The sequence below is a fragment of the Phyllobates terribilis genome, unplaced genomic scaffold (assembly GCF_046119375.1).
Source record: "Phyllobates terribilis strain yellow unplaced genomic scaffold, ASM4611937v1 Scaffold_1__5_contigs__length_1240528914, whole genome shotgun sequence".
NCBI classification, from domain to species: domain Eukaryota; kingdom Metazoa; phylum Chordata; class Amphibia; order Anura; family Dendrobatidae; genus Phyllobates; species Phyllobates terribilis.
In genome coordinates, this window is record NW_027362761.1 from 7,270,640 (window position 1) to 7,342,728 (window position 72,089).

Consider the following 72,089-nt stretch of genomic DNA (forward strand, 5'->3'; position numbering starts at 1 on the left):
CTGTGTGATACTGACTGCTGAGCCGTGTATCTAATCCTGTGTGATACCGTCTGCTGAGCTGTGTATCTAATCCTGTGTGATACTGACTGCTGAGCCGTGTATCTAATCCTGGGTGATACTGAATGCTGAGCCGAGTGTCTAATCCTGGGTGATACTGACTGCTGAGCCGTGTATCTATTCCTTGGTGATACTGTCTGCTGAGCCGTGTATCTAATCCTGTGTGATACTGTCTGCTGAGGCGTGTTTCTAATCCTGGGTGATACTGACTGCTGAGCCAAGTATCTAATCCTGTGTGATACTGACTGCTGAGCCGTGTATCTAATCCAGGGTGATATTGACTGCTGAGCCATGTATCTAATCCTCTGTGATACCGTCTGCTGAGCTGTATCTAATCCTATCCTGTGTGATACTGTCTGCTGAGCTGTATATCTAATCTTCTCCTGTGTGATACTTTCTGCTGAGCTGTGTATCTAATCCTATGCTGTGATACTGTCTGCTGAGTTGTGTATCTAATCTTATCCTGTGTGATACTGTCTGCTGAGCCGTGTATCTAATCCTGTGATACTGTCTGCTGAGCCATGTATCTAATCCTGTGATACTGACTGGTGAGCCATGTATCTAATCCTATCCTGTGTGATACTGACTGCTGAGCCGTGTATCTAATCCTGTCTGCTGAGCTGTGTATCTAATCCTGTCTGCTGAGCTGTGTATCTAATCCTGGGTGATACCGTCTGCTGAGCCGTGTATCTAATCCTGGGTGATAACGTCTGCTGAGCCGTGAATCTAATCCTGGGAGATACCGTCTGTTGAGCCGTGTATCTAATCCTGGGTGATACCGTCTGCTGAGACGTGCATCTAATCCTGGGTGATACCGTCTGCTGAGCCGTGTATCTAATCCTGCGATACCGTCTGCTGAGCTGTATGTAATTCTATCCTTTGTGATACTGTCTGCTGAGCTGTATATCTAATCTTATCCTGTGTGATACTTTCTGCTGAGCTGTGTATCTAATCCTATGCTGTGATACTGTCTGCTGAGTTGTGTATCTAATCTTATCCTGTGTGATACTGTCTGCTGAGCCGTGTATCTAATCCTGCGATACCGTCTGCTGAGCCTGTATCTAATCCTGTAATACCATCTGCTGAGCCTTGTATCTAATCCTGGGTGATACCGCCTGCTGAGCCGTGTATCTAATCTTGTGTGATACCGTCTGCTGAGCTGTGTATCTAATCTTGGGTGATACCGTCTGCGGAGCCGTGTATCTAATCCTGTTTGATACTGTATGCTGAGCTGAGTATCTAATCCTGTGTGATACTGTCTGCTGAGCTGTGTATCTCATCCTGTGTGATACTGTCAGCTGAGCTGTGTATCAAATCCTGTGTGATACTGACTGCTGAGCCTTGTATCTAATCCTGTGTGATACTGACTTCTGAGCCGTGTATCTAATCCTGTGATACTGTTTGCTGAGCTGTGTATCTAATCCTATCCTGTGTGATACTGTCTGCTGAGCCGTGTATCTAATCCTGTGTGATACTGACTACTGAGCCGTGTATCTAATCCTGGGTGATACTGACTGCTGAACCGTGTATCTAATCCTGTGATACTGTTTGCTGAGCTGTGTATCTAATCCTATCCTGTGTGATACTGTGTGCTGAGCCGTATATCTAATCCTGTGTGTTACTGACTGCTGAGCCGTATATCTAATCCTGTGTGATACTGACTGCTGAGTTGTGTATCTAATCCTGTGTGATACTGACTGCTGAGCCGTATATATAATCCTGGGTGATACTGACTGCTGAGCCGTGTATCTAGTCCTGGGTGATACTGTCTGCTGAGCCGTGTATCTAATCATGTGTGACACTGTCTGCTGAGCCGTGTATCTAGTCTTGTGTGATACCATCTGCTGACCTATGTATCTAATCCTGGGTGATACTGACTGCTGAGCCGTGTATCTATTCCTGGTTGATACTGTCTGCTGAGCCGTGTATCTAATCGTGTGACACTGTCTGCTGAGCCGTGTATCTAATCTTGTGTGATACCATCTGCTGACCTGTGTATCTAATCCTGGGAGATACTGACTGCTGAGCCGTGTATCTATTCCTTGGTGATACTGTCTGCTAAACCGTTTATCTAATCCTGTGTGATACAATCTGCTGAGCCGTGTATCTAATCCTGTGTGATACCATCTGCTGAGCTGTGTATCTAATCCTGGGTGATACTGACTGCTGAGCCGTGTATCTATTCCTTGGTGATACTGTCTGCTGAGCCGTGTATCTAATCCTGTGTGATACTGTCTGCTGAGCCGTGTATCTAACCCTGGGTGATACCGTCTACTGAGCCGTGTATCTAATCCAGGGTGATGCCGTCTGCTGAGCTGTGTATCTAATCCTGGGTGATACCGTCTGCTGAGCCGTGTATCTCATCCTGGGTGATACCGTCTGCTGAGCCGTGTATCTAATCCTGGGTGATACCGTCTGCTGATCCGTGCATCTAATCCTGTGTGATACTGTCTGCTGAGCTGTATATCTAATCCTGTGTGATACTGTCTGCTGAGCTGTGTATCTAATCCTGTGTGATACCGTCTGCTGAGCTGTGTATCTAATCCTGTGTGATACTGACTGCTGAGCCGTGTATCTAATCCTGTGTGACACTGACTGAGCCGTGTATCTAATCCTGGGTGATACTGACTGCTGAGCCGTGTATCTAATCCTGTGATACTGTTTGCTGAGCTGTGTATCTAATCCTATTCTGTGGGATACTGTCTGCTGAGCCGTATATCTAATCCTATGTGATACTGACTGATGAGCCGTGTATCTAATCCTGTGTGATACTGACTGTTGATCCGTATATATAATCCTGGGTGATACTGACTGCTGAGCCGTGTATATAATCCTGGGTGTTACTGTCTGCTGAGCCGTGTATCTAATCCTGTATGATACTGTCTGCTGAGGCGTGTATCTAATCCTGGGTGATACTGACTGCTGAGCCGTGTATCTAATCCTGTATGATACTGACTGCTGAGCCGTGTATCTAATCCTGGGTAATACTGACTGCTGAGCCGTGTATCTAATACTGTGATACTGTCGGCTGAGGCGTGTATCTAATCCTATCCTGTGTGATACTGACTGCTGAGCCATGTATCTAATCCCATCCTGTGTGATACTGACTGCTGAGTCTTGTATCTAATTCTGTCTGCTGAGCTGTGTATTTAATCCTGTGTGATACCGTCTGCTGAGCCGTGTATCTAATCCTGGGTGATGCCGTCTGCTGAGCTGTGTATCTAATCCTATCCTGTGTGATACTGTCTGCTGAGCTGTGTATCTAATCTTAACCTGTGTGATACTTTCTGCTGAGCGTTGTACCAAATCCTTTTCTGTGTGATACCGTCTGCTGAGCTGTATCTAATCCTATCCTGTGTGATACTGTCTGCTGAGATGTGTATCTAATCTTATCCTGTGTGATACTTTCTGCTGACTGTGTATCTAATCCTTTCCTGTGTGATACTGTCTGCTGAGTTGTGTATCTAATCTCATCCTGTGTGATACTGTCTGCTGAGCCGTGTATCTAATCCTGTAATACTGTTTGCTGAGCCGTGTATCTAATCCTGTGATACTGTCGGCTGAGGCGTGTATCTAATCCTATCCTGTGTGATACTGACTGCTGAGCCGTGTATCTAATCCTGCGATACCGTCTGCTGACCCTGTTTCTAATCCTGCGATACCGTCTGCTGATCCTGTATCTTATCCTGCGATACCGTCTGCTGAGCCTGTATCTAATCCTGTAATACCGTCTGCTGAGCCGTATATCTAATCCTGGGTGATACCGTCTGCTGAGCCGTGTATCTAATCCTGGGTGATACCGTCTGCTGAGCCGTGTATATAATCCTGGGTGATACCGTCTGCTGAGCTGTGTATCTAATCCTGGGTGATACCGTCTGCTGAGCCGTGTATCTAATCCTGTGTGATACTGTCTGCTGAGCTGTGTATCTAATCCTGTGTGATACTGTCTGCTGAGCTGTGTATCTCATCCTGTGTGATACCGTCAGCTGAGCTGTGTATCAAATCCTGTGTGATACTGACTGCTGAGCCTTGTATCTAATCCTGTGTGATACTGACTTCTGAGCCGTGTATCTAATCCTGTGATACTGTTTGCTGAGCTGTGTATCTAATCCTATCCTGTGTGATACTGTCTGCTGAGCCGTGTATCTAATCCTGTGTGATACTGACTACTGAGCCGTGTATCTAATCCTGGGTGATACTGACTGCTGAGCCGTGTATCTAATCCTGTGATACTGTTTGCTGAGCTGTGTATCTAATCCTATCCTGTGTGATACTGTCTGCTGAGCCGTATATCTAATCCTGTGTGATACTGACTTCTGAGTTGTGTATCTAATCCTGTGTGATACTGACTGCTGAGCCGTATATATAATCCTGGGTGATACTGACTGCTGAGCCGTGTATCTAGTCCTGGGTGATACTGTCTGCTGAGCCGTGTATCTAATCATGTGTGACACTGTCTGCTGAGCCGTGTATCTAGTCTTGTGTGATACCATCTGCTGACCTGTGTATCTAATCCTGGGTGATACTGACTTCTGAGCCGTGTATCTATTCCTTGGTGATACTGTCTGCTAAACCGTGTATCTAATCCTGTGTGATACAATCTGCTGAGCCGTGTATCTAATCCTGTGTGATACCATCTGCTGAGCTGTGTATCTAATCCTGGGTGATACTGACTGCTGAGCCGTGTATCTATTCCTTGGTGATATTGTCTGCTGAGCCGTGTATCGAATCCTGTGTGATACTGTCTGCTGAGCCGTGTATCTAATCCTGTGTGATACCGTCTGCTGAGCCGTGTATCTAATCTTGGGTGATACCGTCTGCTGAGCCGTGTATCTAACCCTGGGTGATACCGTCTACTGAGCCGTGTATCTAATCCAGGGTGATGCCGTCTGCTGAGCTGTGTATCTAATCCTGGGTGATACCGTCTGCTGAGCCGTGTATCTCATCCTGGGTGATACCGTCTACTGAGCCGTGTATCTAATCCTGGGTGATACCGTCTGCTGATCCGTGTATCTAATCCTGTGTGATACTGTCTGCTGAGCTGTATATCTAATCCTGTGTGATACTGTCTGCTGAGCTGTGTATCTAATCCTGTGTGATACCGTCTGCTGAGCTGTGTATCTAATCCTGTGTGATACTGACTGCTGAGCCGTGTATCTAATCCTGTGTGATACTGACTGAGCCGTGTATCTAATCCTGTGTGATACTGACTGCTGAGCCGTGTATCTAATCCTGTGATACTGTTTGCTGAGCTGTGTATCTAATCCTATTCTGTGGGATACTGTCTGCTGAGCCGTATATCTAATCCTATGTGATACTGACTGATGAGCCGTGTATCTAATCCTGTGTGATACTGACTGTTGATCCGTGTATATAATCCTGGGTGATACTGACTGCTGAGCAGTGTATATAATCCTGGGTGTTACTGTCTGTTGAGCCGTGTATCTAATCCTGTATGATACTGTCTGCTGAGGCGTGTATCTAATCCTGGGTGATACTGACTGCTGAGCAGTGTATCTAATCCTGTATGATACTGACTGCTGAGCCGTGTATCTAATCCTGGGTGATACTGACTGCTGAGCCGTGTATCTAATACTGTGATACTGTCGGCTGAGGCGTGTATCTAATCCTATCCTGTGTGATACTGACTGCTGAGCCATGTATCTAATCCCATCCTGTGTGATACTGACTGCTGAGCCGTGTATCTAATCCTGTCTGCTGAGCTGTGTATCTAATCCTGTGTGATACCGTCTGCTGAGCCGTGTATCTAATCCTGGGTGATGCCGTCTGCTGAGCTGTGTATCTAATCCTATCCTGTGTGATACTGTCTGCTGAGCTGTGTATCTAATCTTAACCTGTGTGATACTTTCTGCTGAGCGTTGTACCAAATCCTTTTCTGTGTGATACCGTCTGTTGAGCTGTATCTAATCCTATCCTGTGTGATACTGTCTGCTGAGCTGTGTATCTAATCTTATCCTGTGTGATACTTTCTGCTGAACTGTGTATCTAATCCTTTCCTGTGTGATACTGTCTGCTGAGTTGTGTATCTAATCTCTTCCTGTGTGATACTGTCTGCTGAGCCGTGTATCTAATCCTGTAATACTGTCTGCTGAGCCGTGTATCTAATCCTGTGATACTGTCGGCTGAGGCGTGTATCTAATAATATCCTGTGTGATACTGACTGCTGAGCCATGTATCTAATCCTATCCTGTGTGATACTGACTGCTGAGCCGTGTATCTAATCCTGTCTGCTGAGCTGTGTATCTAATCCTGGGTGATACCGTCTGCTGAGCTGTGTATCTAATCCTATCCTGTGTGATACCGTCTGCTGAGCTGTGTATCTAATCCTGTGTGATACTGTCTGCTGAGCTGTGTATCTAATCCTGTGTGATACCGTCAGCTGAGCTGTGTATCTAATCCTGTGTGATACCGTCTGCTGAGCCGTGTGTCTAATCCTGGGTGATACCGTCTGCTGAGCTGTGTATCTAATCCTATCCTGTGTGATACCGTCTGCTGAGCTGTGTATCTAATCCTGTGTGATACTGTCTGCTGAGCTGTGTATCTAATCCTGTGTGATACCGTCAGCTGAGCTGTGTATCTAATCCTGTGTGATACTGACTGCTGAGCCTTGTATCTAATCCTGTGTGATATTGACTACTGAGCCGTGTATCTAATCCTGTGATACTGTTTGCTGAGCTGTGTATCTAATCCTATCCTGTGTGATACTGTCTGCTGAGCCGTGTATCTAATCCTGTGTGATACTGACTACTGAGCCGTGTATCTAATCCTGGGTGATACTGACTGCTGAGCCGTGTATCTAATCCTGTGATACTGTTTGCTGAGCTGTGTATCTAATCCTATCCTGTGTGATACTGTCTGCTGAGCCGTATATCTAATCCTGTGTGATACTGACTGCTGAGCCTTATATATAATCCTGTGTGATACTGACTGCTGAGCCGTGTATCTAATCCTGTGTGATACCGTCTGCTGAGCTGTGTATCTAATCCTGTGTGATACTGACTGCTGAGCCGTGTATCTAATCCTTGGTGATACTGAATGCTGAGCCGAGTGTCTAATCCTGGGTGATACTGACTGCTGAGCCGTGTATCTATTCCTTGGTGATACTGTCTGCTGAGCCGTGTATCTAATCCTGTGTGATACTGTCTGCTGAGGCGTGTTTCTAATCCTGGGTGATACTGACTGCTGAGCCAAGTATCTAATCCTGTGTGATACTGACTGCTGAGCCGTGTATCTAATCCAGGGTGATATTGACTGCTGAGCCATGTATCTAATCCTCTGTGATACCGTCTGCTGAGCTGTATCTAATCCTATCCTGTGTGATACTGTCTGCTGAGCTGTATATCTAATCTTCTCCTGTGTGATACTTTCTGCTGAGCTGTGTATCTAATCCTATGCTGTGATACTGTCTGCTGAGTTGTGTATCTAATCTTATCCTGTGTGATACTGTCTGCTGAGCCGTGTATCTAATCCTGTGATACTGTCTGCTGAGCCGTGTATCTAATCCTGTGATACTGTCGGCTGAGGCATGTATCTAAACCTATCCTGTGTGATACTGACTGGTGAGCCATGTATCTAATCCTATCCTGTGTGATACTGACTGCTGAGCCGTGTATCTAATCCTGTCTGCTGAGCTGTGTATCTAATCCTGTCTGCTGAGCTGTGTATCTAATCCTGGGTGATACCGTCTGCTGAGCCGTGTATCTAATCCTGGGTGATAACGTCTGCTGAGCCGTGAATCTAATCCTGGGAGATACCGTCTGTTGAGCCGTGTATCTAATCCTGGGTGATACCGTCTGCTGAGCCGTGCATCTAATCCTGGGTGATACCGTCTGCTGAGCCGTGTATCTAATCCTGCGATACCGTCTGCTGAGCTGTATGTAATTCTATCCTGTGTGATACTGTCTGCTGAGCTGTATATCTAATCTTATCCTGTGTGATACTTTCTGCTGAGCTGTGTATCTAATCCTATGCTGTGATACTGTCTGCTGAGTTGTGTATCTAATCTTATCCTGTGTGATACTGTCTGCTGAGCCGTGTATCTAATCCTGTGATACTGTCTGCTGAGCCGTGTATCTAATCCTGTGATACTGTTTGCTGAGCTGTGTATCTAATCCTATCCTGTGTGATACTGTCTGCTGAGCCGTATATCTAATCCTGTGTGATACTGACTGCTGAGCCGTGTATCTAATCCTGGGTGATACCGTCTGCTGAGCCGTGTATCTAATCCTGGGTGATACTGAATGCTGAGCCGTGTGTCTAATCCTGGGTGATTCTGACTGCTGAGCCGTGTATCTAATCCTGTGTGATACCGACTGCTGAGCCGTGTATCTAATCCTGTGTGATACTGTCTGCTGAGCCGTGTATCTAATCCTGTGTGATACTGTCTGCTGAGCCATGTTTCTAATCCTGGGTAATACTGACTGCTGAGCCGCGTATCTAATCCTGTGTGATACTGTCTGCTGAGGCGTGTTTCTAATCCTGGGTGATACTGACTGCTGAGCCAAGTATCTAATCCTGTGTGATACTGACTGCTGAGCCGTGTATCTAATCCAGGGTGATATTGACTGCTGAGCCATGTATCTAATCCTCTGTGATACCGTCTGCTGAGCTGTATCTAATCCTATCCTTTGTGATACTGTCTGCTGAGCTGTATATCTAATCTTATCCTGTGTGATACTTTCTGCTGAGCTGTGTATCTAATCCTATGCTGTGATACTGTCTGCTGAGTTGTGTATCTAATCTTATCCTGTCTGCTGAGCCGTGTATCTAATCCTGTGATACTGTCTGCTGAGCCGTGTATCTAATCCTGTGATACTGTCGGCTGAGGTATGTATCTAAACCTATCCTGTGTGATACTGACTGGTGAGCCATGTATCTAATCCTATCCTGTGTGATACTGACTGCTGAGCCGTGTATCTAATCCTGTCTGCTGAGCTGTGTATCTATTCCTGCGTGATACCGTCTGCTGAGCCGTGTATCTAATCCTGGGTGATACTGACTGCTGAGCCGAGTATCTAATCCTTGTTTATACTGACTGCTGAGCCGTGTATCTAATCCTGTGTGATACTGACTGCTGAGCCGTGTATCTAATCCTGTGTGATACTGACTGCTGAGCCGTGTATCTAATCCTGGGTGATACTGACTGCTGAGCCGTGTATCTAATCCTGGGTGATACTGACTGCTGAGCCGTGTATCTAATCCTGTGATACTGTTTGCTGAGCTGTGTATCTAATCCTATCCTGTGTGATACTGACTGCTGAGCCGTATATCTAATCCTGTGTGATGCTGACTGCTGAGCCGTGCATCTAATCCTGTGTGATACTGACTGCTGAGCCGTGTATCTAATACTGTGTGATACTGACTGCTGAGCCGTGTATCTAATCCTGTGTGATACCGTCTGCTGAGCCTTGCATCTAATCCTGTGTGATACTGACTGCTGAGCCGTGTATCTAATCCTGTGTGATACCGTCTGCTGAGCCGTGTATCTAATCCTGTGTGATACCGTTTGCTGAGTCGTGCATCTAAACCTGTGTGATGCCGTCTGCTGAGCCGTGTATCTAATCCTGGGTGATACTGTCTGCTGAGCCGTGTATCTAATCCTGGGTGATACTGTCTGCTGAGCCGTGTATATAATCCTGTGTGATACCGTCTGCTGAGCCATGTATATAATCCTGGGTGATACTGACTGTTGAGCCGTTTATCTAATCCTGGTTGATACTGACTGCTGAGCCGTGTTTCTAATCCTGGGTGATACTGTCTGCTGAGCCGTGTATCTAATCCTGGGTGATACTGTCTGATGAGCTGTGTATCTAATCCTGTGTGATACTGTCTGCTGAGCTGTGTATCTAATCCTGTGTGATACCGTCTGCTGAGCTGTGTATCTAATCCTGTGTGATACTGACTGCTGAGCCGTGTATCTAATCCTGTGATACTGACTGCTGAGCCGTGTATCTAATCCTGGGTGATACTGACTGCTGAGCCGTGTATCTAATCCTGGGTGATACTGACTGCTGAGCCGTGTATCTAATCCTGTGATACTGTTTGCTGAGCTGTGTATCTAATCCTATCCTGTGTGATACTGTCTGTTGAGCCGTATATCTAATCCTGTGTGATACTGACTGCTGAGCCGTGTATCTAATCCTGGGTGATACCGTCTGCTGAGCCGTGTATCTAATCCTGGGTGATACTGAATGCTGAGCCGTGTGTCTAATCCTGGGTGATACTGACTGCTGAGCCGTGTATCTAATCCTGTGTGATACTGACTGCTGAGCCGTGTATCTAATCCTGTGTGATACCGACTGCTGAGCCGTGTATCTAATCCTGTGTGATACTGTCTGCTGAGCCGTGTATCTAATCCTGTGTGATACTGTCTGCTGAGCCATGTTTCTAATCCTGGGTAATACTGACTGCTGAGCCGCGTATCTAATCCTGTGTGATACTGTCTGCTGAGGCGTGTTTCTAATCCTGGGTGATACTGACTGCTGAGCCAAGTATCTAATCCTGTGTGATACTGACTGCTGAGCCGTGTATCTAATCCAGGGTGATATTGACTGCTGAGCCATGTATCTAATCCTCTGTGATACCGTCTGCTGAGCTGTATCTAATCCTATCCTGTGTGATACTGTCTGCTGAGCTGTATATCTAATCTTATCCTGTGTGATACTTTCTGCTGAGCTGTGTATCTAATCCTATGCTGTGATACTGTCTGCTGAGTTGTGTATCTAATCTTATCCTGTGTGATACTGTCTGCTGAGCCGTGTATCTAATCCTGTGATACTGTCTGCTGAGCCGTGTATCTAATCCTGTGATACTGTCGGCTGAGGCATGTATCTAAACCTATCCTGTGTGATACTGACTGGTGAGCCATGTATCTAATCCTATCCTGTGTGATACTGACTGCTGAGCCGTGTATCTAATCCTGTCTGCTGAGCTGTGTATCTATTCCTGGGTGATACCGTCTGCTGAGCCGTGTATCTAATCCTGGGTGATAACGTCTGCTGAGCCGTGAATCTAATCCTGGGTGATACCGTCTGCTGAGCCGTGTATCTAATCCTGGGTGATACCGTCTGCTGAGCCGTGTATCTAATCCTGGGTGATACCGTCTGCTGAGCCGTGTATCTAATCCTGTGTGATACTGACTACTGAGCCGTGTATCTAATCCAGGGTGATATTGACTGCTGAGCCATGTATCTAATCCTCTGTGATACCGTCTGCTGAGCTGTATCTAATCCTATCCTGTGTGATACTGTCTGCTGAGCTGTATATCTAATCTTATCCTGTGTGATACTTTCTGCTGAGCTGTGTATCTAATCCTATGTTGTGATACTGTCTGCTGAGTTGTGTATCTAATCTTATTCTGTGTGATACTGTCTGCTGAGCCGTGTATCTAATCCTGTGATACTGTCTGCTGAACCATGTATCTAATCCTGGGTAATACAGTCTGCTGATCCTGTATCTAATTCTGCGATAGCGTCTGCTGAGCCTCGGATCTAATCCTGCGATATCGTCTGCTGAGCCTGTATCTAATCCTGCGATATCGTCTGCTGAGCCTGTATCTAATCCTGCGATACCGTCTGCTGAGCCTGTATCTAATCCTGCGATATCGTCTGCTGAGCCTGTATCTAATCCTGCGATACCGTCTGCTGAGCCTGTATCTAATCCTGCGATACCGTCTGCTGAGCCTGTATCTAATCCTGTAATACCGTCTTCTGAGCCTTGTATCTAATCCTGGGAGATACCGTCTGCTGAGCCTTGTATCTAATCCTGTGTGATACTGTCTGCTGAGCCGTGAATCTAATCCTGGGTGACACAGACTGCTGAGCCGCGTATCTAATCCTGTGTGATACTGTCTGCTGAGGCGTGTTTCTAATCCTGGGTGATACTGACTGCTTAGCCGTGTATCTAATCCTGTGTGATACTGACTGCTGAGCCATGTATCTAATCCTCTGTGTTACCGTCTGCTGAGCTGTATCTAATCCTGTGTGATACTGTCTGCTGAGCTGTATATCTAATCTTATCATGTGTGATACTTTCTGCTGAGCTGTGTATCTAATCCTATGCTGTGATACTGTCTGCTGAGTTGTGTATCTAATTTCATCCTGTGTGATACTGTCTGCTGAGCCGTGTATCTAATCCTGTGATACTGTCTGCTGAGCCATGTATCTAATCCTATGATACTGTCGGCTTAGGCATGTATCTAAACCTATCCTGTGTGATACTGACTGGTGAGCCATGTATCTAATCCTATCCTGTGTGATACTGACTGCTGAGCCGTGTATCTAATCATGTCTGCTGAGCTGTGTATCTAATCCTGGGTGATACCGTCTGCTGAGCCGTGTATCTAATCCTGGGTGATACCGTCTGCTGAGCCATGTATCTAATCCTGGGTTATACCGTCTGCTCAGCCGTGTATCTAATCCTGGGTGATACCGTCTGCTGAGCCGTGTATCTAATCCTGGGTGATACCGTCTGCTGAGCCGTGTATATAATCCTGGGTGATACCGTCTGCTGAGCCTGTATCTAATCCTGGGTGATACCGTCTGCTGAGCCGTCTATCTAATCCTGGGTGATACCGTCTGCTGAGCCGTGTATCTAATCCTGGGTGATACCGTCTGCTGAGCCGTGCATCTAATCCTGCGATACCGTCTGCTGACCCTGTATCTAAACCTGCGATACCGTCTGCTGAGCCTGTATCTTATCCTGCGATACCGTTTGCTGAGCCTGTATCTAATCCTGTAATACCGTCTGCTGAGCCGTATATCTAATCCTGGGTGATACCGTCTGCTGAGCCGTGTATCTAATCCTGGGTGGTACCGTCTGCTGAGCCGTGTATCTAATCCTGGGTGATACCTTCTGCTGAGCTGTGTATCTAATTCTGTGTGATACTGACTGCTGAGCCGTGTATCTAATCCTGTGATACTGACTGCTGAGCCGTGTATCTAATCCTGTGTGATACCGTCTGCTGAGCCGTGTATCTAATCCTGGGTGATACCGTCTGCTGAGCCGTGTATATAATCCTGTGTGATACCGTCTGCTGAGCCGTGTATCTAATCCTGGGTGATACTGACTGCTGAGCCATGTATCTAATCCTTGGTGATACTGACTGCTGAGCCGTGTATATAATCCTGTGATACTGTTTGCTGAGCTGTGTATCTAATCCTATCCTGTGTGATACTGTCTGCTGAGCCGTATATCTAATCCTGTGTGATACTGACTGCTGAGTCGTGTATCTAATCCTGGGTGATACCGTCTGCTGAGCCGTGTATCTAATCCTGGGTGATACTGACTGCTGAGCCGTGTATCTAATCCTGGGTGATACTGACTGCTGAGCCGTGTATCTAATCCTGTGTGATACTGACTGCTGAGCCGTGTATCTAATCCTGTGTGATACTGACTGCTGAGCCGTGTATCTAATCCTGTGTGATACTGTCTGCTGAGCCGTGTATCTAATCCTGTGTGATACTGTCTGCTGAGCCGTGTATCTAGTCCTGGGTGATATCGTCTGCTGAGCTATGTATCTAATCCTGGGTGATACCGTCTGCTGAGCCGTGTATCTAATACTGGGTGATACTGTCTGCTGAGCCGTGAATCTAATCCTGGGTGATACTGACTGCTGAACCGTGTATCTAATACTGGGTGATACTGACTGCTGAGCCGTGTATCTAATCCTGTGTGACACTGTCTGCTGAGCCGTGAATCTAATCTTGTGTGATACCGTCTGCTGAGCTGTGTATCTAATCCGGGGTTTTACCGTCTGCTGAACTATGTATCTAATCCTGTGTGATACTGACTGCTGAGCCGTGTATCTAATCCTGTGTGATACTGACTGCTGAGCCGTGTATCTAATCCTGTGTGATACTGTCTGCTGAGCCGTGTATCTAATCCTGTGTGATACTGTCTGCTGAGCCGTGTATCTAGTCCTGGGTGATATCGTCTGCTGAGCTATGTATCTAATCCTGGGTGATACCGTCTGCTGAGCCGTGTATCTAATACTGGGTGATACTGTCTGCTGAGCCGTGAATCTAATCCTGGGTGATACTGACTGCTGAACCGTGTATCTAATACTGGGTGATACTGACTGCTGAGCCGTGTATCTAATCCTGTGTGACACTGTCTGCTGAGCCGTGAATCTAATCTTGTGTGATACCGTCTGCTGAGCTGTGTATCTAATCCTGGGTTTTACCGTCTGCTGAACTATGTATCTAATCCTGTGTGATACTGTCTACTGAGCTGTGTATCTAATCCTGTGTGACACTGTCTGCTGAGCCGTGTATCTAATCTTGTGTGATACTGACTGCTGAGCCGTGTATCTAATCCTGTGTGACACTGTCTGCTGAGCCGTGAATCTAATCCTGTGTGACACTGTCTGCTGAGCCGTGAATCTAATCTTGTGTGATACCGTCTGCTGAGCTGTGTATCTAATCCTGCGATACCGTCTGCTGAGCCGTTTATCTAATCCTGGGTGATACCGTCTGCTGAGCTATGTATCTAATCCTGCGTGATACCGTCTGCTGAGCCGTGTATCTAATCCTGGGTGATACTGTCTGCTGAGCCGTGTATCTAATCCTGTGTAATACTGTCTGCTGATCCGTGTATCTAATCTTGTGTGACACTGTCTGCTGAGCCGTGTATCTAATTTTGTGGGATACTGTCTGCTGAGCTGAGTATCTAATCCTGTGTGATACCGTCTGCTGAGCTGTGTATCTAATCCTGTGTGATACCGTCTGCTGAGCTGTGTTTCTAATCCTGTGTGATTCCATCTGCTGAGCTGTGTATCTAATCCTGGGTGATACTGACTGCTGAGCCGTGTATCTAATTCTGTGATACTGACTGCTGAGCCGTGTATCTAATCCTGTGTGATACTGACTGCTGAGCCGTGTATCTAATCCTGTGTGATACTGACTGCTAAGCTTTGTATCTAACCTGTGTATTACAGTCTGCTGAGCCGTGTATCTAATCCTGGGTGATACTGACTGCTGAGCCGTGTATCTAATCCTGGGTGATACTGACTGCTGAGCTGTGTATCTAATCCTGTGTGATACTGACTGCTGAGCCTTGTATCTAATTCTGTGATACTGACTGCTGAGCCGTGTATCTAATCCTGTGTTATACTGACTGCTGAGCCGTGTATCTAATTCTGGGTGATACTGACTGCTGAGCAGTGTATCTAATCCTGGGTGATACTGTCTGCTGAGCCGTGAATCTAATCCTGTGTGATACGGTCTGCTGAGCTGTGTATCTAATCCTGTGTGATACTGTCTGCTGAGCTGTGTATTTAATCCTGTGTGACACTGTCTGCTGAGCCGTGTATCTAATCTTGTGTGATACCATTTGCTGAGCTGTGTATCTAATCCAGGGTGATACTGACTACTGAGCTGAGTATCTAATCCAGGGTGATACTGACTGCTGAGCCGTGTATCTAATCCTGGGTGATACCGTCTGCTGAGCTGTGTATCTAACCCTGGGTGATACAGTCTGCTGATCCGTGTATCTAATCCAGGGTGATACCGTCTGCTGAGCCGTGTATCTAATCCTGGATGATACCGTCCGCTGAGCCGTGTATCTAATCCTTGGGTGATACCGTCTGCTGAGCCGTGTATCTAATACTGTGATACTGTTTGCTGAGCTGTGTATCTAATCCTATCCTGTGTGATACTGTCTGCTGAGCCGTATATCTAATCCTGTGTGATACTGACTGCTGAGTTGTGTAATCCTGTGTGATACTGACTGCTGAGCCGTATATATAATCCTGGGTGATACTGACTGCTGAGCCGTGTATTTAATCCTGGGTGATACTGTCTGCTGAACCGTGTATCTAATCATGTGTGACACTGTCTGCTGAGCCGTGTATCTAGTCCTGGGTGATATCGTCTGCTGAGCTATGTATCTAATCCTGGGTGATACCGTCTGCTGAGCCGTGTATCTAATACTGGGTGATACTGTCTGCTGAGCCGTGAATCTAATCCTGGGTGATACTGACTGCTGAGCCATGTATCTAATCCTGGGTGATACTGACTGCTGAACCGTGTATCTAATCCTGTGTGATACTGTCTGCTGAGCCGTGTATCTAATCCTGGGTGATACTGTCTGCTGAGCCGTGTATCTAATCCTGTGTAATACTGTCTGCTGATCCGTGTATCTAATGTTGTGTTACACTGTCTGCTGAGCCGTGTATCTAATCCTGGGTGATATCGTCTGCTGAGCTATGTATCTAATCCTGGGTGATACCGTCTGCTGAGCCGTGAATCTAATCCTGGGTGATACTGACTGCTGAGCCGTGTATCTAATCCTGGGTGATACTGACTGCTGAGCCGTGTATCTAATCCTGTGTGACACTGTCTGCTGAGCCGTGAATCTAATCCTGGGTGATACTGACTGCTGAACCGTGTATCTAATCCTGTGTGATACTGACTGCTGAGCCGTGTATCTAATCCTGTGTGACACTGTCTGCTGAGCCGTGAATCTAATCTTGTGTGATACCGTCTGCTGAGCTGTGTATCTAATCCTGCGATACCGTCTGCTGAGCCGTGTATCTAATCCTGGGTAATACCGTCTGCTGAACTGTGTATCTAATCCTGTGTGATACTGTCTACTGAGCTGTGTATCTAATCCTGTGTGACACTGTCTGCTGAGCCGTGTTTCTAATCTTGTGTGATACTGACTGCTGAGCCGTGTATCTAATCCTGTGTGATACTGACTGCTGAGCCGTGTATCTAATCCTGTGTGATACTGACTACTGAGCCATGTATCTAATCCTGTGTGACACTGTCTGCTGAGCCGTGAATCTAATCTTGTGTGATACTGTCTGCTGAGCTGTGTATCTAATCCTGCGATACTGTCTGCTGAGCCGTGTATCTAGTCCTGGGTGATATCGTCTGCTGAGCTATGTATCTAATCCTGGGTGATACCGTCTGCTGAGCCGTGTATCTAATACTGGGTGATACTGTCTGCTGAGCCGTGAATCTAATCCTGGGTGATACTGACTGCTGAGCCGTGTATCTAATCCTGGGTGATACTGACTGCTGAGCTGTGTATCTAATCCTGTGTGATACTGACTGCTGAGCCGTGTATCTAATCCTGTGTGACACTGTCTGCTGAGCCGTGAATCTAATCTTGTGTGATACCGTCTGCTGAGCTGTGTATCTAATCCTGCGATACCGTCTGCTGAGCCGTGTATCTAATCCTGGGTGATACCGTCTGCTGAACTGTGTATCTAATCCTGTGTGATACTGTCTACTGAGCTGTGTATCTAATCCTGTGTGACACTGTCTGCTGAGCCGTGTTTCTAATCTTGTGTGATACTGACTGCTGAGCCGTGTATCTAATCCTGTGTGGCACTGTCTGCTGAGCCGTGAATCTAATCTTGTGTGATGCCGTCTGCTGAGCTGTGTATCTAATCCTGCGATACCGTCTGCTGAGCCGTGTATTTAATCCTGGGTGATACCGTCTGCTGAGCTATGTATCTAATCCTGGGTGATACTGTCTGCTGAGCCGTGTATCTAATCCTGGATGATACTGTCTGCTGAGCCGTGTATCTAATCCTGTGTAATACTGTCTGCTGATCCGTGTATCTAATCTTGTGTGACACTGTCTGCTGAGCCGTGTATCTAATTTTGTGGGATACTGTCTGCTGAGCTGAGTATCTAATCCTGTGTGATACCGTCTGCTGAGCTGTGTATCTAATCCTGTGTGATACCATCTGCTGAGCTGTGTTTCTAATCTTCGGTGATTCCGCCTGCTGAGCTGTGTATCTAATCCTGGGTGATACTGACTGCTGAGCCGTGTATCTAATTCTGTGATACTGACTGCTGAGCCGTGTATCTAATCCTGTGTGATACTGACTGCTGAGCCGTGTATCTAATCCTGGGTGATACTGACTGCTGAGCTGTGTATCTAACCTGTGTGGTACAGTCTGCTGAGCCGTGTATCTAATCCTGGGTGATACTGACTGCTGAGCCGTGTATCTAATCCTGGGTGATACTGACTGCTGAGCTGTGTATCTAATCCTGTGTGATACTGACTGCTGAGCCTTGTATCTAATTCTGTGATACTGACTGCTGAGCCGTGTATCTAATTCTGGGTGATACTGACTGCTGAGTCGTGTATCTAATCCTTTGTGATACTGACTGCTGAGCCTTGTATCTAATCCTGTGTAATACTGACTGCTGAGATGTGTATCTAATCCTGTGTGATACTGTCTGCTGAGGCGTGTATGTAATCCTGGGTGATACTGACTGCTGAGCCGTGTATCTAATCCTGTGTGATACTGACTGCTGAGCCGTGTAACTAATCCTGGGTGATACTGACTGCTGAGCCGTGTATCTAATCATGTGATACTGTTTGTTGAGTTGTGTATCTAATCCTATCCTGTGTGATACTGTCTGCTGAGCTGTGTATCTAATCTTATCCTGTGTGATACTTTCTGCTGAGCCGTGTATCTAATCCTTTTCTGTGTGATACCGTCTGCTGAGCTGTATCTAATCCTATCCTGTATGATACTGTCTGCTGAGCTGTGTATCTAATCTTTTCCTGTGTGATACTTTTTGCTGAGCTGTGTATCTAATCCTATCCTGTGTGATACTGTCTGCTGAGTTGTATATATTATCTCATCCTGTGTGATACTGTCTGCTGAGCCGTGTATCTAATCCTGTGATACTGTCTGCTGAGCCGTGTATCTAATCCTGTGATACTGTCGGCTGAGGCGTGTATCTAATCCTATCCTGTGTGATACTGACTGCTGAGCCATGTATCTAATCCTATCCTGTGTGATACTGACTGCTGAGCCGTGTATCTAATCCTGTCTGCTGAGCTGTGTATGTAATCCTGTGTGATACCGTCTGCTGAGCCGTCAATCTAATCCTGGGTGATACCGTCTGCTGAGCTGTGTATCTAATCCTATCCTGTGTGATACTGTCTGCTGAGCTGTGTATCTAATCTTATCCTGTGTGATACTTTCTGCTGAGCTGTGTATCTTATTCTATCCTGTGTGATACTGTCTGCTGAGTTGTGTATCTAATCTCATCCTGTGTGATACTGTCTGCTGAGCCTTGTATCTAATCCTGTCATACTGTCTGCTGAGCCGTGTATCTAATCCTGTGATACTGTTTGTTGAGCTGTGTATCTAATCCTATCCTGTGTGATACTGTCTGCTGAGCTGTGTATCTAATCTTATCCTGTGTGATACTTTCTGCTGAGCCGTGTATCTAATCCTTTTCTGTGTGATACAGTCTGCTGAGCTGTATCTAATCCTATCCTGTGTGATACTGTCTGCTGAGCTGTGTATCTAATCTTTTCCTGTGTGATACTTTTTGCTGAGCTGTGTATCTAATCCTATCCTGTGTGATACTGTCTGCTGAGCCGTGTATCTAATCCTGTGATACTGTCTGCTGAGCCGTGTATCTAATGCTGTGATACTGTCGGCTGAGGCGTGTATCTAATCCTGTCCTGTGTGATACTGACTGCTGAGCCATGTATCTAATCCTATCCTGTGTGATACTGACTGCTGAACCGTGTATCTAATCCTGTCTGCTGAGCTGTGTATGTAATCCTGTGTGATACCGTCTGCTGAGCCGTCAATCTAATCCTGGGTGATACCGTCTGCTGAGCTGTGTATCTAATCCTATCCTGTGTGATACTGTCTGCTGAGCTGTGTATCTAATCTTATCCTGTGTGATACTTTCTGCTGAGCTGTGTATCTTATTCTATCCTGTGTGATACTGTCTGCTGAGTTGTGTATCTAATCTCATCCTGTGTGATACTGTCTGCTGAGCCTTGTATCTAATCCTGTCATACTGTCTGCTGAGCCGTGTATCTAATCCTGTGATACTGTCGGCTGAGGCGTGTATCTAATCCTATCCTGTGTGATACTGACTGCTGAGCCATGTATCTAATCCTATCCTGTGTGATACTGACTGCTGAGCCGTGTATCTAATCCTGTCTGCTGAGCCATGTATATAATCCTGGGTGATACTGACTGTTGAGCCGTTTATCTAATCCTGGTTGATACTGACTGCTGAGCCGTGTTTCTAATCCTGGGTGATACTGTCTGCTGAGCCGTGTATCTAATCCTGGGTGATACTGTCTGATGAGCTGTGTATCTAATCCTGTGTGATACTGTCTGCTGAGCTGTGTATCTAATCCTGTGTGATACCGTCTGCTGAGCTGTGTATCTAATCCTGTGTGATACTGACTGCTGAGCCGTGTATCTAATCCTGTGATACTGACTGCTGAGCCGTGTATCTAATCCTGGGTGATACTGACTGCTGAGCCGTGTATCTAATCCTGGGTGATACTGACTGCTGAGCCGTGTATCTAATCCTGTGATACTGTTTGCTGAGCTGTGTATCTAATCCTATCCTGTGTGATACTGTCTGTTGAGCCGTATATCTAATCCTGTGTGATACTGACTGCTGAGCCGTGTATCTAATCCTGGGTGATACCGTCTGCTGAGCCGTGTATCTAATCCTGGGTGATACTGAATGCTGAGCCGTGTGTCTAATCCTGGGTGATACTGACTGCTGAGCCGTGTATCTAATCCTGTGTGATACTGACTGCTGAGCCGTGTATCTAATCCTGTGTGATACCGACTGCTGAGCCGTGTATCTAATCCTGTGTGATACTGTCTGCTGAGCCGTGTATCTAATCCTGTGTGATACTGTCTGCTGAGCCATGTTTCTAATCCTGGGTAATACTGACTGCTGAGCCGCGTATCTAATCCTGTGTGATACTGTCTGCTGAGGCGTGTTTCTAATCCTGGGTGATACTGACTGCTGAGCCAAGTATCTAATCCTGTGTGATACTGACTGCTGAGCCGTGTATCTAATCCAGGGTGATATTGACTGCTGAGCCATGTATCTAATCCTCTGTGATACCGTCTGCTGAGCTGTATCTAATCCTATCCTGTGTGATACTGTCTGCTGAGCTGTATATCTAATCTTATCCTGTGTGATACTTTCTGCTGAGCTGTGTATCTAATCCTATGCTGTGATACTGTCTGCTGAGTTGTGTATCTAATCTTATCCTGTGTGATACTGTCTGCTGAGCCGTGTATCTAATCCTGTGATACTGTCTGCTGAGCCGTGTATCTAATCCTGTGATACTGTCGGCTGAGGCATGTATCTAAACCTATCCTGTGTGATACTGACTGGTGAGCCATGTATCTAATCCTATCCTGTGTGATACTGACTGCTGAGCCGTGTATCTAATCCTGTCTGCTGAGCTGTGTATCTATTCCTGGGTGATACCGTCTGCTGAGCCGTGTATCTAATCCTGGGTGATAACGTCTGCTGAGCCGTGAATCTAATCCTGGGTGATACCGTCTGCTGAGCCGTGTATCTAATCCTGGGTGATACCGTCTGCTGAGCCGTGTATCTAATCCTGGGTGATACCGTCTGCTGAGCCGTGTATCTAATCCTGTGTGATACTGACTACTGAGCCGTGTATCTAATCCAGGGTGATATTGACTGCTGAGCCATGTATCTAATCCTCTGTGATACCGTCTGCTGAGCTGTATCTAATCCTATCCTGTGTGATACTGTCTGCTGAGCTGTATATCTAATCTTATCCTGTGTGATACTTTCTGCTGAGCTGTGTATCTAATCCTATGTTGTGATACTGTCTGCTGAGTTGTGTATCTAATCTTATTCTGTGTGATACTGTCTGCTGAGCCGTGTATCTAATCCTGTGATACTGTCTGCTGAACCATGTATCTAATCCTGGGTAATACAGTCTGCTGATCCTGTATCTAATTCTGCGATAGCGTCTGCTGAGCCTCGGATCTAATCCTGCGATATCGTCTGCTGAGCCTGTATCTAATCCTGCGATATCGTCTGCTGAGCCTGTATCTAATCCTGCGATACCGTCTGCTGAGCCTGTATCTAATCCTGCGATATCGTCTGCTGAGCCTGTATCTAATCCTGCGATACCGTCTGCTGAGCCTGTATCTAATCCTGCGATACCGTCTGCTGAGCCTGTATCTAATCCTGTAATACCGTCTTCTGAGCCTTGTATCTAATCCTGGGAGATACCGTCTGCTGAGCCTTGTATCTAATCCTGTGTGATACTGTCTGCTGAGCCGTGAATCTAATCCTGGGTGACACAGACTGCTGAGCCGCGTATCTAATCCTGTGTGATACTGTCTGCTGAGGCGTGTTTCTAATCCTGGGTGATACTGACTGCTTAGCCGTGTATCTAATCCTGTGTGATACTGACTGCTGAGCCATGTATCTAATCCTCTGTGTTACCGTCTGCTGAGCTGTATCTAATCCTGTGTGATACTGTCTGCTGAGCTGTATATCTAATCTTATCATGTGTGATACTTTCTGCTGAGCTGTGTATCTAATCCTATGCTGTGATACTGTCTGCTGAGTTGTGTATCTAATTTCATCCTGTGTGATACTGTCTGCTGAGCCGTGTATCTAATCCTGTGATACTGTCTGCTGAGCCATGTATCTAATCCTATGATACTGTCGGCTTAGGCATGTATCTAAACCTATCCTGTGTGATACTGACTGGTGAGCCATGTATCTAATCCTATCCTGTGTGATACTGACTGCTGAGCCGTGTATCTAATCATGTCTGCTGAGCTGTGTATCTAATCCTGGGTGATACCGTCTGCTGAGCCGTGTATCTAATCCTGGGTGATACCGTCTGCTGAGCCATGTATCTAATCCTGGGTTATACCGTCTGCTCAGCCGTGTATCTAATCCTGGGTGATACCGTCTGCTGAGCCGTGTATCTAATCCTGGGTGATACCGTCTGCTGAGCCGTGTATATAATCCTGGGTGATACCGTCTGCTGAGCCTGTATCTAATCCTGGGTGATACCGTCTGCTGAGCCGTCTATCTAATCCTGGGTGATACCGTCTGCTGAGCCGTGTATCTAATCCTGGGTGATACCGTCTGCTGAGCCGTGCATCTAATCCTGCGATACCGTCTGCTGACCCTGTATCTAAACCTGCGATACCGTCTGCTGAGCCTGTATCTTATCCTGCGATACCGTTTGCTGAGCCTGTATCTAATCCTGTAATACCGTCTGCTGAGCCGTATATCTAATCCTGGGTGATACCGTCTGCTGAGCCGTGTATCTAATCCTGGGTGGTACCGTCTGCTGAGCCGTGTATCTAATCCTGGGTGATACCTTCTGCTGAGCTGTGTATCTAATTCTGTGTGATACTGACTGCTGAGCCGTGTATCTAATCCTGTGATACTGACTGCTGAGCCGTGTATCTAATCCTGTGTGATACCGTCTGCTGAGCCGTGTATCTAATCCTGGGTGATACCGTCTGCTGAGCCGTGTATATAATCCTGTGTGATACCGTCTGCTGAGCCGTGTATCTAATCCTGGGTGATACTGACTGCTGAGCCATGTATCTAATCCTTGGTGATACTGACTGCTGAGCCGTGTATATAATCCTGTGATACTGTTTGCTGAGCTGTGTATCTAATCCTATCCTGTGTGATACTGTCTGCTGAGCCGTATATCTAATCCTGTGTGATACTGACTGCTGAGTCGTGTATCTAATCCTGGGTGATACCGTCTGCTGAGCCGTGTATCTAATCCTGGGTGATACTGACTGCTGAGCCGTGTATCTAATCCTGGGTGATACTGACTGCTGAGCCGTGTATCTAATCCTGTGTGATACTGACTGCTGAGCCGTGTATCTAATCCTGTGTGATACTGACTGCTGAGCCGTGTATCTAATCCTGTGTGATACTGTCTGCTGAGCCGTGTATCTAATCCTGTGTGATACTGTCTGCTGAGCCGTGTATCTAGTCCTGGGTGATATCGTCTGCTGAGCTATGTATCTAATCCTGGGTGATACCGTCTGCTGAGCCGTGTATCTAATACTGGGTGATACTGTCTGCTGAGCCGTGAATCTAATCCTGGGTGATACTGACTGCTGAACCGTGTATCTAATACTGGGTGATACTGACTGCTGAGCCGTGTATCTAATCCTGTGTGACACTGTCTGCTGAGCCGTGAATCTAATCTTGTGTGATACCGTCTGCTGAGCTGTGTATCTAATCCGGGGTTTTACCGTCTGCTGAACTATGTATCTAATCCTGTGTGATACTGACTGCTGAGCCGTGTATCTAATCCTGTGTGATACTGACTGCTGAGCCGTGTATCTAATCCTGTGTGATACTGTCTGCTGAGCCGTGTATCTAATCCTGTGTGATACTGTCTGCTGAGCCGTGTATCTAGTCCTGGGTGATATCGTCTGCTGAGCTATGTATCTAATCCTGGGTGATACCGTCTGCTGAGCCGTGTATCTAATACTGGGTGATACTGTCTGCTGAGCCGTGAATCTAATCCTGGGTGATACTGACTGCTGAACCGTGTATCTAATACTGGGTGATACTGACTGCTGAGCCGTGTATCTAATCCTGTGTGACACTGTCTGCTGAGCCGTGAATCTAATCTTGTGTGATACCGTCTGCTGAGCTGTGTATCTAATCCTGGGTTTTACCGTCTGCTGAACTATGTATCTAATCCTGTGTGATACTGTCTACTGAGCTGTGTATCTAATCCTGTGTGACACTGTCTGCTGAGCCGTGTATCTAATCTTGTGTGATACTGACTGCTGAGCCGTGTATCTAATCCTGTGTGACACTGTCTGCTGAGCCGTGAATCTAATCCTGTGTGACACTGTCTGCTGAGCCGTGAATCTAATCTTGTGTGATACCGTCTGCTGAGCTGTGTATCTAATCCTGCGATACCGTCTGCTGAGCCGTTTATCTAATCCTGGGTGATACCGTCTGCTGAGCTATGTATCTAATCCTGCGTGATACCGTCTGCTGAGCCGTGTATCTAATCCTGGGTGATACTGTCTGCTGAGCCGTGTATCTAATCCTGTGTAATACTGTCTGCTGATCCGTGTATCTAATCTTGTGTGACACTGTCTGCTGAGCCGTGTATCTAATTTTGTGGGATACTGTCTGCTGAGCTGAGTATCTAATCCTGTGTGATACCGTCTGCTGAGCTGTGTATCTAATCCTGTGTGATACCGTCTGCTGAGCTGTGTTTCTAATCCTGTGTGATTCCATCTGCTGAGCTGTGTATCTAATCCTGGGTGATACTGACTGCTGAGCCGTGTATCTAATTCTGTGATACTGACTGCTGAGCCGTGTATCTAATCCTGTGTGATACTGACTGCTGAGCCGTGTATCTAATCCTGTGTGATACTGACTGCTGAGCTTTGTATCTAACCTGTGTATTACAGTCTGCTGAGCCGTGTATCTAATCCTGGGTGATACTGACTGCTGAGCCGTGTATCTAATCCTGGGTGATACTGACTGCTGAGCTGTGTATCTAATCCTGTGTGATACTGACTGCTGAGCCTTGTATCTAATTCTGTGATACTGACTGCTGAGCCGTGTATCTAATCCTGTGTTATACTGACTGCTGAGCCGTGTATCTAATTCTGGGTGATACTGACTGCTGAGCAGTGTATCTAATCCTGGGTGATACTGTCTGCTGAGCCGTGAATCTAATCCTGTGTGATACGGTCTGCTGAGCTGTGTATCTAATCCTGTGTGATACTGTCTGCTGAGCTGTGTATTTAATCCTGTGTGACACTGTCTGCTGAGCCGTGTATCTAATCTTGTGTGATACCATTTGCTGAGCTGTGTATCTAATCCAGGGTGATACTGACTACTGAGCTGAGTATCTAATCCAGGGTGATACTGACTGCTGAGCCGTGTATCTAATCCTGGGTGATACCGTCTGCTGAGCTGTGTATCTAACCCTGGGTGATACAGTCTGCTGATCCGTGTATCTAATCCAGGGTGATACCGTCTGCTGAGCCGTGTATCTAATCCTGGATGATACCGTCCGCTGAGCCGTGTATCTAATCCTTGGGTGATACCGTCTGCTGAGCCGTGTATCTAATACTGTGATACTGTTTGCTGAGCTGTGTATCTAATCCTATCCTGTGTGATACTGTCTGCTGAGCCGTATATCTAATCCTGTGTGATACTGACTGCTGAGTTGTGTAATCCTGTGTGATACTGACTGCTGAGCCGTATATATAATCCTGGGTGATACTGACTGCTGAGCCGTGTATTTAATCCTGGGTGATACTGTCTGCTGAACCGTGTATCTAATCATGTGTGACACTGTCTGCTGAGCCGTGTATCTAGTCCTGGGTGATATCGTCTGCTGAGCTATGTATCTAATCCTGGGTGATACCGTCTGCTGAGCCGTGTATCTAATACTGGGTGATACTGTCTGCTGAGCCGTGAATCTAATCCTGGGTGATACTGACTGCTGAGCCATGTATCTAATCCTGGGTGATACTGACTGCTGAACCGTGTATCTAATCCTGTGTGATACTGTCTGCTGAGCCGTGTATCTAATCCTGGGTGATACTGTCTGCTGAGCCGTGTATCTAATCCTGTGTAATACTGTCTGCTGATCCGTGTATCTAATGTTGTGTTACACTGTCTGCTGAGCCGTGTATCTAATCCTGGGTGATATCGTCTGCTGAGCTATGTATCTAATCCTGGGTGATACCGTCTGCTGAGCCGTGAATCTAATCCTGGGTGATACTGACTGCTGAGCCGTGTATCTAATCCTGGGTGATACTGACTGCTGAGCCGTGTATCTAATCCTGTGTGACACTGTCTGCTGAGCCGTGAATCTAATCCTGGGTGATACTGACTGCTGAACCGTGTATCTAATCCTGTGTGATACTGACTGCTGAGCCGTGTATCTAATCCTGTGTGACACTGTCTGCTGAGCCGTGAATCTAATCTTGTGTGATACCGTCTGCTGAGCTGTGTATCTAATCCTGCGATACCGTCTGCTGAGCCGTGTATCTAATCCTGGGTAATACCGTCTGCTGAACTGTGTATCTAATCCTGTGTGATACTGTCTACTGAGCTGTGTATCTAATCCTGTGTGACACTGTCTGCTGAGCCGTGTTTCTAATCTTGTGTGATACTGACTGCTGAGCCGTGTATCTAATCCTGTGTGATACTGACTGCTGAGCCGTGTATCTAATCCTGTGTGATACTGACTACTGAGCCATGTATCTAATCCTGTGTGACACTGTCTGCTGAGCCGTGAATCTAATCTTGTGTGATACTGTCTGCTGAGCTGTGTATCTAATCCTGCGATACTGTCTGCTGAGCCGTGTATCTAGTCCTGGGTGATATCGTCTGCTGAGCTATGTATCTAATCCTGGGTGATACCGTCTGCTGAGCCGTGTATCTAATACTGGGTGATACTGTCTGCTGAGCCGTGAATCTAATCCTGGGTGATACTGACTGCTGAGCCGTGTATCTAATCCTGGGTGATACTGACTGCTGAGCTGTGTATCTAATCCTGTGTGATACTGACTGCTGAGCCGTGTATCTAATCCTGTGTGACACTGTCTGCTGAGCCGTGAATCTAATCTTGTGTGATACCGTCTGCTGAGCTGTGTATCTAATCCTGCGATACCGTCTGCTGAGCCGTGTATCTAATCCTGGGTGATACCGTCTGCTGAACTGTGTATCTAATCCTGTGTGATACTGTCTACTGAGCTGTGTATCTAATCCTGTGTGACACTGTCTGCTGAGCCGTGTTTCTAATCTTGTGTGATACTGACTGCTGAGCCGTGTATCTAATCCTGTGTGGCACTGTCTGCTGAGCCGTGAATCTAATCTTGTGTGATGCCGTCTGCTGAGCTGTGTATCTAATCCTGCGATACCGTCTGCTGAGCCGTGTATTTAATCCTGGGTGATACCGTCTGCTGAGCTATGTATCTAATCCTGGGTGATACTGTCTGCTGAGCCGTGTATCTAATCCTGGATGATACTGTCTGCTGAGCCGTGTATCTAATCCTGTGTAATACTGTCTGCTGATCCGTGTATCTAATCTTGTGTGACACTGTCTGCTGAGCCGTGTATCTAATTTTGTGGGATACTGTCTGCTGAGCTGAGTATCTAATCCTGTGTGATACCGTCTGCTGAGCTGTGTATCTAATCCTGTGTGATACCATCTGCTGAGCTGTGTTTCTAATCTTCGGTGATTCCGCCTGCTGAGCTGTGTATCTAATCCTGGGTGATACTGACTGCTGAGCCGTGTATCTAATTCTGTGATACTGACTGCTGAGCCGTGTATCTAATCCTGTGTGATACTGACTGCTGAGCCGTGTATCTAATCCTGGGTGATACTGACTGCTGAGCTGTGTATCTAACCTGTGTGGTACAGTCTGCTGAGCCGTGTATCTAATCCTGGGTGATACTGACTGCTGAGCCGTGTATCTAATCCTGGGTGATACTGACTGCTGAGCTGTGTATCTAATCCTGTGTGATACTGACTGCTGAGCCTTGTATCTAATTCTGTGATACTGACTGCTGAGCCGTGTATCTAATTCTGGGTGATACTGACTGCTGAGTCGTGTATCTAATCCTTTGTGATACTGACTGCTGAGCCTTGTATCTAATCCTGTGTAATACTGACTGCTGAGATGTGTATCTAATCCTGTGTGATACTGTCTGCTGAGGCGTGTATGTAATCCTGGGTGATACTGACTGCTGAGCCGTGTATCTAATCCTGTGTGATACTGACTGCTGAGCCGTGTAACTAATCCTGGGTGATACTGACTGCTGAGCCGTGTATCTAATCATGTGATACTGTTTGTTGAGTTGTGTATCTAATCCTATCCTGTGTGATACTGTCTGCTGAGCTGTGTATCTAATCTTATCCTGTGTGATACTTTCTGCTGAGCCGTGTATCTAATCCTTTTCTGTGTGATACCGTCTGCTGAGCTGTATCTAATCCTATCCTGTATGATACTGTCTGCTGAGCTGTGTATCTAATCTTTTCCTGTGTGATACTTTTTGCTGAGCTGTGTATCTAATCCTATCCTGTGTGATACTGTCTGCTGAGTTGTATATATTATCTCATCCTGTGTGATACTGTCTGCTGAGCCGTGTATCTAATCCTGTGATACTGTCTGCTGAGCCGTGTATCTAATCCTGTGATACTGTCGGCTGAGGCGTGTATCTAATCCTATCCTGTGTGATACTGACTGCTGAGCCATGTATCTAATCCTATCCTGTGTGATACTGACTGCTGAGCCGTGTATCTAATCCTGTCTGCTGAGCTGTGTATGTAATCCTGTGTGATACCGTCTGCTGAGCCGTCAATCTAATCCTGGGTGATACCGTCTGCTGAGCTGTGTATCTAATCCTATCCTGTGTGATACTGTCTGCTGAGCTGTGTATCTAATCTTATCCTGTGTGATACTTTCTGCTGAGCTGTGTATCTTATTCTATCCTGTGTGATACTGTCTGCTGAGTTGTGTATCTAATCTCATCCTGTGTGATACTGTCTGCTGAGCCTTGTATCTAATCCTGTCATACTGTCTGCTGAGCCGTGTATCTAATCCTGTGATACTGTTTGTTGAGCTGTGTATCTAATCCTATCCTGTGTGATACTGTCTGCTGAGCTGTGTATCTAATCTTATCCTGTGTGATACTTTCTGCTGAGCCGTGTATCTAATCCTTTTCTGTGTGATACAGTCTGCTGAGCTGTATCTAATCCTATCCTGTGTGATACTGTCTGCTGAGCTGTGTATCTAATCTTTTCCTGTGTGATACTTTTTGCTGAGCTGTGTATCTAATCCTATCCTGTGTGATACTGTCTGCTGAGCCGTGTATCTAATCCTGTGATACTGTCTGCTGAGCCGTGTATCTAATGCTGTGATACTGTCGGCTGAGGCGTGTATCTAATCCTGTCCTGTGTGATACTGACTGCTGAGCCATGTATCTAATCCTATCCTGTGTGATACTGACTGCTGAACCGTGTATCTAATCCTGTCTGCTGAGCTGTGTATGTAATCCTGTGTGATACCGTCTGCTGAGCCGTCAATCTAATCCTGGGTGATACCGTCTGCTGAGCTGTGTATCTAATCCTATCCTGTGTGATACTGTCTGCTGAGCTGTGTATCTAATCTTATCCTGTGTGATACTTTCTGCTGAGCTGTGTATCTTATTCTATCCTGTGTGATACTGTCTGCTGAGTTGTGTATCTAATCTCATCCTGTGTGATACTGTCTGCTGAGCCTTGTATCTAATCCTGTCATACTGTCTGCTGAGCCGTGTATCTAATCCTGTGATACTGTCGGCTGAGGCGTGTATCTAATCCTATCCTGTGTGATACTGACTGCTGAGCCATGTATCTAATCCTATCCTGTGTGATACTGACTGCTGAGCCGTGTATCTAATCCTGGGTGATACTGACTGCTGAGCCGTGTATCTAATCCTGTGATACTGTTTGTTGAGCTGTGTATCTAATCCTATCCTGTGTGATACTGTCTGCTGAGCTGTGTATCTAATCTTATGCTGTGTGATACTTTCTGCTGAGCCGTGTATCTAATCCTTTTCTGTGTGATACCGTCTGCTGAGCTGTATCTAATCCTATCCTGTGTGATACTGTCTGCTGAGCTGTGTATCTAATCTTTTCCTGTGTGATACTTTTTGCTGAGCTGTGTATCTAATCCTATCCTGTGTGATACTGTCTGCTGAGCCGTGTATCTAATCCTGTGATACTGTCGGCTGAGCCGTGTATCTAATCCTGTGATACTGTCGGCTGAGGCGTGTATCTAATCCTGTCCTGTGTGATACTGACTGCTGAGCCATGTATCTAATCCTATCCTGTGTGATACTGACTGCTGAGCCGTGAATCTAATCCTGTCTGCTGAGCTGTGTATGTAATCCTGTGTGATACCGTCTGCTGAGCCGTCAATCTAATCCTGGGTGATACCGTCTGTTGAGCTGTGTATCTAATCCTATCCTGTGTGATACTGTCTGCTGAGCTGTGTATCTAATCTTATCCTGTGTGATACTTTCTGCTGAGCTGTGTATCTTATTCTATCCTGTGTGATACTGTCTGCTGAGTTGTGTATCTAATCTCATCCTGTGTGATACTGTCTGCTGAGCCTTGTATCTAATCCTGTCATACTGTCTGCTGAGCCGTGTATCTAATCCTGTGATACTGTCGGCTGAGGCGTGTATCTAATCCTATCCTGTGTCATACTGACTACTGAGCCATGTATCTAATCCTATCCTGTGTGATACTGACTTCTGAGCCGTGTATCTAATCCTGTCTGCTGAGCTGTGTATCTAATAGTGCGATACCGTCTGCTGAGCCGCTTATCTAATCCTGTGATACCGTCTGCTGAGCCTGTATCTAATCCTGCGATACCGTCTGCTGAGATTGTATCTAATCCTGTGATACCGTCTGCTGAGCAGTGTATCTAATCCTGGGTGATACCGTCTGCTGAGCTGTGTATCTAATCTTGGGTGATACAGTCTGCTGAGCCTGTATCTAATCCTGTGATACTGTCTGCTGAGACGTGTATCTAATCCTGCGATACCGTCTGCTGAGCCGTGTATCTAAGCCTGTGATACCGTCTGCTGAGCCTGTATCTAATCCTGTGATACCTTCTGCTGAGCCTGTATCTAATCCTGTGATACCGTCTCCTGAGTCGTGTATCTAATCCTGCGATACCGTCTGCTGAGCCGTGTATCTAATCCTGCTTTACCGTCTGCTGAGCAGTGTATCTAATCCTGTGATACCATCTGCTGAGCCTGTATCTAATCTTGCGATACCATCTGCTGAGCTGTGCATCTAATCCTGCGATACTGTGTGCTGAGCCTGTATCTAATCCTGCGATACCGTCTCCTAAGCCGTGTATCTAATCCTTTGTGATACCGTCTGCTGAGCCGTGTATGTAATCCTGGGTGATACTGACTGCTGAGCCGTGTATCTAATCCTGGATGATACTGACTGCTGAGCCATGTATCTAATCCTGTGTGACACTGTCTGCTGAGCCGTGAATCTAATCTTGTGTGATACCGTCTGCTGAGCCGTGTATCTAATCCTGCGTTACCGTCTGCTGAGCCGTGTATCTAATCCTGGGTGATACCGTCTGCTGAGCTGTGTATCTATTCCTGTGTGATACTGACTGCTGAGCCGTGTATCTAATCCTGTGTGATACTGACTGCTGAACCGTGTATCTAATCCTGTGTGATACCGTCTGCTGAGCCTTGCATCTAATCCTGTGTGATACTGACTGCTGAGCCGTGTATCTAATCCTGTGTGATACCGTCTGCTGAGCCGTGTATCTAATCCTGTGTGATACTGTCTGCTGAGCCGTGCATCTAATCCTGTGTGATGCCGTCTGCTGAGCTGTGTATCTAATCCTGGGTGATACTGTCTGCTGAGCCGTGTATCTAATCCTGTGTGATACTGTCTGCTGAGCCGAGTATCTAATCCTGGGTGATGCTGACTGCTGAGCCGTGTATCTAATCCTGTGATACTGACTGCTGAGACGTGTATCTAATCCTGGGTGATACTGACTGCTGAGCCGTGTATCTAATCCTGGGTGATACTGACTGCTGAGCCGTGTATCTAATCCTGTGATACTGTTTGCTGAGCAGTGTATCTAATACTGGGTGATACTGACTGCTGAGCCGTGTATCTAATCCTGTGATAATGTTTGCTGAGCCGTGTATCTAATCCTGTGATACTGTTTGCTGAGCTGTGTATCTAATCCTATCCGGTGTGATACTGACTGCTGAGTCGTATATCTAATCCTGTGTGATACTGACTGCTGAGCCGTGCATCTAATCCTGTGTGATACTGACTGCTGAGCTGTGTATCTAATCCTGTGTAATACTGACTGCTGAGCCGTGTATCTAATCCTGTGTGATACCGTCTGCTGAGCCGTGCATCTAATCCTGTGTGATACTGACTGCTGAGCTGTGTATCTAATCCTGTGTGATACCGTCTGCTGAGCTGTGTATCTAATCCTGTGTGATACCGTCTGCTGAACTGTGTATATAATCCTGGGTGATACTGACTGCTGAGCCGTGTATATAATCCTGTGTGATACTGACTGCTGAGCCGTGTATCTAATCCTGGGTGATGCTGACTGCTGAGCCGTGTATCTAATCCTGTGATACTGACTGCTGAGACGTGTATCTAATCCTGGGTGATACTGACTGCTGAGCCGTGTATCTAATCCTGGGTGATACTGACTGCTGAGCCGTGTATCTAATCCTGGTTGATACTGACTGCTGAGCCGTGTATCTAATCCTGTGTGATACTGACTGCTGAGCCATGTATCTAATCCTGTGTTATACTGACTGCTGAGCCGTGTATCTAATCCTGGGTGATACTGACTGCTGAGCAGTGTATCTAATCCTGGGTGATACTGACTGCTGAGCCGTGTATCTAATCCTGTGATACTGTTTGCTGAGCTGTGTATCTAATCCTATCCTGTGTGATAATGACTGCTGAGCCGTATATCTAATCCTGTGTGATGCTGACTGCTGAGCCGTGCATCTAATCCTGTGTGATACTGACTGCTGAGCCGTGTATCTAATCCTGTGTGATACTGACTGCTGAGCCGTGTATCTAATCCTGTGTGATACCGTCTGCTGAGCCGTGTATCTAATCCTGTGTGATACCGTTTGCTGAGTCGTGCATCTAAACCTGTGTGATGCCGTCTGCTGAGCCGTGTATCTAATCCTGGGTGATACTGTCTGCTGAGCCGTGTATCTAATCCTGGGTGATACTGTCTGCTGAGCCGTGTATCTAATCCTGTGTGATACCGTCTGCTGAGCCATGTATCTAATCCTGGGTGATACTGACTGTTGAGCCGTTTATCTAATCCTGGTTGATACTGACTGCTGAGCCGTGTTTCTAATCCTGGGTGATACTGTCTGCTGAGCCGTGTATCTAATCCTGGGTGATACTGTCTGATGAGCTGTGTATCTAATCCTGTGTGATACTGTCTGCTGAGCTGTGTATCTAATCCTGTGTGATACCGTCTGCTGAGCTGTGTATCTAATCCTGTGTGATACTGACTGCTGAGCCGTGTATCTAATCCTGTGATAATGACTGCTGAGCCGTGTATCTAATCCTGGGTGATACTGACTGCTGAGCCGTGTATCTAATCCTGGGTGATACTGACTGCTGAGCCGTGTATCTAATCCTGTGATACTGTTTGCTGAGCTGTGTATCTAATCCTATCCTGTGTGATACTGTCTGCTGAGCCGTATATCTAATCCTGTGTGATACTGACTGCTGAGCCGTGTATCTAATCCTGGGTGATACCGTCTGCTGAGCCGTGTATCTAATCCTGGGTGATACTGAATGCTGAGCCGTGTGTCTAATCCTGGGTGATACTGACTGCTGAGCCGTGTATCTAATCCTGTGTGACACTGACTGCTGAGCCATGTATCTAATCCTGTGTGATACCGACTGCTGAGCCGTGTATCTAATCCTGTGTGATACTGTCTGCTGAGCCGTGTATCTAATCCTGTGTGATACTGTCTGCTGAGCCATGTTTCTAATCCTGGGTAATACTGACTGCTGAGCCGCGTATCTAATCCTGTGTGATACTGTCTGCTGAGGCGTGTTTCTAATCCTGGGTGATACTGACTGCTGAGCCAAGTATCTAATCCTGTGTGATACTGACTGCTGAGCCGTGTATCTAATCCTGTCTGCTGAGCTGTGTATCTATTCCTGGGTGATACCGTCTGCTGAGCCGTGTTTCTAATCCTGGGTGATACTGACTGCTGAGCCGTGTATCTAATCCTGGTTGATACTGACTGCTGAGCCGTGTATCTAATCCTGTGTGATACTGACTGCTGAGCCGTGTATCTAATCCTGTGTGATACTGACTGCTGAACCGTGTATCTAATCCTGGGTGATACTGACTGCTGAGCCGTGTATCTAATCCTGGGTGATACTGACTGCTGAGCCGTGTATCTAATCCTGTGATACTGTTTGCTGAGCTGTGTATCTAATCCTATCCTGTGTGATACTGACTGCTGATCCGTATATCTAATCCTGTGTGATGCTGACTGCTGAGCCGTGCATCTAATCCTGTGTGATACTGACTGCTGAGCCGTGTATCTAATCCTGTGTGATACTGACTGCTGAGCCGTGTATCTAATCCTGTGTGATACCGTCTGCTGAGCCTTGCATCTAATCCTGTGTGATACTGACTGCTGAGCCGTGTATCTAATCCTGTGTGATACCGTCTGCTGAGCCGTGTATCTAATCCTGTGTGATACCGTTTGCTGAGTCGTGCATCTAAACCTGTGTGATGCCGTCTGCTGAGCTGTGTATCTAATCCTGGGTGATACTGTCTGCTGAGCCGTGTATCTAATCCTGGGTGATACTGTCTGCTGAGCCGTGTATCTAATCCTGTGTGATACCGTCTGCTGAGCCATGTATCTAATCCTGGGTGATACTGACTGTTGAGCCGTTTATCTAATCCTGGTTGATACTGACTGCTGAGCCGTGTTTCTAATCCTGGGTGATACTGTCTGCTGAGCCGTGTATCTAATCCTGGGTGATACTGTCTGATGAGCTGTGTATCTAATCCTGTGTGATACTGTCTGCTGAGCTGTGTATCTAATCCTGTGTGATACCGTCTGCTGAGCTGTGTATCTAATCCTGTGTGATTCTGACTGCTGAGCCGTGTATCTAATCCTGTGATACTGACTGCTGAGCCGTGTATCTAATCCTGGGTGATACTGACTGCTGAGCCGTGTATCTAATCCTGGGTGATACTGACTGCTGAGCCGTGTATCTAATCCTGTGATACTGTTTGCTGATCTGTGTATCTAATCCTATCCTGTGTGATACTGTCTGCTGAGCCGTATATCTAATCCTGTGTGATACTGACTGCTGAGCCGTGTATCTAATCCTGGGTGATACCGTCTGCTGAGCCGTGTATCTAATCCTGGGTGATACTGAATGCTGAGCCGTGTGTCTAATCCTGGGTGATACTGACTGCTGAGCCGTGTATCTAATCCTGTGTGATACTGACTGCTGAGCCGTGTATCTAATCCTGTGTGATACCGACTGCTGAGCCGTGTATCTAATCCTGTGTGATACTGTCTGCTGAGCCGTGTATCTAATACTGTGTGATACTGTCTGCTGAGCCGTGTTTCTAATTCTGGGTAATACTGACTGCTGAGCCGCGTATCTAATCCTGTGTGATACTGTCTGCTGAGGCGTGTTTCTAATCCTGGGTGATACTGACTGCTGAGCCAAGTATCTAATCCTGTGTGATACTGACTGCTGAGCCGTGTATCTAATCCAGGGTGATATTGACTGCTGAGCCATGTATCTAATCCTCTGTGATACCGTCTGCTGAGCTGTATCTAATCCTATCCTGTGTGATACTGTCTGCTGAGCTGTATATCTAATCTTATCCTGTGTGATACTTTCTGCTGAGCTGTGTATCTAATCCTATGCTGTGATACTGTCTGCTGAGTTGTGTATCTAATCTTATCCTGTGTGATACTGTCTGCTGAGCCGTGTATCTAATCCTGTGATACTGTCTGCTGAGCCGTGTATCTAATCCTGTGATACTGTCGGCTGAGGCATGTATCTAAACCTATCCTGTGTGATACTGACTGGTGAGCCATGTATCTAATCCTATCCTGTGTGATACTGACTGCTGAGCCGTGTATCTAATCCTGTCTGCTGAGCTGTGTATCTATTCCTGGGTGATACCGTCTGCTGAGCCGTGTATCTAATCCTGGGTGATAACGTCTGCTGAGCCGTGAATCTAATCCTGGGTGATACCGTCTGCTGAGCCGTGTATCTAATCCTGGGTGATACTGTCTGCTGAGCCGTGTATCTAATCATGGGTGATACCGTCTGCTGAGCCGTGTATCTAATCCTGTGTGATACTGACTACTGAGCCGTGTATCTAATCCAGGGTGATATTGACTGCTGAGCCATGTATCTAATCCTCTGTGATACCGTCTGCTGAGCTGTATCTAATCCTATCCTGTGTGATACTGTCTGCTGAGCTGTATATCTAATCTTATCCTGTGTGATACTTTCTGCTGAGCTGTGTATCTAATCCTATGTTGTGATACTGTCTGCTGAGTTGTGTATCTAATCTTATTCTGTGTGAAACTGTCTGCTGAGCCGTGTATCTAATCCTGTGATACTGTCTGCTGAACCATGTATCTAATCCTGGGTAATACCGTCTGCTGATTCTGTATCTAATCCTGCGATAGCGTCTGCTGAGCCTCGGATCTAATCCTGCGATATCGTCTGCTGAGCCTGTATCTAATGCTGCGATATCGTCTGCTGAGCCTGTATCTAATCCTGCGATACCGTCTGCTGAGCCTGTATCTAATCCTGCGATATCGTCTGCTGAGCCTGTATCTAATCCTGCGATACCGTCTGCTGAGCCTGTATCTAATCCTGCGATACCGTCTGCTGAGCCTGTATCTAATCCTGCGATACCGTCTGCTGAGCCTGTATCTAATCCTGTAATACCGTCTTCTGAGCCTTGTATCTAATCCTGGGAGATACCGTCTGCTGAGCCGTGTATCTAATCCTGTGTGATACTATCTGCTGAGCCGTGTATCTAATCCTGGGTGACACAGACTGCTGAGCCGCGTATCTAATCCTGTGTGATACTGTCTGCTGAGGCGTGTTTCTAATCCTGGGTGATACTGACTGCTTAGCCGTGTATCTAATCCTGTGTGATACTGACTGCTGAGCCATGTATCTAATCCTCTGTGTTACCGTCTGCTGAGCTGTATCTAATCCTGTGTGATACTGTCTGCTGAGCTGTATATCTAATCTTATCATGTGTGATACTTTCTGCTGAGCTGTGTATCTAATCCTATGCTGTGATACTGTCTGCTGAGTTGTGTATCTAATTTCATCCTGTGTGATACTGTCTGCTGAGCCGTATATCTAATCCTGTGTGATACTGTCTGCTGAGTCGTATATCTAATCCTGTGTGATACTGACTGCTGAGCCGTGTATCTAATCCTGGGTGATACCGTCTGCTGAGCCGTGTATCTAATCCTGGGTGATACTGACTGCTGAGCCGTGTATCTAATCCTGGGTGATACTGACTGCTGAGCCGTGTATCTAATCCTGTGTGATACTGACTGCTGAGCCGTGTATCTAATCCTGTGTGATACTGACTGCTGAGCCGTGTATCTAATCCTGTGTGATACTGTCTGCTGAGCCGTGTTTCTAATCTTGGGTAATACTGACTCCTGAGCCGCGTATCTAATCCTGTGTGATACTGTCTGCTGAGGCGTGTTTCTAATCCTGGGTGATACTGACTGCTGAGCCGTGTATCTAATCCTGTGTGATACTGACTACTGAGCCGTGTATCTAATCCAGGGTGATATTGACTGATGAGCCATGTATCTAATCCTCTGTGATGCCGTCTGCTGAGCTGTATCTAATCCTATCCTGTGTGATACTGTCTGCTGAGCTGTATATCTAATCTTATCCTGTGTGATACTTTCTGCTGAGCTGTGTATCTAATCCTATGTTGTGATACTGTCTGCTGAGTTGTGTATCTAATCTTATTCTGTGTGATACTGTCTGCTGAGCCGTGTATCTAATCCTGTGATACTGTCTGCTGAACCATGTATCTAATCCTGGGTAATACCGTCTGCTGATCCTGTATCTAATCCTGCGATAGCGTCTGCTGAGCCTCGGATCTAATCCTGCGATATCGTCTGCTGAGCCTGTATCTAATCCTGCGATATCGTCTGCTGAGCCTGTATCTAATCCTGCGATACCGTCTGCTGAGCCTGTATCTAATCCTGCGATATCGTCTGCTGAGCCTGTATCTAATCCTGCGATACCGTCTGCTGAGCCTGTATCTAATCCTGCGATACCGTCTGCTGAGCCTGTATCTAATCCTGCGATACCGTCTGCTGAGCCTGTATCTAATCCTGTAATACCGTCTTCTGAGCCTTGTATCTAATCCTGGGAGATACCGTCTGCTGAGCCGTGTATCTAATCCTGTGTGATACTGTCTGCTGAGCCGTGTATCTAATCCTGGGTGACACAGACTGCTGAGCCGTGTATCTAATCCTGTGTGATACTGTCTGCTGAGGCGTGTTTCTAATCCTGGGTGATACTGACTGCTTAGCCGTGTATCTAATCCTGTGTGATACTGACTGCTGAGCCATGTATCTAATCCTCTGTGTTACCGTCTGCTGAGCTGTATCTAATCCTGTGTGATACTGTCTGCTGAGCTGTATATCTAATCTTATCATGTGTGATACTTTCTGCTGAGCTGTGTATCTAATCCTATGCTGTGATACTGTCTGCTGAGTTGTGTATCTAATTTCATCCTGTGTGATACTGTCTGCTGAGCCGTGTATCTAATCCTGTGATACTGTCTGCTGAGCCATGTATCTAATCCTATGATACTGTCGGCTTAGGCATGTATCTAAACCTATCCTGTGTGATACTGACTGGTGAGCCATGTATCTAATCCTATCCTGTGTGATACTGACTGCTGAGCCGTGTATCGAATCATGTCTGCTGAGCTGTGTATCTAATCCTGGGTGATACCGTCTGCTGAGCCGTGTATCTAATCCTGGGTGATACCGTCTGCTGAGCCATGTATCTAATCCTGGGTTATACCGTCTGCTCAGCCATGTATCTAATCCTGGGTGATACCGTCTGCTGAGCCGTGTATCTAATCCTGGGTGACACCGTCTGCTGAGCCGTGTATATAATCCTGGGTGATACCGTCTGCTGAGCCTGTATCTAATCCTGGGTGATACCGTCTGCTGAGCCATGTATCTAATCCTGGGTGATACCATCTGCTGAGCCGTGTATCTAATCCTGGGTGATACCGTCTGCTGAGCCGTGTATCTAATCCTGCGATACCGTCTGCTGACCCTGTATCTAATCCTGCGATACCGTCTGCTGAGCCTGTATCTTATCCTGCGATACCGTTTGCTGAGCCTGTATCTAATCCTGTAATACCGTCTGCTGAGCCGTATATCTAATCCTGGGTGATACCGTCTGCTGAGCCGTGTATCTAATCCTGGGTGATACCGTCTGCTGAGCCGTATATCTAATCCTGGGTGATACCGTCTGCTGAGCTGTGTACCTAATCCTGTGTGATACTGACTGCTGAGCCGTGTATCTAATCCTGTGATACTGACTGCTGAGCCGTGTATCTAATCCTGGGTGATACCATCTGCTGAGCCGTGTATCTAATCCTGGGTGATACCGTCTGCTGAGCCGTGTATATAATCCTGTGTGATACCGTCTGCTGAGCCTGTATCTAATCCTGGGTGATACCGTCTGCTGAGCCGTGTATCTAATCCTGGGTGATACCGTCTGCTGAGCCGTGTATCTAATCCTGGATGATACCGTCTGCTGAGCCGTGTTTCTAATCCTGCGATACCGTATGCTGACCCTGTATCTAATTCTGCGATACCGTCTGCTGAGCCTGTATCTTATCCTGCGATACCGTCTGCTGAGCCTGTATCTAATCCTGTAATACTGTCTGCTGAGCTGTGTATCTAATCCTGGGTGATACCGTCTGCTGAGCCGTGTATATAATCCTGGGTGATACCGTCTGCTGAGCCGTGTATCTAATCCTGGGTGATACTGACTGCTGAGCCATGTATCTAATCCTGGGTGATACTGACTGCTGAGCCGTGTATATAATCCTGTGATACTGTTTGCTGAGCTGTGTATCTAATCCTATCCTGTGTGATACTGTCTGCTGAGCCGTATATCTAATCCTGTGTGATACTGACTGCTGAGTCGTGTATCTAATCCTGGGTGATACCGTCTGCTGAGCCGTGTATCTAATCCTGGGTGATACTGACTGCTGAGCCGTGTATCTAATCCTGTGTGATACTGACTGCTGAGCCGTGTATCTAATCCTGTGTGATACTGACTGCTGAGCCGTGTATCTAATCCTGTGTGATACTGACTGCTGAGCCGTGTATCTAATCCTGTGTGATACTGACTGCTGAGCCGTGTATCTAATCCTGTGTGATACTGTCTGCTGAGCCGTGTATCTAATCCTGTGTGATACTGTCTGCTGAGCCGTGTTTCTAATCCTGGTTAATACTGACTGCTGAGCCGCGTATCTAATCCTGTGTGATACTGTCTGCTGAGACGTGTTTCTAATCCTGGGTGATACTGACTGCTGAGCCGTGTATCTAATCCTGTGTGATACTGACTACTGAGCCGTGTATCTAATCCAGGGTGATATTGACTGCTGAGCCATGTATCTAATCCTCTGTGATACCGTCTGCTGAGCTGTATCTAATCCTATCCTGTGTGATACTGTCTGCTGAGCTGTATATCTAATCTTATCCTGTGTGATACTTTCTGCTGAGCTGTGTATCTAATCCTATGTTGTGATACTGTCTGCTGAGTTGTGTATCTAATCTTATTCTGTGTGATACTGTCTGCTGAGCCGTGTATCTAATCCTGTGATACTGTCTGCTGAACCATGTATCTAATCCTGAGTAATACCGTCTGCTGATCCTGTATCTAATCCTGCGATAGCGTCTGCTGAGCCTCGGATCTAATCCTGCAATAGCGTCTGCTGAGCCGCGCATCTAATCCTGCGATACCGTCTGCTGAGCCTGTATCTAATCCTGCGATACCGTCTGCTGAGCCTGTATCTAATCCTGCGATACCGTCTGCTGAGCCTGTATCTAATCCTGCGATACCGTCTGCTGAGCCTATATCTAATCCTGTAATACCGTCTGCTGAGCCTTGTATCTAATCCTGGGTGATACCGTCTGCTGAGCCGTGTATCTAATCCTGTGTGATACTGTCTGCTGAGCCGTGTATCTAATCCTGGGTGACACAGACTGCTGAGCCGCGTAACTAATCCTGTGTGATACTGTCTGCTGAGCCATGTATCTAATCCTCTGTGATACCGTCTGCTGAGCTGTATCTAATCCTATCCTGTGTGATACTGTCTGCTGAGCTGTATATCTAATCTTATCATGTGTGATACTTTCTGCTGAGCTGTGTATCTAATCCTATGCTGTGATACTGTCTGCTGAGTTGTGTATCTAATTTCATCCTGTGTGATACTGTCTTCTGAGCCGTGTATCTAATCCTGTGATACTGTCTGCTGAGCCATGTATCTAATCCTATGATACTGTCGGCTTAGGCATGTATCTAAACCTATCCTGTGTGATACTGACTGGTGAGCAATGTATCTAATCCTATCCTGTGTGATACTAACTGCTGAGCCGTGTATCTAATCATGTCTGCTGAGCTGTGTATCTAATCCTGGGTGATACCGTCTGCTGAGCCGTGTATCTAATCCTGGGTGATACCGTCTGCTGAGCCATGTATCTAATCCTGGGTTATACCGTCTGCTGAGCCGTGTATCTAATCCTGGGTGATACCGTCTGCTGAGCCGTGTATCTAATCCTGGGTGATACCGTCTGCTGAGCCGTGTATATAATCCTGGGTGATACCGTCTGCTGAGCCTGTATCTAATCCTGGGTGATACCGTCTGCTGAGCAGTGTATCTAATCCTGGGTGATACCGTCTGCTGAGCCGTGTATCTAATCCTGGGTGATACCGTCTGCTGAGCCGTGTATCTAATCCTGCGATACCGTCTGCTGACCCTGTATCTAATCCTGCGATACCGTCTGCTGAGCCTGTATCTTATCCTGCGATACCGTCTGCTGAGCCTGTATCTAATCCTGTAATACCGTCTGCTGAGCCGTATATCTAATCCTGGGTGATACCGTCTGCTGAGCCGTGTATCTAATCCTGGGTGATACCATCTACTGAGCCGTGTATATAATCCTGGGTGATACCGTCTGCTGAGCTGTGTATCTAATCCTGGGTGATACCGTCTGCTGAGCCGTGTATCTAATCCTGTGTGATACTGTCTGCTGAGTTGTGTATCTAATCCTGTGTGATACCGTCTGCTGAGCCGTCAATCTAATCCTGTGTGATACCGTCTGCTGAGCTGTATCTAATCCTATCCTGTGTGATACTGTCTGCTGAGGCGTGTATCTAATCCTATCCTGTGTGATACTGACTGCTGAGCCATGTATCTAATCCCATCCTGTGTGATACTGACTGCTGAGTCTTGTATCTAATCCTGTCTGCTGAGCTGTGTATTTAATCCTGTGTGATAACGTCTGCTGAGCCGTGTATCTAATCCTGGGTGATGCCGTCTGCTGAGCTGTGTATCTAATCCTATCCTGTGTGATACTGTCTGCTGAGCTGTGTATCTAATCTTAACCTGTGTGATACTTTCTGCTGAGCGTTGTACCAAATCCTTTTCTGTGTGATACCGTCTGCTGAGCTGTATCTAATCCTATCCTGTGTGATACTGTCTGCTGAGCTGTGTATCTAATCTTATCCTGTGTGATACTTTCTGCTGAGCTGTGTATCTAATCCTTTCCTGTGTGATACTGTCTGCTGAGTTGTGTATCTAATCTCATCCTGTGTGATACTGTCTGCTGAGCCGTGTATCTAATCCTGTAATACTGTCTGCTGAGCCGTGTATCTAATCCTGTGATACTGTCGGCTGAGGCGTGTATCTAATCCTATCCTGTGTGATACTGACTGCTGAGCTGTGTATCTAATCCTGCGATACCGTCTGCTGACCCTGTTTCTAATCCTGCGATACCGTCTGCTGAGCCTGTATCTTATCCTGCGATACCGTCTGCTGAGCCTGTATCTAATCCTGTAATACCGTCTGCTGAGCCGTATATCTAATCCTGGGTGATACCGTCTGCTGAGCCGTGTATCTAATCCTGGGTGATACCGTCTGCTGAGCCGTGTATATAATCCTGGGTGATACCGTCTGCTGAGCTGTGTATCTAATCCTGGGTGATACCGTCTGCTGAGCCGTGTATCTAATCCTGTGTGATACTGTCTGCTGAGCTGTGTATCTAATCCTGTGTGATACTGTCTGCTGAGCTGTGTATCTCATCCTGTGTGATACCGTCAGCTGAGCTGTGTATCAAATCCTGTGTGATACTGACTGCTGAGCCTTGTATCTAATCCTGTGTGATACTGACTTCTGAGCCGTGTATCTAATCCTGTGATACTGTTTGCTGAGCTGTGTATCTAATCCTATCCTGTGTGATACTGTCTGCTGAGCCGTGTATCTAATCCTGTGTGATACTGACTACTGAGCCGTGTATCTAATCCTGGGTGATACTGACTGCTGAGCCGTGTATCTAATCCTGTGATACTGTTTGCTGAGCTGTGTATCTAATCCTATCCTGTGTGATACTGTCTGCTGAGCCGTATATCTAATCCTGTGTGATACTGACTTCTGAGTTGTGTATCTAATCCTGTGTGATACTGACTGCTGAGCCGTATATATAATCCTGGGTGATACTGACTGCTGAGCCGTGTATCTAGTCCTGGGTGATACTGTCTGCTGAGCCGTGTATCTAATCATGTGTGACACTGTCTGCTGAGCCGTGTATCTAGTCTTGTGTGATACCATCTGCTGACCTGTGTATCTAATCCTGGGTGATACTGACTTCTGAGCCGTGTATCTATTCCTTGGTGATACTGTCTGCTAAACCGTGTATCTAATCCTGTGTGATACAATCTGCTGAGCCGTGTATCTAATCCTGTGTGATACCATCTGCTGAGCTGTGTATCTAATCCTGGGTGATACTGACTGCTGAGCCGTGTATCTATTCCTTGGTGATACTGTCTGCTGAGCCGTGTATCTTATCCTGTGTGATACTGTCTGCTGAGCCGTGTATCTAATCCTGTGTGATACCGTCTGCTGAGCCGTGTATCTAATCTTGGGTGATACCGTCTGCTGAGCCGTGTATCTAACCCTGGGTGATACCGTCTACTGAGCCGTGTATCTAATCCAGGGTGATGCCGTCTGCTGAGCTGTGTATCTAATCCTGGGTGATACCGTCTGCTGAGCCGTGTATCTCATCCTGGGTGATACCGTCTACTGAGCCGTGTATCTAATCCTGGGTGATACCGTCTGCTGATCCGTGTATCTAATCCTGTGTGATACTGTCTGCTGAGCTGTATATCTAATCCTGTGTGATACTGTCTGCTGAGCTGTGTATCTAATCCTGTGTGATACCGTCTGCTGAGCTGTGTATCTAATCCTGTGTGATACTGACTGCTGAGCCGTGTATCTAATCCTGTGTGATACTGACTGAGCCGTGTATCTAATCCTGGGTGATACTGACTGCTGAGCCGTGTATCTAATCCTGTGATACTGTTTGCTGAGCTGTGTATCTAATCCTATTCTGTGGGATACTGTCTGCTGAGCCGTATATCTAATCCTATGTGATACTGACTGATGAGCCGTGTATCTAATCCTGTGTGATACTGACTGTTGATCCGTATATATAATCCTGGGTGATACTGACTGCTGAGCAGTGTATATAATCCTGGGTGTTACTGTCTGCTGAGCTGTGTATCTAATCCTGTGTGATACTGTCTGCTGAGCTGTGTATCTCATCCTGTGTGATACCGTCAGCTGAGCTGTGTATCAAATCCTGTGTGATACTGACTGCTGAGCCTTGTATCTAATCCTGTGTGATACTGACTTCTGAGCCGTGTATCTAATCCTGTGATACTGTTTGCTGAGCTGTGTATCTAATCCTATCCTGTGTGATACTGTCTGCTGAGCCGTGTATCTAATCCTGTGTGATACTGACTACTGAGCCGTGTATCTAATCCTGGGTGATACTGACTGCTGAGCCGTGTATCTAATCCTGTGATACTGTTTGCTGAGCTGTGTATCTAATCCTATCCTGTGTGATACTGTCTGCTGAGCCGTATATCTAATCCTGTGTGATACTGACTTCTGAGTTGTGTATCTAATCCTGTGTGATACTGACTGCTGAGCCGTATATATAATCCTGGGTGATACTGACTGCTGAGCCGTGTATCTAGTCCTGGGTGATACTGTCTGCTGAGCCGTGTATCTAATCATGTGTGACACTGTCTGCTGAGCCGTGTATCTAGTCTTGTGTGATACCATCTGCTGACCTGTGTATCTAATCCTGGGTGATACTGACTTCTGAGCCGTGTATCTATTCCTTGGTGATACTGTCTGCTAAACCGTGTATCTAATCCTGTGTGATACAATCTGCTGAGCCGTGTATCTAATCCTGTGTGATACCATCTGCTGAGCTGTGTATCTAATCCTGGGTGATACTGACTGCTGAGCCGTGTATCTATTCCTTGGTGATACTGTCTGCTGAGCCGTGTATCTAATCCTGTGTGATACTGTCTGCTGAGCCGTGTATCTAATCCTGTGTGATACCGTCTGCTGAGCCGTGTATCTAATCTTGGGTGATACCGTCTGCTGAGCCGTGTATCTAACCCTGGGTGATACCGTCTACTGAGCCGTGTATCTAATCCAGGGTGATGCCGTCTGCTGAGCTGTGTATCTAATCCTGGGTGATACCGTCTGCTGAGCCGTGTATCTCATCCTGGGTGATACCGTCTACTGAGCCGTGTATCTAATCCTGGGTGATACCGTCTGCTGATCCGTGTATCTAATCCTGTGTGATACTGTCTGCTGAGCTGTATATCTAATCCTGTGTGATACTGTCTGCTGAGCTGTGTATCTAATCCTGTGTGATACCGTCTGCTGAGCTGTGTATCTAATCCTGTGTGATACTGACTGCTGAGCCGTGTATCTAATCCTGTGTGATACTGACTGAGCCGTGTATCTAATCCTGGGTGATACTGACTGCTGAGCCGTGTATCTAATCCTGTGATACTGTTTGCTGAGCTGTGTATCTAATCCTATTCTGTGGGATACTGTCTGCTGAGCCGTATATCTAATCCTATGTGATACTGACTGATGAGCCGTGTATCTAATCCTGTGTGATACTGACTGTTGATCCGTATATATAATCCTGGGTGATACTGACTGCTGAGCAGTGTATATAATCCTGGGTGTTACTGTCTGTTGAGCCGTGTATCTAATCCTGTATGATACTGTCTGCTGAGGCGTGTATCTAATCCTGGGTGATACTGACTGCTGAGCCGTGTATCTAATCCTGTATGATACTGACTGCTGAGCCGTGTATCTAATCCTGGGTGATACTGACTGCTGAGCCGTGTATCTAATACTGTGATACTGTCGGCTGAGGCGTGTATCTAATCCTATCCTGTGTGATACTGACTGCTGAGCCATGTATCTAATCCCATCCTGTGTGATACTGACTGCTGAGCCGTGTATCTAATCCTGTCTGCTGAGCTGTGTATCTAATCCTGTGTGATACCGTCTGCTGAGCCGTGTATCTAATCCTGGGTGATGCCGTCTGCTGAGCTGTGTATCTAATCCTATCCTGTGTGATACTGTCTGCTGAGCTGTGTATCTAATCTTAACCTGTGTGATACTTTCTGCTGAGCGTTGTACCAAATCCTTTTCTGTGTGATACCGTCTGTTGAGCTGTATCTAATCCTATCCTGTGTGATACTGTCTGCTGAGCTGTGTATCTAATCTTATCCTGTGTGATACTTTCTGCTGAGCTGTGTATCTAATCCTTTCCTGTGTGATACTGTCTGCTGAGTTGTGTATCTAATCTCATCCTGTGTGATACTGTCTGCTGAGCCGTGTATCTAATCCTGTAATACTGTCTGCTGAGCCGTGTATCTAATCCTGTGATACTGTCGGCTGAGGCGTGTATCTAATAATATCCTGTGTGATACTGACTGCTGAGCCATGTATCTAATCCTATCCTGTGTGATACTGACTGCTGAGCCGTGTATCTAATCCTGTCTGCTGAGCTGTGTATCTAATCCTGTGTGATACCGTCTGCTGAGCCGTGTGTCTAATCCTGGGTGATACCGTCTGCTGAGCTGTGTATCTAATCCTATCCTGTGTGATACCGTCTGCTGAGCTGTGTATCTAATCCTGTGTGATACTGTCTGCTGAGCTGTGTATCTAATCCTGTGTGATACCGTCAGCTGAGCTGTGTATCTAATCCTGTGTGATACTGACTGCTGAGCCTTGTATCTAATCCTGTGTGATATTGACTACTGAGCCGTGTATCTAATCCTGTGATACTGTTTGCTGAGCTGTGTATCTAATCCTATCCTGTGTGATACTGTCTGCTGAGCCGTGTATCTAATCCTGTGTGATACTGACTGCTGAGCCTTGTATCTAATCCTGTGTGATACTGACTTCTGAGCCGTGTATCTAATCCTGTGATACTGTTTGCTGAGCTGTGTATCTAATCCTATCCTGTGTGATACTGTCTGCTGAGCCGTGTATCTAATCCTGTGTGATACTGACTACTGAGCCGTGTATCTAATCCTGGGTGATACTGACTGCTGAGCCGTGTATCTAATCCTGTGATACTGTTTGCTGAGCTGTGTATCTAATCCTATCCTGTGTGATACTGTCTGCTGAGCCGTATATCTAATCCTGTGTGATACTGACTTCTGAGTTGTGTATCTAATCCTGTGTGATACTGACTGCTGAGCCGTATATATAATCCTGGGTGATACTGACTGCTGAGCCGTGTATCTAGTCCTGGGTGATACTGTCTGCTGAGCCGTGTATCTAATCATGTGTGACACTGTCTGCTGAGCCGTGTATCTAGTCTTGTGTGATACCATCTGCTGACCTGTGTATCTAATCCTGGGTGATACTGACTTCTGAGCCGTGTATCTATTCCTTGGTGATACTGTCTGCTAAACCGTGTATCTAATCCTGTGTGATACAATCTGCTGAGCCGTGTATCTAATCCTGTGTGATACCATCTGCTGAGCTGTGTATCTAATCCTGGGTGATACTGACTGCTGAGCCGTGTATCTATTCCTTGGTGATACTGTCTGCTGAGCCGTGTATCTAATCCTGTGTGATACTGTCTGCTGAGCCGTGTATCTAATCCTGTGTGATACCGTCTGCTGAGCCGTGTATCTAATTTTGGGTGATACCGTCTGCTGAGCCGTGTATCTAACCCTGGGTGATACCGTCTACTGAGCCGTGTATCTAATCCAGGGTGATGCCGTCTGCTGAGCTGTGTATCTAATCCTGGGTGATACCGTCTGCTGAGCCGTGTATCTCATCCTGGGTGATACCGTCTACTGAGCCGTGTATCTAATCCTGGGTGATACCGTCTGCTGATCCGTGTATCTAATCCTGTGTGATACTGTCTGCTGAGCTGTATATCTAATCCTGTGTGATACTGTCTGCTGAGCTGTGTATCTAATCCTGTGTGATACCGTCTGCTGAGCTGTGTATCTAATCCTGTGTGATACTGACTGCTGAGCCGTGTATCTAATCCTGTGTGATACTGACTGAGCCGTGTATCTAATCCTGGGTGATACTGACTGCTGAGCCGTGTATCTAATCCTGTGATACTGTTTGCTGAGCTGTGTATCTAGTCCTATTCTGTGGGATACTGTCTGCTGAGCCGTATATCTAATCCTATGTGATACTGACTGATGAGCCGTGTATCTAATCCTGTGTGATACTGACTGTTGATCCGTATATATAATCCTGGGTGATACTGACTGTTGATCCGTATATATAATCCTGGGTGTTACTGTCTGTTGAGCCGTGTATCTAATCCTGTATGATACTGTCTGCTGAGGCGTGTATCTAATCCTGGGTGATACTGACTGCTGAGCCGTGTATCTAATCCTGTATGATACTGACTGCTGAGCCGTGTATCTAATCCTGGGTGATACTGACTGCTGAGCCGTGTATCTAATACTGTGATACTGTCGGCTGAGGCGTGTATCTAATCCTATCCTGTGTGATACTGACTGCTGAGCCATGTATCTAATCCCATCCTGTGTGATACTGACTGCTGAGCCGTGTATCTAATCCTGTCTGCTGAGCTGTGTATCTAATCCTGTGTGATACCGTCTGCTGAGCCGTGTATCTAATCCTGGGTGATGCCGTCTGCTGAGCTGTGTATCTAATCCTATCCTGTGTGATACTGTCTGCTGAGCTGTGTATCTAATCTTAACCTGTGTGATACTTTCTGCTGAGCGTTGTACCAAATCCTTTTCTGTGTGATACCGTCTGTTGAGCTGTATCTAATCCTATCCTGTGTGATACTGTCTGCTGAGCTGTGTATCTAATCTTATCCTGTGTGATACTTTCTGCTGAGCTGTGTATCTAATCCTTTCCTGTGTGATACTGTCTGCTGAGTTGTGTATCTAATCTCATCCTGTGTGATACTGTCTGCTGAGCCGTGTATCTAATCCTGTAATACTGTCTGCTGAGCCGTGTATCTAATCCTGTGATACTGTCGGCTGAGGCGTGTATCTAATAATATCCTGTGTGATACTGACTGCTGAGCCATGTATCTAATCCTATCCTGTGTGATACTGACTGCTGAGCCGTGTATCTAATCCTGTCTGCTGAGCTGTGTATCTAATCCTGTGTGATACCGTCTGCTGAGCCGTGTGTCTAATCCTGGGTGATACCGTCTGCTGAGCTGTGTATCTAATCCTATCCTGTGTGATACCGTCTGCTGAGCTGTGTATCTAATCCTGTGTGATACTGTCTGCTGAGCTGTGTATCTAATCCTGTGTGATACCGTCAGCTGAGCTGTGTATCTAATCCTGTGTGATACTGACTGCTGAGCCTTGTATCTAATCCTGTGTGATATTGACTACTGAGCCGTGTATCTAATCCTGTGATACTGTTTGCTGAGCTGTGTATCTAATCCTATCCTGTGTGATACTGTCTGCTGAGCCGTGTATCTAATCCTGTGTGATACTGACTACTGAGCCGTGTATCTAATCCTGGGTGATACTGACTCCTGAGCCGTGTATCTAATCCTGTGATACTGTTTGCTGAGCTGTGTATCTAATCCTATCCTGTGTGATACTGTCTGCTGAGCCGTATATCTAATCCTGTGTGATACTGACTACTGAGCCTTATATATAATCCTGTGTGATACTGACTGCTGAGCCGTGTATCTAATCCTGTGTGATACCGTCTGCTGAGCTGTGTATCTAATCCTGTGTGATACTGACTGCTGAGCCGTGTATCTAATCCTGGGTGATACTGAATGCTGAGCCGAGTGTCTAATCCTGGGTGATACTGACTGCTGAGCCGTGTATCTATTCCTTGGTGATACTGTCTGCTGAGCCGTGTATCTAATGCTGTGTGATACTGTCTGCTGAGGCGTGTTTCTAATCCTGGGTGATACTGACTGCTGAGCCAAGTATCTAATCCTGTGTGATACTGACTGCTGAGCCGTGTATCTAATCCAGGGTGATATTGACTGCTGAGCCATGTATCTAATCCTCTGTGATACCGTCTGCTGAGCTGTATCTAATCCTATCCTGTGTGATACTGTCTGCTGAGCTGTATATCTAATCTTCTCCTGTGTGATACTTTCTGCTGAGCTGTGTATCTAATCCTATGCTGTGATACTGTCTGCTGAGTTGTGTATCTAATCTTATCCTGTGTGATACTGTCTGCTGAGCCGTGTATCTAATCCTGTGATACTGTCTGCTGAGCCGTGTATCTAATCCTGTGATACTGTCGGCTGAGGCATGTATCTAAACCTATCCTGTGTGATACTGACTGGTGAGCCATGTATCTAATCCTATCCTGTGCGATACTGACTGCTGAGCCGTGTATCTAATCCTGTCTGCTGAGCTGTGTATCTAATCCTGGGTGATACCGTCTGCTGAGCCGTGTATCTAATCCTGGGTGATAACGTCTGCTGAGCCGTGAATCTAATCCTGGGAGATACCGTCTGCTGAGCCGTGTATCTAATCCTGGGTGATACCGTCTGCTGAGCCGTGCATCTAATCCTGGGTGATACCGTCTGCTGAGCCGTGTATCTAATCCTGCGATACCGTCTGCTGAGCTGTATCTAATCCTATCCTGTGTGATACTGTCTGCTGAGCTGTATATCTAATCTTATCCTGTGTGATACTTTCTGCTGAGCTGTGTATCTAATCCTATGCTGTGATACTGTCTGCTGAGTTGTGTATCTAATCTTATCCTGTGTGATACTGTCTGCTGAGCCGTGTATCTAATCCTGTGATACTGTCTGCTGAGCCGTGTATCTAATCCTGTGATACTGTCGGCTGAGGCATGTATCTAAACCTATCCTGTGTGATACTGACTGATGAGCCGTGTATCTCATCCTGTCTGCTGAGCTGTGTTTCTAATCCTGGGTGATACCGTCTGCTGAGCCGTGTATCTAATCCTGGGTGATACCGTCTGCTGAGCCGTGTATCTAATCCTGGGTGATACCGTCTGCTGAGCCGTGTATCTAATCCTGTGATACTGACTGCTGAGCCGTGTATCTAATCCTGGGTGATACTGACTGCTGATCCGTGTATCTAATCCTGGGTGATACTGACTGCTGAGCCGTGTATCTAATCCTGTGTGATACTGTCTGCTGAGCCGTGTTTCTAATCCTGTGTGACACTGTCTGCTGAGCCGTGTATCTAATCCTGTGTGATACTGTCTGCTGAGCCGTGTGTCTAATCCTGTGTGATACTGTCTGCTGAGCTGTGTATCTAATCCTGTGTGATACTGTCTGCTGAGCTGTGTATCTCATCCTGGTGATACCATCTGCTGAGCTGTGTATCTAATCCTGGGTGATACTGACTGCTGAGCCGTGTATCTAATCCTGGGTGATACCGTCTGCTGAGCCGTGTATCTAATCCTGGGTGATACTGACTGCTGAGCCGTGTATCTAATCCTGGGTGATACTGACTGCTGAGCCGTGTATCTAATCCTGTGTGATACTGTCTGCTGAGCCGTGTTTCTAATCCTGTGTGACACTGTCTGCTGAGCCGTGTATCTAATCCTGTGTGATACTGTCTGCTGAGCCGTGTGTCTAATCCTGTGTGATACTGTCTGCTGAGCTGTGTATCTAATCCTGTGTGATACTGTCTGCTGAGCTGTGTATCTCATCCTGGTGATACCATCTGCTGAGCTGTGTATCTAATCCTGGGTGATACAGTCTGCTGAGCCTGTATCTAATCCTGTGATACCGTCTGCTGAGCTGTGTATCTCATCCTGGTGATACCATCTGCTGAGCTGTGTATCTAATCCTGGGTGATACTGACTACTGAGCCGTGTCTGCTGAGCCGTGTATCTAATCCTGGGTGATACCGTCTACTGAGCCTTGTATCTAATCCTGGGTGATACCGTCTTCTGAGCCGTGTATCTAATCCTGCGATACCGTCTGCTGAGCCGTGTATCTAATCCTGCGATACTGTCTGCTGAGCCGCGTATCTAATCCTGCGATACCGTCTGCTAAGCCGCGTATCTAATCCTGCAATATCGTCTGCTGAGCCTGTATCTAATCCTGTGATACCGTCTGCTGAGCCTATATCTAATCCTGTGATAACGTCTGCTGAGCCGTGTATCTTATCCTGGGTGATACCGTCTGCTGAGCCGTGTATCTTATCCTGGGTGATACAGTCTGCTGAGCCTGTATCTAATCCTGTGATACCGTCTGCTAAGCTGTGTATCTAATCCTGGGTGATACCGTCTGCTGAGCCGTGTATCTTATCCTGGGTGATACAGTCTGCTGAGCCTGTATCTAATCCTGTGATACCATCTGCTGAGCTGTGTATCTCATCCTGGTGATACCATCTGCTGAGCTGTGTATCTAATCCTGGGTGATACTGACTGCTGAGCTGTGTATTTAATCCTGTGTGATACTGACTGCTGAGCCGTGTATCTAATCCTGGGTGATACTGACTGCTGAGCTGTGTATCTAATCATGTGATACTGTTTGCTGAGCTGTGTATCTAATGCTATCCTGTGTGATACTGTCTGCTGAGCCGTGTATCTAATCCTGTGTGACACTGTCTGCTGAGCCGTGAATCTAATCTTGTGTGATACCGTCTGCTGAGCTGTGTATCTAATCCTGCGATACCGTCTGCTGAGCCGTGTATCTAATCCTGGGTGATACAGTCTTCTGAGCTGTGTATCTAATCCTGTGTGATACTGTCTACTGAGCCGTGTATCTAATCCTGTGTGATACTGACTGCTGAGCCGTGTATCTAATCCTGTGTGATACTGACTGCTGAGCCGTGTATCTAATCCTGTGTGACATTGTCTGCTGAGCCGTGAATCTAATCCTGTGTGATACCGTCTGCTGAGCTGTGTATCTAATCCTGCGATACCGTCTGCTGAGCCGTGTATCTAATCCTGGGTGATACCGTCTGCTGAGCTATGTATCTAATCCTGTGTGATACTGTCTGCTGAGCTGTGTATCTCATCCTGGTGATACCATCTGCTGAGCTGTGTATCTAATCCTGGGTGATACAGTCTGCTGAGCCTGTATCTAATCCTGTGATACCGTCTGCTGAGCTGTGTATCTCATCCTGGTGATACCATCTGCTGAGCTGTGTATCTAATCCTGGGTGATACTGACTGCTGAGCCGTGTCTGCTGAGCCGTGTATCTAATCCTGGGTGATACCGTCTACTGAGCCTTGTATCTAATCCTGGGTGATACCGTCTTCTGAGCCGTGTATCTAATCCTGCGATACCGTCTGCTGAGCCGCGTATCTAATCCTGCGATACCGTCTGCTAAGCCGCGTATCTAATCCTGCAATATCGTCTGCTGAGCCTGTATCTAATCCTGTGATACCGTCTGCTGAGCCTATATCTAATCCTGTGATAACGTCTGCTGAGCCGTGTATCTTATCCTGGGTGATGCCGTCTGCTGAGCCGTGTATCTTATCCTGGGTGATACAGTCTGCTGAGCCTGTATCTAATCCTGTGATACCGTCTGCTAAGCTGTGTATCTAATCCTGGGTGATACCGTCTGCTGAGCCGTGTATCTTATCCTGGGTGATACAGTCTGCTGAGCCTGTATCTACTCCTGTGATACCATCTGCTGAGCTGTGTATCTCATCCTGGTAATACCATCTGCTGAGCTGTGTATCTAATCCTGGGTGATACTGACTGCTGAGCTGTGTATTTAATCCTGTGTGATACTGACTGCTGAGCCGTGTATCTAATCCTGGGTGATACTGACTGCTGAGCTGTGTATCTAATCATGTGATACTGTTTGCTGAGCTGTGTATCTAATGCTATCCTGTGTGATACTGTCTGCTGAGCCGTGTATCTAATCCTGTGTGACACTGTCTGCTGAGCCGTGAATCTAATCTTGTGTGATACCGTCTGCTGAGCTGTGTATCTAATCCTGCGATACCGTCTGCTGAGCCGTGTATCTAATCCTGGGTGATACAGTCTTCTGAGCTGTGTATCTAATCCTGTGTGATACTGTCTACTGAGCCGTGTATCTAATCCTGTGTGATACTGACTGCTGAGCCGTGTATCTAATCCTGTGTGATACTGACTGCTGAGCCGTGTATCTAATCCTGTGTGACATTGTCTGCTGAGCCGTGAATCTAATCCTGTGTGATACCGTCTGCTGAGCTGTGTATCTAATCCTGCGATACCGTCTGCTGAGCCGTGTATCTAATCCTGGGTGATACCGTCTGCTGAGCTATGTATCTAATCCTGGGTGATACCGTCTGCTGAGCCGTGTATCTAATCCTGGGTGATACTGTCTGCTGAGCCGTGAATCTAATCCTGGGTGATACTGACTGCTGAGCCGTGTATCTAATCCTGGGTGATACTGACTGCTGAGCCATGTATCTAATCCTGGGTGATACTGACTGCTGAGCCGTGTATCTAATCATGTGTGATACTGACTGCTGAGCCGTGTATCTAATCCTGTGTGACACTGTCTGCTGAGCCGTGAATCTAATCTTGTGTGATACCGTCTGCTGAGCTGTGTATCTAATCCTGCGATACCGTCTGCTGAGCCGTGTATCTAATCTTGGGTGATACCGTCTGCTGAACTATGTATCTAATCCTAGGTGATACCGTCTGCTGAGCCGTGTATCTACTCCTGGGTGATACTGTCTGCTGAGCCGTGTATCTAATCCTGTGTAATACTGTCTGCTGAGCCGTGTATCTAATCTTATGTGACACTGTCTGCTAAGCCGTGTATCTAATTTTGTGGGATACTGTCTGCTGAGCTGAGTATCTAATCCTGTGTGATACCGTCTGTTGAGCTGTGTATCTAATCCAGTGTGATACCGTCTGCTGAGCTGTGTTTCTAATCCTGTGTGATTCCGTCTGCTGAGCTGTGTATCTAATCCTGTGTGATACTGACTGCTGAGCCTTGTATCTAATTCTGTGATACTGACTGCTGAGCCGTGTATCTAACCCTGTCATACTGTTTGCATAGCTGTGTATCTAATCCTATCCCGTGTGATACTGTCTGCTGAGCCGTATGTCTAATCCTGTGTGATACTGACTGCTGAGCCGTGTATCTAATCCTTTGTGATACTGAATGCTGAGCCGTGTATCTAATCCTGTGTGATACTGACTGCTGAGCCGTGTATCTAATCCTGTGTGATACTGACTGCTGAGCTGTGTATCTAATCCTGTGTGATACTGACTGCTGAGCCGTGTATCTAATCCTGGGTAATACTGACTGCTGAGCCGCGTATCTAATCTTGTGTGATGCCATCTGCTGAGCTGTGTATCTAATCCTGGGTGATACTGTCTGCTGAGCCGTGTTTCTAATTCTAGGTGATACTGACTGCTGAACCGTGTATCTAATCCTGTGTGATACCGTCTGCTGAGCTGTGTATCTAATCCTGCGATACCGTCTGCTGAGTCGTGTATCTACTCCTGGGTGATACAGTCTTCTGAGCTGTGTATCTAATCCTGTGTGATACTGTCTACTGAGCCGTGTATCTAATCCTGTGTGATATTGACTGCTGAGCCGTGTATCTAATCCTGTGTGATACTGACTGCTGAGCCGTGTATCTAATCCTGTGTGACACTGTCTGCTGAGCCGTGAATCTAATCCTGTGTGATACCGTCTGCTGAGCTGTGTATCTAATCCTGCGATACCGTCTGCTGAGCCGTGTATCTAATCCTGGGTGATACCGTCTGCTGAGCTATGTATCTAATCCTGGGTGATACTGTCTGCTGAGCCGTGAATCTAATCCTGGGTGATACTGACTGCTGAGCCGTGTATCTAATCCTGTGTGATACTGACTGCTGAGCCGTGTGTCTAATCCTGTGTGACACTGTCTGCTGAGCCGTGAATCTAATCTTGTGTGATACCGTCTGGTGAGCTGTGTATCTAATCCTGCGATACCGTCTGCTGAGCCGTGTATCTAATCCTGGGTGATAACGTCTGCTGAACTATGTATCTAATCCTAGGTGATACCGTCTGCTGAGCCGTGTATCTACTCCTGGGTGATACTGTCTGCTGAGCCGTGTATCTAATCCTGTGTAATACTGTCTGCTGAGCCGTGTATCTAATCTTATGTGACACTGTCTGCTAAGCCGTGTATCTAATTTTGTGGGATACTGTCTGCTGAGCTGAGTATCTAATCCTGTGTGATACCATCTGTTGAGCTGTGTATCTAATCCTGTGTGATACCGTCTGCTGAGCTGTGTTTCTAATCCTGTGTGATTCCGTCTGCTGAGCTGTGTATCTAATCCTGTGTGATACTGACTGCTGAGCCTTGTATCTAATTCTGTGATACTGACTGCTGAGCCGTGTATCTAATCCTGTGTGATACTGACTGCTGAGCCGTGTATCTAATTCTGGGTGATACTGACTGCTGAGCCGTGTATCTAATCCTGGTTGATACTGTCTGCTAGCTGTGTATTTAATCCTGTGTGATACTGTCTGCTGAGCCGTGTATCTAATCCTGTGTGATGCTGACTGCTGAGCCGTGTATCTAATCCTGTCATACTGTTTGCATAGCTGTGTATCTAATCCTATCCCGTGTGATACTGTCTGCTGAGCCGTATGTCTAATCCTGTGTGATACTGACTGCTGAGCCGTGTATATAATCCTTTGTGATACTGAATGCTGAGCCGTGTATCTAATCCTGTGTGATACTGACTGCTGAGCCGTGTATCTAATCCTGTGTGATACTGACTGCTGAGCTGTGTATCTAATCCTGTGTGATACTGACTGCTGAGCCGTGTATCTAATCCTGGGTAATACTGACTGCTGAGCCGCATATCTAATCTTGTGTGATACCATCTGCTGAGCTGTGTATCTAATCCTGTGTGATACTGTCTGCTGAGCCGTGTTTCTAATCCTGGGTGATACTGACTGCTGAGCCGCGTATCTAATCCTGTGTGATACTGTCTACTGAGGCGTGTATGTAATCCTGGGTGATACTGACTGCTGAGCCGTGTATCTAATCCTGGGTGATACCGTCTGCTGAGCCGTGTACCTAATCCTGGCTGATACTGTCTGCTGAGCCGTGTATCTATTCCTGGTTGATACCGTCTGCTGAGCCATATATCTAATCCTGGGTGATACCGTCTGCTGAGCCGTGTATCTAATCCTGTGTGATACCGTCTGCTGAGCTGTGTTTCTAATCCTGTGTGATTCCGTCTGCTGAGCTGTGTATCTAATCCTGTGTGATACTGACTGCTGAGCCTTGTATCTAATTCTGTGATACTGACTGCTGAGCCGTGTATCTAATCCTGTGTGATACTGACTGCTGAGCCGTGTATCTAATTCTGGATGATACTGACTGCTGAGCTGTGTATCTAATCCTGGTTGATACTGTCTGCTGAGCCGTGAATCTAATCCTGTGTGATACTGTCTGCTGAGCTGTGTATCTAATCCAGTGTGATACTGTCTGCTGAGCTGTGTATTTAATCCTGCGTGATACTGTCTGCTGAGCCGTGTATCTAATCCTGTGTGATTCTGACTGCTGAGCCGTGTATCTAATCCTGTCATACTGTTTGCATAGCTGTGTATCTAATCCTATCCCGTGTGATACTGTCTGCTGAGCCGTGTATCTAATCCTGTGTGATTCTGACTGCTGAGCCGTGTATCTAATCCTGTCATACTGTTTGCATCGCTGTGTATCTAATCCTATCCCGTGTGATACTGTCTGCTGAGCCGTATATCTAATCCTGTGTGATACTGACTGCTGAGCCGTGTATCTAATCCTTTGTGATACTGAATGCTGAGCCGTGTATCTAATCCTGTGATACTGACTGCTGAGCCGTGTATCTAATCCTGTGTGATACTGACTGCTGAGCTGTGTATCTAATCCTGTGTGATACTGACTGCTGAGCCGTGTATCTAATCCTGGGTAATACTGACTGCTGAGCCGCGTATCTAATCTTGTGTGATACCATCTGCTGAGCTGTGTATCTAATCCTGGGTGATACTGTCTGCTGAACCGTGTTTCTAATCCTGGGTGATACTGACTGCTGAGCCGCTTATCTAATCCTGTGTGATACTGTCTGCTGAGGCGTGTATGTAATCCTGGGTGATACTGACTGCTGAGCCGTGTATCTAATCCTGGGTGATACCGTCTGCTGAGCCGTGTACCTAATCCTGGCTGATACTGTCTGCTGAGCCGTGTATCTATTCCTGGATGATACCGTCTGCTGAGAATTGTATCTAATCCTGGGTGATACCGTCTGCTGAGCCGTGTATCTAATCCTAGGTGATACCATCTGCTGAGCCGTGTATCTAATCCTGGGTGATACTGTCTGCTGAGCCGTGTATCTAATCCTGCGATACCGTCTGCTGAACCATGTATCTAATCCTGGGTGATACCATCTGCTGAGCCTGTATCTAATCCTGCGAAACCGTCTGCGGAGCCTCGGATCTAATCCTGAGATAGCGTCTGCTGAGCCCCGCATCTAATCCTGCGATACTGTCTGCTGAGCCTGTATCTAATCCTGCGATACCGTCTGCTGAGCCGTGTATCTAATCCTGGGTGATACCGTCTGCTGAACTATGTATCTAATCCTGGGTGATACCGTCTGCTGAGCCGTGTATCTACTCCTGGGTGATACTGTCTGCTGAGCCGTGTATCTAATCCTGTGTAATACTGTCTGCTGAGCCGTGTATCTAATCTTATGTGACACTGTCTGCTAAGCCGTGTATCTAATTTTGTGGGATACTGTCTGCTGAGCTGAGTATCTAATCCTGTGTGATACCGTCTGTTGAGCTGTGTATCTAATCCAGTGTGATACCGTCTGCTGAGCTGTGTTTCTAATCCTGTGTGATTCCGTCTGCTGAGCTGTGTATCTAATCCTGTGTGATACTGACTGCTGAGCCTTGTATCTAATTCTGTGATACTGACTGCTGAGCCGTGTATCTAATCCTGTGTGATACTGACTGCTGAGCCGTGTATCTAATTCTGGGTGATACTGACTGCTGAGCTGTGTATTTAATCCTGTGTGATACTGTCTGCTGAGCCGTGTATCTAATCCTGTGTGATGCTGACTGCTGAGCCGTGTATCTAATCCTGTCATACTGTTTGCATAGCTGTGTATCTAATCCTATCCCGTGTGATACTGTCTGCTGAGCCGTATGTCTAATCCTGTGTGATACTGACTGCTGAGCCGTGTATCTAATCCTTTGTGATACTGAATGCTGAGCCGTGTATCTAATCCTGTGTGATACTGACTGCTGAGCCGTGTATCTAATCCTGTGTGATACTGACTGCTGAGCTGTGTATCTAATCCTGTGTGATACTGACTGCTGAGCCGTGTATCTAATCCTGGGTAATACTGACTGCTGAGCCGCCGTATCTAATCTTGTGTGATACCATCTGCTGAGCTGTGTATCTAATCCTGCGATACCGTCTGCTGAGCCGTGTATCTACTCCTGGGTGATACAGTCTTCTGAGCTGTGTATCTAATCCTGTGTGATACTGTCTACTGAGCCGTGTATCTAATCCTGTGTGATATTGACTGCTGAGCCGTGTATCTAATCCTGTGTGATACTGACTGCTGAGCCGTGTATCTAATCCTGTGTGACACTGTCTGCTGAGCCGTGAATCTAATCCTGTGTGATACCGTCTGCTGAGCTGTGTATCTAATCCTGCGATACCGTCTGCTGAGCCGTGTATCTAATCCTGGGTGATACCGTCTGCTGAGCTATGTATCTAATCCTGGGTGATACCGTCTGCTGAGCCGGGAATCTAATCCTGGGTCATACTGACTGCTGAGCCGTGTATCTAATCCTGTGTGATACTGACTGCTGAGCCGTGTATCTAATCCTGTGTGACACTGTCTGCTGAGCCGTGAATCTAATCTTGTGTGATACCGTCTGCTGAGCTGTGTATCTAATCCTGCGATACCGTCTGCTGAGCCGTGTATCTAATCCTGGGTGATAACGTCTGCTGAACTATGTATCTAATCCTAGGTGATACCGTCTGCTGGGCCGTGTATCTACTCCTGGGTGATACTGTCTGCTGAGCCGTGTATCTAATCCTGTGTAATACTGTCTGCTGAACCGTGTATCTAATCTTATGTGACACTGTCTGCTAAGCCGTGTATCTAATTTTGTGGGATACTGTCTGCTGAGCTGAGTATCTAATCCTGTGTGATACCATCTGTTGAGCTGTGTATCTAATCCTGTGTGATACCGTCTGCTGAGCTGTGTTTCTAATCCTGTGTGATTCCGTCTGCTGAGCTGTGTATCTAATCCTGTGTGATACTGACTGCTGAGCCTTGTATCTAATTCTGTGATACTGACTGCTGAGCCGTGTATCTAATCCTGTTTGATACTGACTGCTGAGCCGTGTATCTAATTCTGGGTGATACTGACTGCTGAGCCGTGTATCTAATCCTGGTTGATACTGTCTGCTGAGCTGTGTATTTAATCCTGTGTGATACTGTCTGCTGAGCCGTGTATCTAATCCTGTGTGATGCTGACTGCTGAGCCGTGTATCTAATCCTGTCATACTGTTTGCATAGCTGTGTATCTAATCCTATCCCGTGTGATACTGTCTGCTGAGCCGTATGTCTAATCCTGTGTGATACTGACTGCTGAGCCGTGTATCTAATCCTTTGTGATACTGAATGCTGAGCCGTGTATCTAATCCTGTGTGATACTGACTGCTGAGCCGTGTATCTAATCCTGTGTGATACTGACTGCTGAGCTGTGTATCTAATCCTGTGTGATACTGACTGCTGAGCCGTGTATCTAATCCTGGGTAATACTGACTGCTGAGCCGCATATCTAATCTTGTGTGATACCATCTGCTGAGCTGTGTATCTAATCCTGGGTGATACTGTCTGCTGAGCCGTGTTTCTAATCCTGGGTGATACTGACTGCTGAGCCGCGTATCTAATCCTGTGTGATACTGTCTGCTGAGGCGTGTATGTAATCCTGGGTGATACTGACTGCTGAGCCGTGTATCTAATCCTGGGTGATACCGTCTGCTGAGCCGTGTACCTAATCCTGGCTGATACTGTCTGCTGAGCCGTGTATCTATTCCTGGGTGATACCGTCTGCTGAGCCATATATCTAATCCTCGGTGATACCGTCTGCTGAGCCGTGTATCTAATCCTGTGTGATACCGTCTGCTGAGCTGTGTTTCTAATCCTGTGTGATTCCGTCTGCTGAGCTGTGTATCTAATCCTGTGTGATACTGACTGCTGAGCCTTGTATCTAATTCTGTGATACTGACTGCTGAGCCGTGTATCTAATCCTGTGTGATACTGACTGCTGAGCCGTGTATCTAATTCTGGATGATACTGACTGCTGAGCTGTGTATCTAATCCTGGTTGATACTGTCTGCTGAGCCGTGAATCTAATCCTGTGTGATACTGTCTGCTGAGCTGTGTATCTAATCCAGTGTGATACTGTCTGCTGAGCTGTGTATTTAATCCTGCGTGATACTGTCTGCTGAGCCGTGTATCTAATCCTGTGTGATTCTGACTGCTGAGCCGTGTATCTAATCCTGTCATACTGTTTGCATAGCTGTGTATCTAATCCTATCCCGTGTGATACTGTCTGCTGAGCCGTATGTCTAATCCTGTGTGATACTGACTGCTGAGCCGTGTATCTAATCCTTTGTGATACTGAATGCTGAGCCGTGTATCTAATCCTGTGTGATACTGACTGCTGAGCCGTGTATCTAATCCTGTGTGATACTGACTGCTGAGCTGTGTATCTAATCCTGTGTGATACTGACTGCTGAGCCGTGTATCTAATCCTGGGTAATACTGACTGCTGAGCCGCATATCTAATCTTGTGTGATACCATCTGCTGAGCTGTGTATCTAATCCTGGGTGATACTGTCTGCTGAGCCGTGTTTCTAATCCTGGGTGATACTGACTGCTGAGCCGCGTATCTAATCCTGTGTGATACTGTCTGCTGAGGCGTGTATGTAATCCTGGGTGATACTGACTGCTGAGCCGTGTATCTAATCCTGGGTGATACCGTCTGCTGAGCCGTGTACCTAATCCTGGCTGATACTGTCTGCTGAGCCGTGTATCTATTCCTGGGTGATACCGTCTGCTGAGCCATATATCTAATCCTGGGTGATACCGTCTGCTGAGCCGTGTATCTAATCCTGTGTGATACCGTCTGCTGAGCTGTGTTTCTAATCCTGTGTGATTCCGTCTGCTGAGCTGTGTATCTAATCCTGTGTGATACTGACTGCTGAGCCTTGTATCTAATTCTGTGATACTGACTGCTGAGCCGTGTATCTAATCCTGTGTGATACTGACTGCTGAGCCGTGTATCTAATTCTGGATGATACTGACTGCTGAGCTGTGTATCTAATCCTGGTTGATACTGTCTGCTGAGCCGTGAATCTAATCCTGTGTGATACTGTCTGCTGAGCTGTGTATCTAATCCAGTGTGATACTGTCTGCTGAGCTGTGTATTTAATCCTGCGTGATACTGTCTGCTGAGCCGTGTATCTAATCCTGTGTGATTCTGACTGCTGAGCCGTGTATCTAATCCTGTCATACTGTTTGCATCGCTGTGTATCTAATCCTATCCCGTGTGATACTGTCTGCTGAGCCGTATATCTAATCCTGTGTGATACTGACTGCTGAGCCGTGTATCTAATCCTTTGTGATACTGAATGCTGAGCCGTGTATCTAATCCTGTGATACTGACTGCTGAGCCGTGTATCTAATCCTGTGTGATACTGACTGCTGAGCTGTGTATCTAATCCTGTGTGATACTGACTGCTGAGCCGTGTATCTAATCCTGGGTAATACTGACTGCTGAGCCGCGTATCTAATCTTGTGTGATACCATCTGCTGAGCTGTGTATCTAATCCTGGGTGATACTGTCTGCTGAACCGTGTTTCTAATCCTGGGTGATACTGACTGCTGAGCCGCTTATCTAATCCTGTGTGATACTGTCTGCTGAGGCGTGTATGTAATCCTGGGTGATACTGACTGCTGAGCCGTGTATCTAATCCTGGGTGATACCGTCTGCTGAGCCGTGTACCTAATCCTGGCTGATACTGTCTGCTGAGCCGTGTATCTATTCCTGGATGATACCGTCTGCTGAGAATTGTATCTAATCCTGGGTGATACCGTCTGCTGAGCCGTGTATCTAATCCTAGGTGATACCATCTGCTGAGCCGTGTATCTAATCCTGGGTGATACTGTCTGCTGAGCCGTGTATCTAATCCTGCGATACCGTCTGCTGAACCATGTATCTAATCCTGGGTGATACCATCTGCTGAGCCTGTATCTAATCCTGCGAAACCGTCTGCGGAGCCTCGGATCTAATCCTGAGATAGCGTCTGCTGAGCCCCGCATCTAATCCTGCGATACTGTCTGCTGAGCCTGTATCTAATCCTGCGATACCGTCTGCTGAGCCGTGTATCTAATCCTGGGTGATACCGTCTGCTGAACTATGTATCTAATCCTGGGTGATACCGTCTGCTGAGCCGTGTATCTACTCCTGGGTGATACTGTCTGCTGAGCCGTGTATCTAATCCTGTGTAATACTGTCTGCTGAGCCGTGTATCTAATCTTATGTGACACTGTCTGCTAAGCCGTGTATCTAATTTTGTGGGATACTGTCTGCTGAGCTGAGTATCTAATCCTGTGTGATACCGTCTGTTGAGCTGTGTATCTAATCCAGTGTGATACCGTCTGCTGAGCTGTGTTTCTAATCCTGTGTGATTCCGTCTGCTGAGCTGTGTATCTAATCCTGTGTGATACTGACTGCTGAGCCTTGTATCTAATTCTGTGATACTGACTGCTGAGCCGTGTATCTAATCCTGTGTGATACTGACTGCTGAGCCGTGTATCTAATTCTGGGTGATACTGACTGCTGAGCTGTGTATTTAATCCTGTGTGATACTGTCTGCTGAGCCGTGTATCTAATCCTGTGTGATGCTGACTGCTGAGCCGTGTATCTAATCCTGTCATACTGTTTGCATAGCTGTGTATCTAATCCTATCCCGTGTGATACTGTCTGCTGAGCCGTATGTCTAATCCTGTGTGATACTGACTGCTGAGCCGTGTATCTAATCCTTTGTGATACTGAATGCTGAGCCGTGTATCTAATCCTGTGTGATACTGACTGCTGAGCCGTGTATCTAATCCTGTGTGATACTGACTGCTGAGCTGTGTATCTAATCCTGTGTGATACTGACTGCTGAGCCGTGTATCTAATCCTGGGTAATACTGACTGCTGAGCCGCCGTATCTAATCTTGTGTGATACCATCTGCTGAGCTGTGTATCTAATCCTGCGATACCGTCTGCTGAGCCGTGTATCTACTCCTGGGTGATACAGTCTTCTGAGCTGTGTATCTAATCCTGTGTGATACTGTCTACTGAGCCGTGTATCTAATCCTGTGTGATATTGACTGCTGAGCCGTGTATCTAATCCTGTGTGATACTGACTGCTGAGCCGTGTATCTAATCCTGTGTGACACTGTCTGCTGAGCCGTGAATCTAATCCTGTGTGATACCGTCTGCTGAGCTGTGTATCTAATCCTGCGATACCGTCTGCTGAGCCGTGTATCTAATCCTGGGTGATACCGTCTGCTGAGCTATGTATCTAATCCTGGGTGATACCGTCTGCTGAGCCGGGAATCTAATCCTGGGTCATACTGACTGCTGAGCCGTGTATCTAATCCTGTGTGATACTGACTGCTGAGCCGTGTATCTAATCCTGTGTGACACTGTCTGCTGAGCGGTGAATCTAATCTTGTGTGATACCGTCTGCTGAGCTGTGTATCTAATCCTGCGATACCGTCTGCTGAGCCGTGTATCTAATCCTGGGTGATAACGTCTGCTGAACTATGTATCTAATCCTAGGTGATACCGTCTGCTGGGCCGTGTATCTACTCCTGGGTGATACTGTCTGCTGAGCCGTGTATCTAATCCTGTGTAATACTGTCTGCTGAACCGTGTATCTAATCTTATGTGACACTGTCTGCTAAGCCGTGTATCTAATTTTGTGGGATACTGTCTGCTGAGCTGAGTATCTAATCCTGTGTGATACCATCTGTTGAGCTGTGTATCTAATCCTGTGTGATACCGTCTGCTGAGCTGTGTTTCTAATCCTGTGTGATTCCGTCTGCTGAGCTGTGTATCTAATCCTGTGTGATACTGACTGCTGAGCCTTGTATCTAATTCTGTGATACTGACTGCTGAGCCGTGTATCTAATCCTGTTTGATACTGACTGCTGAGCCGTGTATCTAATTCTGGGTGATACTGACTGCTGAGCCGTGTATCTAATCCTGGTTGATACTGTCTGCTGAGCTGTGTATTTAATCCTGTGTGATACTGTCTGCTGAGCCGTGTATCTAATCCTGTGTGATGCTGACTGCTGAGCCGTGTATCTAATCCTGTCATACTGTTTGCATAGCTGTGTATCTAATCCTATCCCGTGTGATACTGTCTGCTGAGCCGTATGTCTAATCCTGTGTGATACTGACTGCTGAGCCGTGTATCTAATCCTTTGTGATACTGAATGCTGAGCCGTGTATCTAATCCTGTGTGATACTGACTGCTGAGCCGTGTATCTAATCCTGTGTGATACTGACTGCTGAGCTGTGTATCTAATCCTGTGTGATACTGACTGCTGAGCCGTGTATCTAATCCTGGGTAATACTGACTGCTGAGCCGCATATCTAATCTTGTGTGATACCATCTGCTGAGCTGTGTATCTAATCCTGGGTGATACTGTCTGCTGAGCCGTGTTTCTAATCCTGGGTGATACTGACTGCTGAGCCGCGTATCTAATCCTGTGTGATACTGTCTGCTGAGGCGTGTATGTAATCCTGGGTGATACTGACTGCTGAGCCGTGTATCTAATCCTGGGTGATACCGTCTGCTGAGCCGTGTACCTAATCCTGGCTGATACTGTCTGCTGAGCCGTGTATCTATTCCTGGGTGATACCGTCTGCTGAGCCATATATCTAATCCTCGGTGATACCGTCTGCTGAGCCGTGTATCTAATCCTGTGTGATACCGTCTGCTGAGCTGTGTTTCTAATCCTGTGTGATTCCGTCTGCTGAGCTGTGTATCTAATCCTGTGTGATACTGACTGCTGAGCCTTGTATCTAATTCTGTGATACTGACTGCTGAGCCGTGTATCTAATCCTGTGTGATACTGACTGCTGAGCCGTGTATCTAATTCTGGATGATACTGACTGCTGAGCTGTGTATCTAATCCTGGTTGATACTGTCTGCTGAGCCGTGAATCTAATCCTGTGTGATACTGTCTGCTGAGCTGTGTATCTAATCCAGTGTGATACTGTCTGCTGAGCTGTGTATTTAATCCTGCGTGATACTGTCTGCTGAGCCGTGTATCTAATCCTGTGTGATTCTGACTGCTGAGCCGTGTATCTAATCCTGTCATACTGTTTGCATAGCTGTGTATCTAATCCTATCCCGTGTGATACTGTCTGCTGAGCCGTATGTCTAATCCTGTGTGATACTGACTGCTGAGCCGTGTATCTAATCCTTTGTGATACTGAATGCTGAGCCGTGTATCTAATCCTGTGTGATACTGACTGCTGAGCCGTGTATCTAATCCTGTGTGATACTGACTGCTGAGCTGTGTATCTAATCCTGTGTGATACTGACTGCTGAGCCGTGTATCTAATCCTGGGTAATACTGACTGCTGAGCCGCATATCTAATCTTGTGTGATACCATCTGCTGAGCTGTGTATCTAATCCTGGGTGATACTGTCTGCTGAGCCGTGTTTCTAATCCTGGGTGATACTGACTGCTGAGCCGCGTATCTAATCCTGTGTGATACTGTCTGCTGAGGCGTGTATGTAATCCTGGGTGATACTGACTGCTGAGCCGTGTATCTAATCCTGGGTGATACCGTCTGCTGAGCCGTGTACCTAATCCTGGCTGATACTGTCTGCTGAGCCGTGTATCTATTCCTGGGTGATACCGTCTGCTGAGCCATATATCTAATCCTGGGTGATACCGTCTGCTGAGCCGTGTATCTAATCCTGTGTGATACCGTCTGCTGAGCTGTGTTTCTAATCCTGTGTGATTCCGTCTGCTGAGCTGTGTATCTAATCCTGTGTGATACTGACTGCTGAGCCTTGTATCTAATTCTGTGATACTGACTGCTGAGCCGTGTATCTAATCCTGTGTGATACTGACTGCTGAGCCGTGTATCTAATTCTGGATGATACTGACTGCTGAGCTGTGTATCTAATCCTGGTTGATACTGTCTGCTGAGCCGTGAATCTAATCCTGTGTGATACTGTCTGCTGAGCTGTGTATCTAATCCAGTGTGATACTGTCTGCTGAGCTGTGTATTTAATCCTGCGTGATACTGTCTGCTGAGCCGTGTATCTAATCCTGTGTGATTCTGACTGCTGAGCCGTGTATCTAATCCTGTCATACTGTTTGCATCGCTGTGTATCTAATCCTATCCCGTGTGATACTGTCTGCTGAGCCGTATATCTAATCCTGTGTGATACTGACTGCTGAGCCGTGTATCTAATCCTTTGTGATACTGAATGCTGAGCCGTGTATCTAATCCTGTGATACTGACTGCTGAGCCGTGTATCTAATCCTGTGTGATACTGACTGCTGAGCTGTGTATCTAATCCTGTGTGATACTGACTGCTGAGCCGTGTATCTAATCCTGGGTAATACTGACTGCTGAGCCGCGTATCTAATCTTGTGTGATACCATCTGCTGAGCTGTGTATCTAATCCTGGGTGATACTGTCTGCTGAACCGTGTTTCTAATCCTGGGTGATACTGACTGCTGAGCCGCTTATCTAATCCTGTGTGATACTGTCTGCTGAGGCGTGTATGTAATCCTGGGTGATACTGACTGCTGAGCCGTGTATCTAATCCTGGGTGATACCGTCTGCTGAGCCGTGTACCTAATCCTGGCTGATACTGTCTGCTGAGCCGTGTATCTATTCCTGGATGATACCGTCTGCTGAGAATTGTATCTAATCCTGGGTGATACCGTCTGCTGAGCCGTGTATCTAATCCTAGGTGATACCATCTGCTGAGCCGTGTATCTAATCCTGGGTGATACTGTCTGCTGAGCCGTGTATCTAATCCTGCGATACCGTCTGCTGAACCATGTATCTAATCCTGGGTGATACCATCTGCTGAGCCTGTATCTAATCCTGCGAAACCGTCTGCGGAGCCTCGGATCTAATCCTGAGATAGCGTCTGCTGAGCCCCGCATCTAATCCTGCGATACTGTCTGCTGAGCCTGTATCTAATCCTGCGATACCGTCTGCTGAGCCGTGTATCTAATCCTGGGTGATACCGTCTGCTGAACTATGTATCTAATCCTGGGTGATACCGTCTGCTGAGCCGTGTATCTACTCCTGGGTGATACTGTCTGCTGAGCCGTGTATCTAATCCTGTGTAATACTGTCTGCTGAGCCGTGTATCTAATCTTATGTGACACTGTCTGCTAAGCCGTGTATCTAATTTTGTGGGATACTGTCTGCTGAGCTGAGTATCTAATCCTGTGTGATACCGTCTGTTGAGCTGTGTATCTAATCCAGTGTGATACCGTCTGCTGAGCTGTGTTTCTAATCCTGTGTGATTCCGTCTGCTGAGCTGTGTATCTAATCCTGTCTGATACTGACTGCTGAGCCTTGTATCTAATTCTGTGATACTGACTGCTGAGCCGTGTATCTAATCCTGTGTGATACTGACTGCTGAGCCGTGTATCTAATTCTGGGTGATACTGACTGCTGAGCTGTGTATTTAATCCTGTGTGATACTGTCTGCTGAGCCGTGTATCTAATCCTGTGTGATGCTGACTGCTGAGCCGTGTATCTAATCCTGTCATACTGTTTGCATAGCTGTGTATCTAATCCTATCCCGTGTGATACTGTCTGCTGAGCCGTATGTCTAATCCTGTGTGATACTGACTGCTGAGCCGTGTATCTAATCCTTTGTGATACTGAATGCTGAGCCGTGTATCTAATCCTGTGTGATACTGACTGCTGAGCCGTGTATCTAATCCTGTGTGATACTGACTGCTGAGCTGTGTATCTAATCCTGTGTGATACTGACTGCTGAGCCGTGTATCTAATCCTGGGTAATACTGACTGCTGAGCCGCCGTATCTAATCTTGTGTGATACCATCTGCTGAGCTGTGTATCTAATCCTGCGATACCGTCTGCTGAGCCGTGTATCTACTCCTGGGTGATACAGTCTTCTGAGCTGTGTATCTAATCCTGTGTGATACTGTCTACTGAGCCGTGTATCTAATCCTGTGTGATATTGACTGCTGAGCCGTGTATCTAATCCTGTGTGATACTGACTGCTGAGCCGTGTATCTAATCCTGTGTGACACTGTCTGCTGAGCCGTTAATCTAATCCTGTGTGATACCGTCTGCTGAGCTGTGTATCTAATCCTGCGATACCGTCTGCTGAGCCGTGTATCTAATCCTGGGTGATACCGTCTGCTGAGCTATGTATCTAATCCTGGGTGATACCGTCTGCTGAGCCGGGAATCTAATCCTGGGTGATACTGACTGCTGAGCCGTGTATCTAATCCTGTGTGATACTGACTGCTGAGCCGTGTATCTAATCCTGTGTGACACTGTCTGCTGAGCCGTGAATCTAATCTTGTGTGATACCGTCTGCTGAGCTGTGTATCTAATCCTGCGATACCGTCTGCTGAGCCGTGTATCTAATCCTGGGTGATAACGTCTGCTGAACTATGTATCTAATCCTAGGTGATACCGTCTGCTGGGCCGTGTATCTACTCCTGGGTGATACTGTCTGCTGAGCCGTGTATCTAATCCTGTGTAATACTGTCTGCTGAGCCGTGTATCTAATCTTATGTGACACTGTCTGCTAAGCCGTGTATCTAATTTTGTGGGATACTGTCTGCTGAGCTGAGTATCTAATCCTGTGTGATACCATCTGTTGAGCTGTGTATCTAATCCTGTGTGATACCGTCTGCTGAGCTGTGTTTCTAATCCTGTGTGATTCCGTCTGCTGAGCTGTGTATCTAATCCTGTGTGATACTGACTGCTGAGCCTTGTATCTAATTCTGTGATACTGACTGCTGAGCCGTGTATCTAATCCTGTTTGATACTGACTGCTGAGCCGTGTATCTAATTCTGGGTGATACTGACTGCTGAGCCGTGTATCTAATCCTGGTTGATACTGTCTGCTGAGCTGTGTATTTAATCCTGTGTGATACTGTCTGCTGAGCCGTGTATCTAATCCTGTGTGATGCTGACTGCTGAGCCGTGTATCTAATCCTGTCATACTGTTTGCATAGCTGTGTATCTAATCCTATCCCGTGTGATACTGTCTGCTGAGCCGTATGTCTAATCCTGTGTGATACTGACTGCTGAGCCGTGTATCTAATCCTTTGTGATACTGAATGCTGAGCCGTGTATCTAATCCTGTGTGATACTGACTGCTGAGCCGTGTATCTAATCCTGTGTGATACTGACTGCTGAGCTGTGTATCTAATCCTGTGTGATACTGACTGCTGAGCCGTGTATCTAATCCTGGGTAATACTGACTGCTGAGCCGCATATCTAATCTTGTGTGATACCATCTGCTGAGCTGTGTATCTAATCCTGGGTGATACTGTCTGCTGAGCCGTGTTTCTAATCCTGGGTGATACTGACTGCTGAGCCGCGTATCTAATCCTGTGTGATACTGTCTGCTGAGGCGTGTATGTAATCCTGGGTGATACTGACTGCTGAGCCGTGTATCTAATCCTGGGTGATACCGTCTGCTGAGCCGTGTACCTAATCCTGGCTGATACTGTCTGCTGAGCCGTGTATCTATTCCTGGGTGATACCGTCTGCTGAGCCATATATCTAATCCTCGGTGATACCGTCTGCTGAGCCGTGTATCTAATCCTGTGTGATACCGTCTGCTGAGCTGTGTTTCTAATCCTGTGTGATTCCGTCTGCTGAGCTGTGTATCTAATCCTGTGTGATACTGACTGCTGAGCCTTGTATCTAATTCTGTGATACTGACTGCTGAGCCGTGTATCTAATCCTGTGTG